Consider the following 72,089-nt stretch of genomic DNA (forward strand, 5'->3'; position numbering starts at 1 on the left):
TAAGGTGTTTTTGTGAGGAACAAAAATAACAGAATAAATAAATAATTTCTTACACGATTGTTAGTTTTGTCCGTCAATCACCAGAGATGGCTATTTGTGACTAAACGGGAAATAAAACCACAGATTTTAACACACGAAAAGTACAAACTTCTTCATCATTTTGAACCAAAGTTGCTTCTCCTGGTCCTCCCTTTCCATACGTTTCTGTCGATCTTCCCAATCCAATTTGAACCTTTCCTCTTCAAGCTTAAGTTGCTGCTTCTTCAATTTAAGCTCTTCTTACTTTAATTCATGCTCACGACTTGCTTTCTCTGCCATGAACTCGAGTACCTGGCCTGAGATGGTCTTCTGGCGTTTCGGCGCAGGTTTAGTTTCATCGTCGCCTCCATCTGCAAAAAAAAAGCTACGTTTATATTTCAATGAACCAGGTACAAAAATGTACATTGTAAAGGAGGAGAGATCACCACTTCCCAGATGCCAACACCTTCAGGTTTTTAAGAGGACGATAGGGTGCGCAAAAAACTGGCCATTTTTTCATTAGGACCTTTTGCACTTCCAAAAACATTCCAAAAAAATGTATCATTGAAAAATAATCACTAATTTTCTGTTACCTTTTCGTTCTGTAAGCGTCTCCAAAGCTTTTTTCCTGATTTCTTTTCCTCGGGTCTCATCGTCTGTTTTCTTCTTTGTCTGCTTTATATCTTCGTCCAACTTCATGTCCAAGATGTCGCTAAGTAACTGTTCGTTCTCGGTAAACTCGTGTTCTACGCCGGACCTGAAAACAAGTTATAAATGAAGCCACAGGCATGTGTATTCTGAGGGTCCTAAATAGTAAATACATAATGTATGTATATAAAACTGCAGTTTGGACACGCAGTCGAACGTGATTCATAGAATCATAAACTTTCATACTCACGCCTTCATGTCTTTTTTCATTCTCTTCAAATTTATCCAGCAGCAACCTGGTCCTCTCCCGCACGCGTCTTGAATCAACTTCCAACTTGAAAGAATCAGCCTTATTCAAAGCATCTGCGATCTGGGCCCAACTGTTTCCTTGTTTGTACGGATTTTGAGCATTTACTTCTCTAAGCAGGAGGGTATCGTCTTCATCTGAGAAGTTGACCCTTTTTTTTCTGGTGGCCTGTTGTGCTACCTGGTTTGTATTGTCCATGCTGAAAAATGAAGAAAAAAAAGTGAAATTTCACGTCATAGTCATAGACTCATTGCGGACAAATTTAATGGTCTGTCCAAGTGGTGGATTCAAGATCTTAAAAGATTGAGGGGGGGGCTTGCCCGCCTAGTGAATTCCTGGTAAAAAGCAAAGATCGCCCTCCCCCTTCAACCGGCCCATGTCCGAACCCGCAGCAATCCAAAGCCTCGAGACACGCAACACCGTCGATCACACACACTATGGTATAAGTCCTATGCATGCGCCTGGCCTTATAGCAAAAAGCTGAATTTTTAGTGTACACTGTGATTCTAACTCACTTTTCAACTAGAAATCGTGTTGTCGGTGGAAGGACAGAACCGTCAAGTAGTGTGATATAGATACCCTCACGATCTAGTAAAAATGTTTCAAAATCAGAGTGCATTAACTACAGAAAAATCAAGTTTTTGATAGCAGTAAAGCTCCACTTACCTTGAAATTCGGATGCGTTGTTTTCATATGTTCTCGCGTATGGAAAGATGATTACGTAATAGACTCGGCGCGGATCAATGACGATGGCCATGAACTACTATAAATAGGCTATGTCATTCGTTTTGTATTTAACTAGGGGCCACGTTTCTGAAGGCGACTTATAGAGCACAAAAGATGTCCAACAAAATAGGCTTTTAGATGCGTATAAATCGCTTTCTCATTTTTCTAATTCTATGTCAGATAATGATCCATCCTTATCACTTGCAGCTGGGTTGTCGGATTTGTTACATAATAGCCATATGAGCAACGGCAGGGCATTTTAATGGAGCGAAAATTCAACTTTCGTTAGAACGTATCAGAGGGGAAAACTCCTCCCATATTTGATGACGTATTTGGCAAAATATATAAGTATAAGTATCGGTTCTTGCTATAAGTAATGGATCTCAACCTCACTATTATGAAGTTGGATGGCTTAATTGATGGGCAGAGTGATTGAATGTATGTTGCCTTGTTGGTTTGTGACTGAGAAATCGATTGGTCTTGGTGATTGTGACTGTCTGTGCCACAAAATGCAAAATATTTTTCAAATCAGTATGTTCTGAATGGTTATAATGATCAAATAAATTAGTTCACCGCTGTTTAAATGCTAAATATTGCAAGAAATTTGAGAGAGAATGAAAATTGTGTCTTTGGACTTGGTTGTGACTGCCAAGTCAAGTGCCAGTGCCACAAAATGCCAAAAAAAAGTATTGTGAAAGGTCGTGTTATGAAAAAAAGTCTCTAATGCTGCGTTCACACTAGATGCGGATTTAAACCGTATTCCGTAGTCCGCACTTCGGAATGCGGATTAAGCCCTCATTCCGAACTAGCCGTGTTCAGACACGAATCTCACTAGTCCGTATTTACCACAGCGCCATCTACAAAAGACGAATCAAACTGCTCTTGTTAGCGGTCAAGGTCATTCATTCCAAGATGGCTGCGCCCATAAATGATAATCTGCTGAGACAAGACCACTAATGAATATTCATAGGTTGGAGGGTCCAGGCCTATCTATTAGACGAGTGCATGTTTTTTACTCTCAAGTACATATTTGGAGAGGTATTGAAAAAATATTTGTTGTGGCAAGTCTACAGATATAAAGAAATTATTTGATGAAAAAATTAATTTCGAATTTTGCTAATTTGGTAATAGGGGGCGTGTTTTGAGTTTTTTCTGCCAGTTGGCTGAAAAGAGTGGAAATATCAAAGTCTGTCTAATTTGTCGATTAAAAAAAAATTTCCGTGGTCAATCACCATTTTATTTTTCACCATTTACTTGCCCGACTGTCCGGAATAACATAATCTAAATTTCAGATTCACAACACCACGCGTTCTTTGATGCGTCGCGGTCAAACATTGACAATTTAACTGCTAAAAGGCTTAAAAAATCAATTGTGGTCTTGTCTCTATTTACACTACATTTTGGGTCAATATAGTGAAAAATTTGAATGTGCTCAAATCACTCTAATTCATTTAGAATATTGTATTGCTGATGATTTAAGGTCAAAACAAGCTAAAATAATGAGAAAAAAACTTAATTTGACCCAAATAAGAGTCAACCTAACCCCGGTCTAAGTTCGGTTTCATTTTTACAAGTCTTGTTGTGTTGCCATTCATTTTGTAATTTCTTTGAAACTACTTAGGCCTTGATTCTGAAAGTTGTTCCCTAAGCAGCAAAGATATTCCTAAATCACATCCTAAAGTTTCAGCTCCATAGCTTGCTTATTCTGGCCAGGGCAGGTCTTTGAATTTGGTGCTGTTGGGTGCAAAATCATGACTTTTTGTCGATTTTGTCCTCTTTCGTCGCTTTGGCACAGTTGTACCACTCTTTGAAATGTCTCTCATTTCTCCAAAAATGTCCAGATATGACTTTCCTTTGTTGGAGAGTTGTGGGATGTCATGTACATTAGTTTGAAAAAAATCGCAAAATGTTAACCCCTGAAATGTACCTTCATTGAGACAAGACCACTAATGAATATTCATAGGTTGGAGGGTCCAGGCCTATCTATTAGACGAGTGCATGTTTTTTACTCTCAAGTACATATTTGGAGAGGTATTGAAAAAATATTTGTTGTGGCAAGTCTACAGATATAAAGAAATTATTTGATGAAAAAATTAATTTCGAATTTTGCTAATTTGGTAATAGGGGGCGTGTTTTGAGTTTTTTCTGCCAGTTGGCTGAAAAGAGTGGAAATATCAAAGTCTGTCTAATTTGTCGATTAAAAAAAAATTTCCGTGGTCAATCACCATTTTATTTTTCACCATTTACTTGCCCGACTGTCCGGAATAACATAATCTAAATTTCAGATTCACAACACCACGCGTTCTTTGATGCGTCGCGGTCAAACATTGACAATTTAACTGCTAAAAGGCTTAAAAAATCAATTGTGGTCTTGTCTCTGCTGAATGAGGTAAACGCAAATAATCGTGAAAATGAAGGGTTCGCTATGGTTTTTGCGTCCATGATCACCTGTTATCACTCATCATGTAAATCGGGGCAGAAATTTTGGAATTGACTGATGAAACCTCGTGCTGATCTCCAGTGGAAAAAACGGAAGGAAGTGATCTAGTCAGCAATGCGCATGCCCGTACGCTGTACTACCCGGTAAATCACGTTAATGCGCACTACGGCGTTCATACCGCAAATGTTGATGCGGATTAAGTAAGTGCGAATTAATTAATACGCATTTAAAACCGTATTTGTTAATTCGCATATAATCCGCATTAAGGGGCCTCTAGTCTGAACGCTTAATCCGGATTAAGCAATAAATTCGGTTTAAATGCGAATTAAAACGCTAGTGTGAACGCGGCATACGTATGTTCTGAATGGTAATAATGTTCAATTGAATTGGTTTACTGCTGTTAAAATTACTAAATATTGCAAGAAATTTGGAAAATTTGAAAGGAAGAATCGAAATCGTGTCTTCATTCGTGTGCGGACGCCACTGAAGCAGACGGCCGAAAGTAGTTTGTTCTCTGTCCGCTAGGGTGCAGAATCTAGATGGTGTATATTTAGAGTTCGGCCAATTTGCCAACTGAGACTTGTTTCACGAATCTGCGCGAGTTTTGATTGAATTCCGCAAATAAACAGCACTTTTGTACAGGATTTAAGCTGTTAAGGCGGACATGCAAATGAAATTCTTTGATCTGCCCTGAAGTATGTGTCGGGGGGAGAAATCCCCCCGAACCCCCCTAAAATTTTTGGGATTATTAGGCCACGGCCGATGTGGAAATGATTCTGCAGTGGTGTATATATTGGCAAAAGAAAAAAAGTCAATGTCACGTGACCTCGGCAAAATTGAAACAAAACGTCGGCATTCTTGTGAGTAATGCGTGATTTAGGCTGCAGTTTTTCTAATTAGAATACAAATAAATGTTTCCTGATTTTTTTAGGCATGTGTCGGGGGGGAAAGGCCCCCGAACCCCCCTAAAATTGAAAATAATTCTTGAAAATCAGCCAATGGGGCGTGACTGGAGCGACGCACAGACACATGAAACTACCCCGCATATTTATCAGCGCCATTTTTGACCAAATATTTTTGTTTCAAGCTATACAGAGAATTTCTAATGGAAATGCACTAAATTCTTCACGCATGTATAGCTTACGCACCCCTACCTAAAGGGGGGGTGTATAAATCATTTGATAGGATTAACTTCTCCTTGGGTATCTTAGAATGCATTCTGATAACATCTGGATGGTGTACAGGGCGGTTTTTGACCTGATATTTTATATGAAACATCGAAGAAATTTCGGCCTTTTTTTCACTTCAATTCGAACTGGCACCTATGACAACCCTCCTTCCGGGCTTCGTAACTTCCTTTCTCGATAAAATTCCGCTATGAAACTCACATATTATACAGATTATTATATGCAGAATGTGATCCAAGCAATAAAAATAGTGATCTTCAGGGTTGCCAGTAAGGGTTTGAGTAGGTGGCCAGTTTTGAAAAGTAGGTGGCCATTGGCATGTTTGGGACTCGTGCTAGAGGAGGCGTAGCCCCCGAGGCACAACAACGGTGCGTGCCGATGGGGGAGGGTCCGAGGGCCCCCCAGAAAATTTGGAAATCTAGATACTCTGAGATGCAATTTCAGCACTGTTTGAAGCACTGAATATAATTTTCTCTAATTGAAAATATTATCCACTAGTAGCGTACTTACCTGTTAGAATTTCAAATTTTATAAGTGTGCGAAGCACACGAAATGAAATTATAATTTAATGAGTAAACCTGAATAGATGTAATAATCAGAATTCAGCTCCAGAATTCAAGAGTCAGCGGAAAAAACAATCGTTCCAAAAAACGATTCCACTTTTTCCCATGACCCATACGCCATCTAGAGTTCCGCTGTTTTCGACAAATTTCCCATCAACAACAGTCTGATACAACATACATTTATGTTTATCTGCTGTTGACCCGAGAAAAAACGATTTACTCACTAAACTTGTATGGCTCATCTATCCTCCCTTCATCCTCCCCTCAGACAAGCCATGATAATTATAACTAAACAGGGCCTATTCCTGATGAACTTCCTCAGTCATGGAATGAAACTCGGCCTTGCTCTACTCGAGCTGTCCTACTGAACTAAATGTACTGTTTCTTAAACAGACTGCTCTGCTTGAGCTGTCTTGAATACACAATTAACACATTGTAACATGAACCGTCCCGCGACTCACAGTGACCTGGTCCTTCAATGTCTTGAAACCAAACTAGGTGAAAGAAACTAAATATTGCTTGATCTGTCCGATCACAGTTACTTAAAAACTAGCAACGCTTAACACAATACTACAACTCGTAGTCCACATAACTATCCAGTTCAATCCTCTCAGGCAACTTCGTTCGTTTTCGAAACCTCCTTGTGACCTTCCTTTCCCGATAATGATACTAAATCCGGCTCTCGGCCTTATCCAAAAACAACTGAAACATGTTCTGGCTGCTGGCCTTGGTCACTTCGTTTATCGCTGCAGGTAGATGTTAAGAGAGGACGAAGTGAAGAGGCATGTAAGATATTTATGACGGTATGCATATACCATATTTAGGGCATAAATATTCCTAACTCATCATCTTTAGGGTTGGGTGGGCGGGATTATTACATCTATTTAGGTTTACTCATTAAATTATAATTTCATTTTGTGTGCTTCGCACACTTATAAAATTTGAAATTTAATTTCATAAACCGTAAATAGATGTAATAATCAGAATGTTTAAAGCCTATTAATGGCTCAGCACTTTATCTTGAAACTTTTTTCTTGTGTCAAGTCAATTTCCACCACCTCCTTATGGTAAAATTAAATGGTAAAAGTAGTGGCTCTGGCTCAGTCTGCCTTTTGCTTGATTTGCCCTACTGACATTCCTTGCTTATATGCTTTTGATGTTGATGCCGCCCTCGTTGAGTGCGCTTTGTATTTAGAAACATCAACCCCTGCCTTCTCCATTATTCCAGTCAACCATCTGGCAATGGTGCAAGGTGTCACTGGTGTGTGTGGTTTTATCAGTCCCAAGAAAAGGACATCTATTTGCTGTTGGCTTATCCGCCATGGTGTCGTCCGGCACTGGTATTCCTCCAGGCATTCTACGACGTAATGGGGATCTTGGCCATAAGGCCTCAACAACGCTTTGCCCGGCTTTGAAGTTTTTGTCACTTCATCTAGCTGAAACACCACATTGCCATGTTCCATGGTCTTGTTGGCAATCTTTAACTTGCTCAACTCAGACCCCCTACATGCACTGGTTAGAGCCATTAGCATTGCCAGCTTGCCTGCGACCATCTTAGTTTCCATGGTCTCATTTGGGCCCAATGCAACTATTGCTTCCAATACTTTGTCCACATCCCATGTATCTACATAACGTGGTACGGGTAGCCTCTTATTAAAAACACCTGTCATCAATCTGACAATGTCGGGGTGACTACTCACTGCCATTCCGTCAATTTTGGGGTGTCTACTCGAAATGGCTGACCTGTACCCATTGATGGTACTGTACGCTTTCCCTTCCTCAAACTCTGCTGATAGGAAGTTAGCTATGTGGCCCACAGAGGCCTGAAAAGGATCAATTTGCTGTTTTTGATACCAGCCAGACCACCTTTTCCAGCTTGAGTCGTAAGCGACCTCAGTCCCATTGTGCCAGCCCCCTTTGTGGAGCTTGGCAGCTGACTCAGAAAACCCATCTGGTCTCCTGGGTCCCCTGATACTTTCCATGCCACCAATTCGAGCGTTTCCTCCCCTATGAGGGGGTGAGTGTCCCCTCGGGGGTTGCTCAATAGATTCTTGTCTGGTGGTAGCAGGATCGGTTCCTCCACCAGAAGCTCTAGCAGTACTGGATACCACTGTTGGTTTGGCCAAACCGGTGCTACTAATGTCAGCCTGGCCTTGTCCTTCCTCACCTTGGCTAACAATCGCCCTACAAGATAGAAAGGTGGGAAAGCATACCCTTTGACCTTGTGCCAGTTCAGGGCAAATGCATCGAAGCTGATTGCTCCGGGGTCGCGCTTCCAACTGACATACTCTTCTTTCTGAGCGTTGTGTCGGCTGACAAACAGATCGACCTGTTGTTTCCCCAGGACCTGTTCCAACTGAGCAAACACTCGTTGGTTCAATTGCCAATCGCTGGCATCCTTGTACACCCTGGATGCTCTGTCTGCTGCTACGTTCAATATCCCTGGCAGGTGCTCTGCTGTCAAATGTTGCGCTGGATGCAGTATTCCCACACCTCCTTTGCAACCGTTAGTAGCTTTTGGGAGCTGGTCCCCCATTTTGTTTATTTGGGCCACTGCCGCCGTATTGTCTATATGGAAGTGAATGTGGCAGTGTTGTGCTTCCCGGAGCAGCGCTTTTAGGGCTAACCCCACTGTCTTTAGCTCCAGGGCATTTATGTGGGCTTGCGCTTCCTGCGCTGTACACAATCCTTGTGCCATCATGTCGGCCCCTTCTAGGACTGCCCCCCATCCTTTCATCGACGCATCTATTGTCACGGTCTTGCCCGCATTGGGGAATATGATTGCCTTGCCATTGCAATTCTGTAAGTTCTCGCACCACCAACTGATGTCTTCCCTGCACTCGGGTGTCAGTGTTACCAGCCCCCGTATGTCTGCCCTGACTCCCGCAAACCTGCCCTCTTTGCCATCTGCAGGCTGCGATAATGCAATGGTGCCGGTAACATGGCACTCACTGCTGCAGACAACTTGCCAATCAGCGATGCCAATTCCCTGACTGCCACATGCTGTTGCTTAAGCATATCTAGACACATCGACCTGATCTGGTGGAACTTGTCCTGCGGCATCCTGAACTGCATCTTTATGGTGTCTACAATGAACCCCAGATAGGAGTCCATGATTTGGCACGGCTCTAGCATTGACTTCACCCAATTTATTTTCCAACCCAATGCTTGGAGAAGCCACAGGGTGGACACTGTCTGACCTCTCAGAGTCTTGGGTACCTGGTGTAGCAGGATGAGGTCGTCCAGGAATATCATGAGTCTGTATCCCAAGCGCCTCAGAAGCCCGACTGGGACCCGCATTATTTTTGTAAACAACCTCGGTGCTGGGCCCAAACCGAAGGGAACCACCCGATACGCATAAGTCTTGGCCTTCCACTGGATGCACAGGAAACGCTGGGTTTCCGTTGCTACTGGGACACAGAAATACGCATCTTTTAGATCGATCTTGATCATCCAATCGTTTGGTTGTACCAAGTTCTTCAACATTTCCAATGGTTGTTTAACCCCTTCAGATTGAATACCGGCCTGAATGTGCCGTCCTTTTTCGGTCTTAGAAACAAGTGGCTGATGTATTTTACCTTTGCTGGGTCTGTGACCTCTGATAGCACCCTCTTTTCCAACATTTCGTTGATTTCGGCGTCTATTTGTTTGGTCTCCTGTTCTGAGAACCTTGGGCTAAAACACGTCAGTTTCTGGGGATGGTGTGTCTAACCAATCTATTTGATACCCTTGGACTGCCTCCAAGACCTGAGGGTCCCTTGTGACCTTTTCCAAATTCTTTATGCAACTTTTTATTCGTCCCCCACTGGCCCTTTATGCGGTGGAGGACTGAGCCCCAGACTTTTTGGCTCACCAAAGGGGAGTCTATACGATACCGCAGTGTCCGTCGTCCGTCGTCGTCGTCGTCGTCGTCGTCGTCGTCGTCGTCCGTCGTATCCTAGTTCAAAAACAGTGGCATCATATATCTTACGGGTTTTTAATTTGATCTACTTTTCAAGGTCGCAGAGGTCAAATGGCGTGAATTGGCCGTTTGAGTGTAACTATGGCACGTTTCTCAACCACCAAAGCTATGAGCTTGAAACTTGGTACATATAACCCCCTATATCAGATAACCTCTGGTGCTGAATTTCAGCCTGATCTGATTCTTGACTTTGCCACCAGGGGGCCAAAACAGAAAAAGTAAGAAGTGCAATAGCCTGCTTATTAGCAAATTGTTTTTGATGAAATTTTTATGGCAGGGACCCCTAGCAAGGTTACCTCAGATGTTGCACGATTTTTCGGATTTGACCTACTTTTTAAGGTCGCAGAGGTCAAATGGCGTAAATTTGACCTTTTAGTGTAACTATGGCACGTTTCTCAACCGCAACAGTTATGAACTTGAAACTTCGAACAAATGACCCCCTAGGTCAGTTGACCTTTTACACTGAATTTTGGTTCGGTCTGATTATTGACTTGGCCACCAGGGGGCCTAAACTCAAAACTCAAAAAGTGTGATTTCTCGCTTATTACTGATTTGTTTTTGATAAAAGTTTCATGGTAGGTACTCCCAGCAAGGATACATCACATATCTTACGGGTTTTTGATTTGACCCACCTTTCAAGTTCACAGAGGTCAAAGTTGAAAACTTTACCGTTCTTGGTACGTTTTGTCGTTGTTCAATGTAAAGAGTTTTAATTTTGTGTAATGATGCATCTAAGAAGCCACTATTTGTATGCCAAGTTTCAGCCAGATCGGAATTCAAATATGGCCGAAATTGCATGTTTTGTGGGTTTTTCCTCGTATTGTGGCAATTCAAAGGTCGTGAGTTCAAACCCCGGTCAAGGACAGCCAAAAATATTTTTATTTTTCATCTTTTCCTTTTTTCTTTTCTGAGTTCTATCTTACATTTTCTTCATTTTTTGATTTATTTGTTGCCATAGATTTAATTAGGCGGCCATCTTGGAAATCGTTTTTTGCCGATTGCTGTAGTGTAACGAGTGATGAAATTGTTATGGTAAGGTGGATGTGTCTACATCACATATCACCCTGGTTTGTTATTTGACCTACCTGTCAGGGTCACTGAGGTCAAAGTTAAAAATATATTCACCATTGTCATGGAGTGGCACAGTTTCCTCACTATCATTTTCACCTAGACTCTACAAGCTTGGAACCACAAGTCTCGGATTCACCACTTGGCCAGGGCCGGCTCTGAACTGGTCACAGATGCATGTATAAATTATGAGAGGCCTACATACTGTAGCACTTTCTGTAACTGTCTACTAAAAATACTTACGGTGAGCACAATGGCCCCTGGCCGTTTCATTAGCTCTAATGTTACCTGATCTAGTGGTAACCTCTCCAAAGGCCATTCGGGATTGGCTATCGCTGGGTTTGGTGACCGTTCCGGGTTTGCAATCGTTGTTGGCTCTGAAACAGAGTTTAACGTACCTTTTTTGTCGACCTCCTCTCGGGGTCCATTTCTTGCCTCCTCGACCTTGGGGGCCGCCTCTTGACGATGTCTTGTTGTTGTTGGCCGGCGTTTGCCGTTTATAGCCCCCGTCGTGTTGACCACGTGTCGGGGGCGCCCTGGTGAGCCCTTACCTTATTTCTCTTGCTTTCTTCGTGCCTTTAGCCTTTTTGTGAAGGGCCTTGTAAAACTTATGGCCGAACAACTCCTTCTTGTTCCTTGCCAGTATGGCACTGTTCTATTTAGAAATCTAGCCATGTAGTAAACCTAGGATAGGTCTAGCATAGGTTTGCCACACCCACACCTGACCTAGGGTCAGCACACACTTCTCAATGTTCTTAAGCAGTTCATTTACTTCAAGCTCACCTTTACCTTCAGCAGCTTCTTCGACGGCACGCCAGACTGCTGTTAAGGGCCCCGTCACCTGTGATAACCTGGTTTGAGACTTAGTCATAGCATCATCCTGCTTTTTGGCTCACCGTAGGGGAGTCTATACGATACCGCAGTGTCCGTCCTCCGTCGTCGTCGTCGTCGTCGTCGTCGTTGTCGTCCGTCGTATCCTAGTTCAAAAACAGTGGCACGTTTTTTAACCGCTAGGCCTATGAACTTAAAACTTTGTACACATGACCCCCTAGGTCAGATGACCCGTGACACTAAATTTCTGTCCGATCTAATTCTCTACTTGTCCACCAGGGGGCCAAATGTGGATATCTAAAAAGTGTGATATCTCGCTTATTAGTGACTTGTTTTCGATAAAACTTTTGTGGTAGGTACTTTTGTGGTAGGTAGCAAGGATACATCATATATCTTACGGGTTTTTAATTTGATCTACTTTTCAAGGTCGCAGAGGTCAAATGGCGTGAATTGGCCGTTTGAGTGTAACTATGGCACGTTTCTCAACTACCAAAGCTATGAGCTTGAAACTTGGTACATATAACCCCCTATATCAGATAACGTCTGGTGCTGAATTTCAGCCTGATCTGATTCTTGACTTTGCCACCAGGGGGCCAAAACAGAAAAAGTAAGAAGTGCAATAGCCTGCTTATTAGCAAATTGTTTTTGATGAAATTTTTATGGCAAGGACCCCTAGCAAGGTTACCTCAGATGTTGCACAATTTTTCGGATTTGACCTACTTTTTAAGGTCGCAGAGGTCAAATGGCGTAAATTTGCCGTTTGAGTGTAACTATGGCACGTTTCTCAACCGCAACAGTTATGAACTTGAAACTTTGAACAAATGACCCCCTAGGTCAGTTGACCTTTTACACTGAATTTTGGTTCGGCCTGATTATTGACTTGGCCACCAGGGGGCCCAAACTCAAAACTCAAAAAGTGTGATTTCTCGCTTATTACTGATTTGTTTTTGATAAAAGTTTCATGGTAGGTACTCCCAGCAAGGATACATCACATATCTTACGGGTTTTTGATTTGACCCACCTTTCAAGTTCACAGAGGTCAAAGTTGAAAACTTTACCGTTCTTGGTACGTTTTGTCGTTGTTCAATGTAAAGAGTTTTAATTTTTTGTAATGATGCATCTAAGAAGCCACTATTTGTATGCCAAGTTTCAGCCAGATCGGAATTCAAATATGGCCGAAATTGCATGTTTTGTGGGTTTTTCCTCGTATTGTGGCAATCCAAAGGTCGTGAGTTCAAACCCCGGTCAAGGACAGCCAAAAATATTTTTATTTTTCATCTTTTCCTTTTTTCTTTTCTGAGTTCTATCTTACATTTTCTTCATTTTTTGATTTATTTGGTGCCATAGATTTAATTAGGCGGCCATCTTGGAAATCGTTTTTTGCCGATTGCTGTAGTGTAACGAGTGATGAAATTGTTATGGTCAGGTGGATGTGTCTACATCACATATCACCCTGGTTTGTTATTTGACCTACCTGTCAGGGTCACTGAGGTCAAGGTTAAAAATATATTCACCATTGTCATGGAGTGGCACGTTTCTTCACTATTATTTTCACCTAGACTCTACAAGCTTGGAACCACAAGTCTCGGATTCACCACTTGGCCAGGGCCGGCTCTGAACTGGTCACAGATGCATGTATAAATTATGAAAGGCCTACATACTGTAGCACTTTCTGTAACTGTCTACTAAAAATACTTACGGTGAGCACAATGGCCCCTGGCCGTTTCATTAACCTGTTCTTTATCTTTGAACGGCAGCAGGTCCAGCATATCGCCCTCAAGTTTTGGTACATTAAAGATGCCATCCTTTGGGACAGGCGTCTCTTTCATCACCTTGAACCATGTCGTCCGACAAAAACTCCAGGAAATGCTTCTTGACATATGCCGCTTGGGCCGGCTTTCCGTCAAATGACGTGCACTAACACCCTCGTCACCGCAGGGGTCAAAGCGTTGACACTTGCATTTTGTGTCGTGACCACTAGTACTAGCACTAGCTGTCACCCTGTCCCTGGTATGATGACGACGTTTGCGCTTATTTTTACGACCACGCCGGTGTTCCTCCTCAGAGCTACTATCATCATCATCAAGCGACTCATAGTCACTGGCACTGCTCGTGTTTGAGTCATCCGACTTATAGCCCTGCCTCGATGAGGCCGAGGATTCCTCCCCATCATAGCTTAAACCATTAGAGAACTCGCCGGGACTGTCAAGTCCCACCACTTCTGGCGAGCCTGCCCTGGCCCTGTCAATGCATGTGCCATGCATTGCATGCACACCATGTGCATTAGGCCCAATAGCAGCCGACTCTTGTCTTGGCTTATGATGAATTTTGGGGATCTTAAACCCCTTCATCGCGCCCACACCTGAGCTAAATTTGCCCTGGGGCTTCTCTGTCGATGTTTCTACATCATTCTGGGGGGGGGGGTTATCGCACCTTCCCCTTCCATACTCACCGCGATTTTTAGAGATTTTAAATCGAGTGAAATGATATCCTTCTTGTCGAAAAGACAGCGGAAATCAAAGATGGCGTATGGGTCATGGGAAAAAGTGGAATTGTTTTTGGAACGTTTGTTTTTTCGGCTGACCCTTGAATTCTGGAGCTGAATTCTGATTATTACATCTATTTACGGTTTATGAAATTAAACTTGAAATAGAACAGAAGAAGCGACTTGATGTCACCAAAAATTTTATGAACACACCCTTAAAATGCATGTCACTTTAAACATACCATGCACAAAGCACTGAAAGACCAATTCCAAACATTCATAATACATGTAATCCCACACACTCAACACAAGTTTCATGTTTCTTCTCCTGTTGCCAATCAACAATGTAAACTTATTAGCACCAATCTTTACACACAACTACATGTAAGTTACCAACTCAAACCAAGCTAATTGTCACACCTTAAGACCATAATGGTTATTCAAGTGTTCACCAAGCGACAGTGACTTTGACCAAACTTAATGTACAGTGTAGAGACACTGCAACATTTTGAAACAATTGACTAGTGAAACAATGCATGCAAATTTACTAACAACACAACCAAAAGTTAAAAGCATTCATACATGGCATCAAACAAGACAGATTTACCAAAAATCAAAGTAAGAATCGGTATCAAAATAGGTATCACCCACAAGGGAAATTCAGTGATCAACAAATAATGTGGTTAACCATTTGTCTAAATTTTGGAATGTTACCAACTATACAACATGAACAATGTTTCTCTGTTTAACCCTTTCACTGCCGATGTCGCCGCTCGGCACAACGCTAATCCCTACTCGCTGTGCCGATGTCGCCGCTGTGCGACATTTTACCCTACCTCAGAAGATCGTCGATTATGAGCTTGCTGATCGAGTTTGTGCAAAATACAATAGATGGCGTGGTAGAGAAGTGAACACGCTTCAAAACGAAACTAACTTCCGTATTTCGAACAATGCAACTTTATTGAGTAAATTGAGGTTGAAATGGCGAAACATTTCCCGATGTGAAATATCCGCATTTTCGACTCACTTATATCAAGTAAATCACATATTTAAAAGAATATCAAGGCATGCAAAATGTTTGGATTGTGTTAGAAGATTGCAAGGGACTAGAATTGATGTAAAAAAGTTGTATTCTTGATTGTTACATAACAGTTTTATTCAATACAAGAGAATTTGACCAACATTTAGTTTTCCTCATTATATATTCAAGATGGCGTCATGCAAATTGGTCATGACCTACTTTTTCATATTTTTAAAATGAAGAGTAGGTCATACTGAACATTTTTTATATACATTATTTCACTCTGTCTCCAATGGATTTCTCATAAATTAGGTTCATAAGAACCATGGTCGAAATTTGGAAAATATGGAAAATTCAACCGGCACAGCCAGTTGCAGAACAAAAAAATAAATTGGCAGCGAAAGGGTTAAGAAGCAAGACTGAAATGAGACCAAAATTGTCCCATCTATCAAGATATCAACACAGCCTTAATTCTCTCTTACTCTGGTGACACAATGTCTACCTTGAACAGAGGCGCTCTCCCCCACACAATAAGCACCATCCATCAAAAGATTTACCAAATACACGATGTTTATCAAAATAATGCATTATCTGAATTGCCTATGTGTGAACAAATTATCAAAATAGAGATTCTGAGTAAAATTTTGCATCGCTGCTAAATCTCAAATGGCTAGTTCCCTGACTTAGTTAAATCATAACAAATGCAAACAAATATGCAAAATACTCCAACAGTTTCATATGTACATCAGATCATAAAATTCAAGGTTCAATTGTCCTACTTTCACTCGCTCCAATAAACTGTCAAACTTAATGTAGAAAACCTCATTTTAGTATGGCAGTTACAGGCCACAGCCTAAAGGCGACATTCCACGTGAGAGTTTTCTCTCAGAAGTTCACTCTCAGACACTCTCAGACACCAAGTCGCATGTGGACAAGATGCTGCGAGCAGCTGTCCGAGAGCGATCAATAAATGTCAGAAGTGTATAGCTGGGCGATCTTATGTCCTGTGGACGGACCAAAGGTAGGTCATTTCGGACACTTTTTGTTAAGTCAGATAGTGCTCTCAATGAATAGGACTGGTTCTTTTTTGCAATAAACTTCCAGCAAGTATTCAATGCATTGGTCATTTGGCGCATATGCATAGCTACCAGCAACATGGAAGCAAGCAAAGAGGAACGACTCCAACTGATAGCTGTGTATGAGGGCAACCCGTGCCTATGAGATGTGCAATCTAATCTCTACAGAGACAGGGGAAAGAAGGCGTTGGCGTGGAAAGAAATTGGGGCAGTTGTGGAGAGAGATGTTATAGAATACCAACGGATGATACACAACCTCCGAAATCAGTACTCAGCTGAGATAAAGAAGATGGGGAAAAAAAGTCAGGGCAAGGCACTGATGAAAACTACGTGTCAAAATGGCCGTTCTTTCAAGTGCTCGTGTTCATTAAGGGAGGAATGCCAGGAAGAAATTCAACAACTAATTTGCACTGGACGAAAAATTAAATTTCAGTCGGCTTAAAGATGCCTTAAACATGACTGAAACACATTCTTTCAGTTGCCTTTAAGCAAAAATTAAAGACACTGAATGGTGCTTAAAGTCAAAGCTGAAAGTGATTTAATGGCCGATCTATTTCAGTGTCTTTCAGTCATCTTTACCTTCCACTTAAAGGTAGCTGAAATGTCTATTAAAGCCGTGTAAAAGATCACTAAAGGTCCATCTTTCAGCCATCTTTAAGGTCACTTAAATGAGCATGTCGGATCACCTTTCAGCCATCTTTATGGTCACTTAAAGTAGAACCAAAGGACCATCTTTCAGCCATCTTTAAGGACACTTAAATCAGCACGAGGGATCATCTTTCAGCCATCTTAAAGGTCACTTAAATCAGCAAGAGGGATCATCTTTCAGCCATCTTCATGGTCACTTAAATCAGCACGAGGGATCATCTTTCAGCCATCTTTATGGTCACTTAAAGTAGAACAAAGGACCATCTTAAAGGTCACTTAAATCAGCACAAGGGACCATCTTTCAGCCATCTTTATGGTCACATGAAAGATAACAAATGACCATCTTTCAGCATTCACAGGAAAACCAATGATCTTTCAGCCATCTTTCAACTGAAAGCATTTTCCCGTTATCATGGTCATCTGTCATATGCAGTTATTCCATTATAAAACAGATGCAAGACACAATTCTATCAAAAAATCAACTTTATTGAAAAACGCAAGTATTTTAACTTCATAAAAATTAACAGTAGTAAACAGTAGTTTTTAACAGTAGTGAACAGTAGTAAAACAGATGCAAGACACAATTATTGAAAAACGCAAGTATTTTAACTTCATAAAAATTAACAGTAGTAAACAGTAGTTGTTAACAGTAGTGAACAGTAGTAAAACAGATGCAAGACACAATTATTGAAAAACGCAAGTATTTTAACTTCATAAAAATTAACAGTAGTAAACAGTAGTTTTTAACAGTAGTGAACAGTAGTAAAACAGATGCAAGACACAATTATTGAAAAACGCAAGTATTTTAACTTCATAAAAATTAACAGTAGTGAACAGTAGTTTTTAACAGTAGTGAACAGTAGTAAAACAGATGCAAGACACAATTATTGAAAAACGCAAGTATTTTAACTTCATAAAAATTAACAGTAGTGAACAAAGTAGTGCCTACATTTTGTACAATAATACCTGAGGACAAATTAACACAATTATTCATAAATCATGAGGTCATCTTCATGCTTTGATAGTCACATTATCACCATTAGTAAAACCAGCATCTTAAAGGGAATGGATCTCCGATTCAACCCAGAATTTGACCCCTTTCTAAGAGTTTGGAATTCTAAAAGCACCGAAATCAAAAAGTGATATTTTCAAGTGCCCATGATGTACTCAAAACTATAATCAATCGTTACTATTGATTGTTGGCTTTGTAAATGCATTCTAACCATCTGAAATTAGACTTGGTAAACATGTCTGCTTCAAGTCACTAAGTGACCATACCCTTTAAGAGTTCTTCCTAGTACTAGGACTTACAGGGATGGAACACATCGAGCCTCTAGATATGTCGGACTGCCCAGTCTGGGGCCTGCGCTGGTGCCGGACGTTTTGAAATGACATTTGGCACGTCCCGTCGCCTCTCCAGGGCCATTGCCTTCTGGAGGGGCGACAGGGAGAGCTCATTGATCCTCCTCAGTTTTTTCTTTATGTTCTTGACTTTCGTTCTCTCCCAAGGGAGACGCTTGACAACCAGGAATTTTCGTTCTTTGCCATCCTCTACTTCGACGTCGGATTCCTCCGAGCTTAGAAGTTCTGGGAGACTCAGTATGATTTTTGCCTCCTCAAGTTCCTCCGGTTCCCATGGTGGTGATTTAGCCTTTGAGAAGGCCATTGACATTTTGTTTAATTTCTGAAGGGGAAAAAACATGACTTAGGTTATATCACCCTCTTTTTTAACAGATATCACTATGCAACACCGACCATATTCGATATACAGTACTGTCGACAATATGGCTGTGATAGGGCCAACGGCGAAATCATCATTCTTTCCGAAACGGACCGTAGACTTTCAGAGGGGTTGTTCAAAAGAGTACTCTCTGTACGCTCATGAAAATGGTGGATGACCCCTTATTGAACCTCTTACTCCTGATCATACATGCATTACCTTCTGGCACAGTCAATGTCTGTTAAAGGGCCTGTAACCCGACTACAACCCCGAATTCAGCGCCCCTCGTGATTACTCATCCACTAGTACAATGCATATAGGATGGCTTATACACGGTAGCCTGCCAATGCATGGACTGCGACTATCATTACCAGAATAGGGGTGATTACTACTGATTAACATGTGTGCGACAGCTTAACGGGTGCATTCCCCTTTAACTTAGGATATAAATAACTCTGCAAAATTAAATTACCTCACGCATCCTCCCCTGGCGTCTGCATCTCCTTGCATGCTCTAATGACAGCCCTTTTTGCGTCCTATTATGGGAGTCCCTGTCACTTTTGAATTTACACCGGAGTGCAGCTGAAATACAAGGAAGAGTGGCTAATGAAAATTTCTTCCTAGCAAGAACATAAACATACATCCATAGTTGTCTCCTTCTCAAGGTTCACCACATTTTGGCCTTTTTTTGGGGGTTCCACTGATTTTAGGTCAGGTACATAGTGAGACTGGTCACTGTCTGACATGGTTCCTAGGTAGGTCCCATGGGAGTGACTTGCTCAGACTGTCTGCAATGAACAAGCCTCAAGCCTTGACTCCACTGATTGTATGAGCTCCCATCTGCTCTTTCATGGATGTTCATTTGAGTTGAAATATCCTGAGTTAGCAGCCTTTTCATAGGTGGGAGCTCTTATCATCAGTGGAGTTTCCTCCATTGGTTGTTATTTGGCTCATCTGTCCTGGACTCCTCAACAGGTCACAGACCACTAACTTGAGCAAACATTAACAATTAACTGGAAGCAGCAGGGAATGAATCAACTTCAACAGAGCAGTGCATATACTATTCTTTAGACAATCCACTCGGGTCCAGATGATTCCAATCCCATCAAATACCAACTCCAACTGGTACATGTCATGTGATAAGACGGACGCTTTTGTTAGTAGACTTAAAACATAGCATGGCATGCAGCAGAAGCAGTTCAAATGAACAATAAAGCATGCTCGGAAAAGCAATTGAAAATGGTGTGACACATGGCCAACTTTGCAACAGGCTAGAGGGGACAACCTTGGCTACAAAATATGTTGGTGGCTAAAGTTGGCTCTGTCTTCTGAATCGGGGGGGGGGGGGGGGACGGGGTGATACTAGGAAAGATTCCTAGACTCCCACCACACTATTCACTCAAGGAGGCCAGGAGACGCATAAGTAGGCCTACACACGTCTCGATCAAGCAGGAGGGTGTGTGGGTGCACCACACTGTGTCTCTCGTGGGGGGGGGGGGGGGGGGCAGGATAAAGAAGATGTCCCAAACCCCTATCTCATCTCTGCATCAGGGGTAGAATTGGCTCATCGGAAACAGGTCACCACTGCTCGATCTTATACATTGTCTTCAATCAGGGGGTGATGCTGGATAAAGTACAGGATATCTCAACTACTACTACGTGATTCTTAAGCGGGGTTCAGATATGCATAAAGTGGATGCTGGGAAACAATAACACACACAAAATTGTCTCTAAGCAGGGGGTGGGTGGAAGCTGGGACACAATATAAATGTACATGTATATATGTCTCACCAGGGGGATGTGTCCAGGAGGAAATAATGTTAATAGGGGAATATAATCTGGTAATGATGGTGTTAGGAAGACATCTTTTTGTCATGATCTTTATTGTCCGGCATCAATCATAGGTAATTAAAGGTAGCTTAAAGATAACTGAAAGGTTTATACATATTAGTTGTTTAACATGTTTAAAGGTAATATACTGAGTGACATTGAAAGCAACTTGAATGCATGGGCGATTAGTATAACCCCCCCCCACCACCACCAAAAAATGTCCTATGGGGGGGTTATACTAATCGCCCATGCATTCAAGTAGCTTTCCAGGGGGAGATGTCCAGGGGGAGATGCCCTAGTATCCTGGAAATGGTGTCAGGAAGACATCTTTATTGTCTTCCGTAAAAAAGTATCTCTTATTTTCAGAAAATGAATTTGATTACATGTATTTGGGGGGGGGGCGGATACAGGATGTCCTAACCCCCTCATCTCTGTGGGAGGTGACAAATGCTGATCATGCATGGGGCACAGGATTGGCTCTCAAGCACTGGGGGGGGGGGGGGGCGCTTATTTCCCCTTGAAAACGTCCTATGTGTCGCTAAGGGGGATAAGTAGGCCTAATGGGGGAGGGAGATGACCCCGAATCCTGGACAAATGGTGGGAACATGGTGTCCGGAAGATATCTTTTGTCTTCCTAAACCCGTATAGTCATAGCTGTGATCTACAGAATGGATACCGGGCAAAACAATGACCTTATAGCTAGCTATGTACTGATTTCGGGGGAAAAATGTTGGATTATTATGACATGTTTAATACTAGGTAAAATGTAAGACAACCTCCAAGTGTCTTTCGGTGCCAAGCAACCGATGTTTAGGCCTATATCTCATTCAGTTATCTTTAAAGTCCACAATTCAAGCAAAATATAAGTCGACCACTTCAATTATATGATCACATCAATGAGAAAAAAACACTAAATTCAAAAATATTGTGCTCGAACTTAGTTTAATCGAGTACTTTGTAGCACGATAATCCATCGGCCGCTAAAAATAAATGTCTTCGGGTATTTTCGGACATCTTCGGGTCGTGACGTATTACTAGGGAGACATGTTCGGGAATGCGGACATTGCTCATGTTGCTTCTAGATCCTCGTCGCGATCCCATCATCCTTAAGAAATGCCAAATTATTGTGTTGTCGGCAAATGCAAGAATCGGACCGACAGTAAACTCGGCATTTCAACGTTCCCTTTTCCAAAAGATAAGGCAGTTTGTAAAAAATGGGTCAAGTTTGTTCAACGTTCGAGGCTGAACTTCGTCGAGCCTGAGCCTGGCAATACGTCCACAGTTGTATGCAACCGGCACTTCACGGAAGATTGTTTTGTGGATATTCCTTCCTTGGAATGTGCCATTGAGGCGGACTACCATACAAAAAGGTTAGTTAACTCATCTTTCTTGTCTTCAAACAACTGAGGATTCGTAATTTCGAATGTAAACAGGTAAAGAAAGACGTTTTTGCCCACTTGTAAAGAAGTTTCAATATCCGGAAAGATCGCTTCGTACCTAATTTCGGACAGTTTAACAATAGCCTTTCCTGTAACTGGGTTCGGTTTCAAGGGACTGCATGGGTTGTTTGGACTTGTACTAGGCCGCCCGAGAAGCTAAGGTCCCACTATGCATTCCTTTTTGGTGGCTCTGGGACCTGGTTGGCGTCTGGTGCGTTGAGCATCTGATACATGTGATAGCATGACAGCTGACATTCCATCAACATCATAGCCTACATGTGTCATTCATGACATGCATTGCTGCATGGCCCAACTCATCAACTCATCATATAAATGCCTTGCCTAGCCATGCCTAGCACGCACAAGATTTGATTGGACATAGAAGCCATCAGACTATATGGCCCGTAAATATTTGGCTTTGTTTAATTTGGGATTGACAACCTACCAGTTGTGATTTTTGGTTTCCAGACCTCCTAGAAGAAAGCCTGATGCAGTACCAACAATCCTTTATCCTATTCCTGGCCTTGGCGCCCCTGACCCTGTCCCTGGCCCTGCCACTCCCAGAAGAAGTGAGCAGAATGTAGGTCGAGCAGCAGCATCGATAAGGGCACGCAAACGGGTATGTAAAACAGTACCTATAGTACTTGTTGACTGTCATCAGCATTAATGTACCGTTGTTATGATACATTTGTAGACCCAGTCAAGGAAGGTGTTTGACCGAGGTAGATTATTGGATTTATGCTGTTTACTAATAAGTACCATTTCCTTTCTTTTCAATGCAGACTGTTAATGAAGCCATTGCCAACTTAAACCAACTGCAACCTGAACAATCAATGACTAAGAGTGATGATGACTCCAAGTGCTATGATAGTGACCCTCAGATTGATTTCGAGGTGCCTGCCACGCCTGCCCCCGTAGCGCCCAGTCCCAAATTAACAAGCATTCGACTAACTAGGTCTGAAAGTGAGTTTTTTTTCCTTCAATATCCTAAACTGAGTTTTTCTTCAATATCCTAAACTGGGTGTACCCAAGTACTTCCTATGATGCTGTGATGTGCAATGCCACGTGACAAAAATGTTGACATTCATTTAAACCCATTTATCTATTGACCCACTCTTCTTGCAGTTTATGTTGTCAGCATTCCTCCAGCAGAAATGGTTTCGAGGGGACATCAAGTCCGGATGCCATATCGGTCAAAGGAAACGCAGACCACTAATTTTCAACCTGACCTCACCCACACTTCAGTGTCGATCATGGAGGTACCAAGTACGCCTGAAGCTGCATCTACCCCTCAGCCAAAATACAAGAGGAAGCGTTCTGATTCAAGTAACGATGAGGAGACTGAGCCCTTGGCAAAGCATTCTTTGTCATTTGTGGATGATGAAACCAAGGACCCCTCTTGGAATCCAAATATGTCTTTGGAAAGTGTTGCATCTGCTAGGTATGTTTCATAGCACGATGTGCAAGGTTTGCAGTAGGCCTGCATAAGTTGCATTAAACCTTTGTTATAGAGCAAGAGGAATGTAGTACCTTGTTGGAAAGGGTTTGAGTTTTCATACTAGTAAATGAAAATTATGTCAACAGATCTTTAGTATCTAAAGAGATACTTATTTTTCTTAAATCCATTTCAGTGATGCCAACAATAAGCGAGCATCCTCATCCCTGACCGAGGGTATGTGTGCAGTTTCAGTGTCCAAGCTTTTGGAGCTGTTCCAAATCTGCTACAACTGCGGCCATTTCGGAGCAGAAGGCCGGATTTCGGGGACAGACGGTTCAATGGTGACCATCACACAGTCATGCTTGTCATGTGATGGTATCTGGAAATGGCAGAGCAAGGAAATGATTGGAACAGTATATGCTGGTAACATCGGCCTATCGATGGCAATTCTTGCAGCGGGTGCTATTCCAAGCAAAGTAATAAGGGTCCTGCAATTCTGGGGCATTCGAAGCATTTCCTCCGGAACATATTTTCGACACCAGTCAAAGTACCTGAACCAGGCAGTACGTAATGTTTGGGAGGAGGAGACCATCCGGGCACTGGCAGCTGTAGAGGACGTGGCCAAACTCTCCGGTGATGGAAGGTGCGATTCGCCCGGCCATTGTGCGAAGTATGGTTCTTACAGTTTACATGACACAGAGAGAAACGCCATTGTCATGACACAACTTGTTCAGGTAAAAACTACAATTTGGCTCTCGTTGCTATTATGGCATATCTTTCCAGGAAGCCTGTTTCTGCCATCATTCACTGAGGCAGTATCCTGAAGTCATATTTGTATTACAACAACATTCATATCACTTCAGTTTTTCATGTGCCTCATTATTTTGCAGTCCACTGAGGTTAAGAACTCCTACCACATGGAGCTGGAGGGTCTGTCCCGATGTGTCGATGAAGTGAAAGCATACGCCCCACATGTTAAGATAGAATTAACAACTGATGGCCACAAATCAGTGGAGAAGTGGTTGAGAGAGGAACAATCGGACACCATAAGGCATTATTTTGATGTGTGGCATGTTGCTAAAGGTGAGTACCACTATCAGTGCTGTGATTTGCACACACTGCCTTTTTGTCTCAACAAATATAATCTTGTTTCTCATTTCCCAATTCCGTCGGTTCTCATGTTAACTCTTTTGGATGTGGCATTAAGAAATGATCAACAAGATTCCAGTCGTCAACCTTTACTTTTAGGTAACTTCGATTAACTTATGAATTTTATAGTATACAGTGCGTGCGGAAAAAAACTACCCACAGAAAAATGATGAACTGTTGGGTTTTTTTTCCCGGACGCACTATAGAAGTTATCTATCGCAAATTGTGTCTAGTTCATTTAGTTAAACCATACGACACTCCTGTCTGTCATCTAGGAAAGTTCACATTATACAATACTATACTTCCAGGACTGAGGAAAAGACTCAAGCCCATAACCATGAACAGGCGGTTTCAGCTGGTCAACAAATGGCTGAAAAGTATTATCAATCACTTGTACTGGTGTGCCATGACCAGCAATAACGACCAATCATTGATCTTGGCCAAGTGGAGATCAATAGTGAACCATATAGCCGGCGTCCACACGCACGAAGAAAACGAACTGTTCCCCAAGTGTATCCACAGTCGTATTCGAAGGCAGTGGTTTAAGAAAGGTGAGTATGTGCATGCCCTTACCCTTTACCCCAATAATGGTTGCTGTATTCATGGAATTAAGCTAGAAATTGTGTTTCCAAACTTATTTGTGTATGAAAACACTGTGTTTGAATTGTTAAATCAATCGGAAGTTACTTTGGTACTCCTCTACGGTTTTTGTCTTCTAGGAACAGAAGAATACGACAAGGTGTGTGCTCTGCTTCTCAACAAGAACCTTCTACATTCAATCTCAAAGCTCAGCTCGGATGGCCAGACATCTGGTTTGGAGGGATACCATAGCAGCCTTCTACACTTCGCCCCAAAGATGTACCATTTCGGATACAATGGGATGAAAAGCAGGTACGATGATAATTGTATCAACGCTGTTCATTACAGCATGACGACATAACACCAAAACATCACCATGCTGGTGAAGGAAGGCACATTTTAAAGGGAACCACCTTGAATGATCATGAGCTGTAGAATATCCATTTCCATAGAGTTAAATTAGTTTACTGTGTTTATTTCCAGGCTAGAGATTGCTGCATTGCATTTCAATGAGAATGCTGGGAGGAAGCAGCACCAGAATAAGGATGGCCAACTTCGGTTTTCTGTTCGTCATCCAAAGAACCGATATGGAAATCATATTGTGACGTCAAGATCAGGGGCACCGACATTTGGCAAGTAGTTTCAGTTCAGTCAATATACATGTATTTTGTTAAATGACAAGATAATTCATGGGTGCCACTGCGCCTGACTATGTCATGCGAACATAATATTGAAACATGCCCTTTACTGTGTAGTACATGATCTTCTTTTGCATGGTTAATGCATGGAGAAACAGAAGTGGTAAAAAAGGATTACCAGTATATCTATATTCATAATCGTCTTTTATTTCAGGTTATGTTGATAAGTTTGAGGAGGAAGTCAAGAGGCTGGTTTTGACTGGGCATGACTACACGATTGACAAGGGAGACACTCCTGCACCTCTTTGTTCACGGTTTGAAAGGCCACCCAAAGAAGAAGCCATCAAGATGCAGCAAAATGCCCATGCACAACGCTTCAAGAAAAATTAAACTGACATTAAACTGTTAAGGACATTAAACTGTTAATGTGGTCAGTCTTCCACCTATCATCCTGCGCATTGGATGTTGTTCGCTGCTCCATATTAATCAACATAAAGCGGCAGCCTCATAATTTTTGGAAATATTATCCAGCTACTTTTTCCGCTCCAACTGTGTAGAAGGGAGGGGTTGAGCTATGGACTTGTTGGACGAAGTCTTGTGTTTCTAATGTATCATAGCATCATTTTGGGGTGGGGTGGGTTGAGAGGGGAAGGGGGTGTAGTCAGATGAAACCATTTTTTATACCTGGATTCATTGTAAGTGAATAAATAAAGTGTTTCTAAGAAATGTTAGCATAATACTATGTATTCTTTCTTTTATATTAATTCTGCATGGTAATTCACAAATTTTACAATCCTGCCATTACTGTCCATCAACAAATCCCTGATAATAGGCATTTTCCTCCAGTCCAGGAGCAGGGAACACAGCACGAATGTTACAAACAACACAGGAAGGGATCACAACCCGAATGTCTTTCCCGAGGTAACCGTAGGTCCACCTGACAACTTGCCTGTAGGCAACATGTCGCAACTTTTTAAAGAGTGGCCCATCGTAGGCTTGCTTGCCATACTGCTGTCGATACTGCAACCAGGCAATTTCTAAAACTGTCCTATTCAGGCAGGCGTTGGCAAAGTCTTCATGGCGTGTGAAACACTCCAGCCCCTCCATCTTCTCTCCGAACTCTGCGACCTGCCGACAACAAACACACTCGCCCCTTGTAGGTAGAACTTGGCAGGAGCCACAGGTGCACCTGAAAAGAGAGTACTTCAGTGAAAATAACAGGGCCTGCTACATTCCAAGTAGGCCTATGGCATGCACATCGCGATGTACATGATGCAGGCCTACATACATGGGCATGGCCTACCGGCCTAGGCCAGTTTCGTCCCATCGAGTCAAAATTGTCTGTAGGCCTAAAGCAGAGCAGCCTATCGTGACTTCGTAAGGTAGGCTGGGCCATAGCCCTAAGGCATAGGCATAGGCATGATATCGACACATTGGATAGGGTTTCAAACTCACCAGTTTTCCACAACTGTGTGATCAACGAGAGCCGCTCCGGCTCCGTCATCACCAGCCATTTCTTCATCAGCAGCGTCGGAATGTTCCTCTTCCTCCTCCGCCTCTGGTTCGAACATGTATGGCTGAATTGCCCAATCGCCTTCCTCCACGTTCTCTTCTGTACCTTCGGCACCTTCTTCACACTCTGGCCAGACATCAAAGTCACTCAGATCCGAAGATATTGTGGAATCTGTGTCGCTCATTGTTCAACTTGACATGCATTGAACACGTTGAATAGACTGACCCAGTTCCTATATCCTCATTGTGTCCCTAGTAATACGTCACCTCCGGTCAGCTCAGGGCGAATTTGCATAATGACCTAGATAATTGTTTTCTTCGGAAACGGGCTCCGAGCGGCGATTAAAAGCTTGTTTTTGGGTGGATCGAGGTTACCTTTTGAAATGTTTGATGGATATTTCATTAATATGAGTATTTCATTATCATAATCTAACAAAAATAGGATGTTTGAGGTTAGCTTGAATTGTGGACTTTAAGCTACCTTTAATAAAACATTTAAGTGTCATTCAGTGTCTTTAAGCTACCTTTAAGAAAACATTTAAGTGGCATTTAGTGTCTTTAGGCAACTGGTTATTATACATGATTCAGTTATCTTTAAGCTACCTTTAAGAAAACTTTCAGTGTCATTCAGTACCTTTAAGCAACTGAAATGTATCTATCTTTCAGTTTTCTTTAAGTTGCCTTTAAGTCAACTTTCCGTTGACTGAAAGGCAGCAACGTTTTTCAGTTGATTTTAAGTAAAACTGAAAGACACTGAAATTTGATGTTTCGTCCAGTGTTGGTAAGCGCTGCATTTTTATTTCATATTTTTTCATACATTATGTTTGCTTTTGCTTATGAAACTGTCATCTTTTAGCATCATTACATCAATCCATACTGCCAAGGAACTTCTCCTTGTGGAGATGGGAAGTAATCCCGTAATTCATCTCTGATTGCTGTAGCAGTGAGCGCATGGTGATTTCCAGCTAATTGCTCAATGGGAAGCAGGTTATCTTTGGGCATACCCTCTTTTCGCCAAGAACCAGGTAGGCGACGCGGAGCATACCTATGACGGGAGGCTTTCTTTGATATCATGAAGTTGTGTAATGCGCACGACGCCAACACTATTGTTTCCGTTTTTTCCGGCCCTACTGGTATTGGCTTTCGAAAGACTCGAAAAACAGTGGACAGCAGTCCGAAAGCATTTTCGACAATTCGTCTTGCTCTTGACAACCTGTAGTTGAAAATAAGCATCGCTCCCGGGATATTACGTAACGGGTACGGTTTCATTATGTTCTCACGAAGTGGAAATGCATCATCGGCTACTATAACGTACGGTACCTTGCGGTTTCGTCCTGGGAGAACTTCCGGGGGCGGTAAATGAAGCGTTTTGTTCTCGAGACCCAAAGCCAATGAGCATTTCGCGAAAACTCCTCCGTCTGCAGCCCTGCCATTACATCCAACATCAATGAACGAAAATTCGGATCTTCAAGGAGTAATTCCTGCTGAAAAGCATGATAAGCCCCATAGGTTTCTCTTCTCATCAGTCACTTGTGAGCCCAGATCTTGTGCTTCCTCTTCGGTTTCCTCTTCTTTTGTAGAATAATGTACACCGCAGCCGCGGCTGCTCCCTCCGCTCTCTTCGAAGGCATCATACTAAATACCTTTCCCAATAGGCCTAACTCGCACGTGGAGGGATCAATGACCGTCCGATGGCTGTTTTCTGACAGTTTTACTCTCACGTGGAAGAAGCTACGGAAACATTCTCTCGAGAGAAACTCGCGATAGCTAGAAATCATCTCTCCGATAGTAACTGTCAATACGATTTTCTCGCACGTGGATGGATCAAATATATTTATGTCGACAGTCACTGAGAGAAAATGTCGACACTTTCTCTCACGTGGAATGTCACCTTAAGTTTGAAAACAGTCTTATAAAATACCACACAGCAGCCTTAGTTCAAAAGGACTGTTGCTAAAATGAGAGAATCGGTCTACAAAGATGAATTCTATTTTGTCAAACACATTGAGTTCAAGCTGAATTTGAAATTAGAGCACCATTACATCGGATTGCCATGCAAAATTTGACCAGTAACACTGCACATCCTATTAGTACCAAAGAATTTGAAGCACCATACACACATTTCACATTAAATCCATGAAGTCCAAGCTAGTTACACTCAATGTATCCGTATTGTCCTTATCAGTTTCGAAGCGGGAGAAGTGCGTGCTTGGCTCACTTGTTTCCTCCATTGGTGCAGCAGATTTGGTCGCACAGGTACACAGACAGTGACACTTCCTGCGGGAACGTTCTTGCAACACAGTGTTCTGTTTTTACCCCTCAGCCCAAATGGGCTAGAGGGGTATTGTCGTCACGTGCGCCGTCTGTCCATCCGGGCGGGCGGGCGTCTGCTACTTGGTTTCCGTCGATTTCAAGGAGAACAGCTGGGACAATCAATTCAATTTTTCGTATGTACATTAGGGGTGACTAGAGGAAGGTTCCTTTCGAAAACGGGCTTGTTCCGATTATCAATATGGCCACCAGGGCGGCGTGTTTGAAATTGGTTTCCACCAATTTCGAGGAGAACCGTTGGTCCGATCAAATTCATTTTTGGTATATACGTTGGGGGTGACTAGAGCAAGGTTCCTTTCAAACACGGGCTCGTTCCGATTATCGATATGGCCACTAGGGCGGCGTGCTTGAAATCGGTTTCTGTCAATTTCAAGGAGAACCGTTCGTCCGATCAAATTCATTTTTGGTATGTACGTTGGGGGTGACTAGAGGAAGGTTCCTTTCGAAAACCTGCTCGTTCTGATTCTCTGATTCTCAATATGGTCACCAGGGCAACGTGCTTGAAATCGGTTTCTGTCAATTTCGAGGAGAACGGCTTGGAGGATGGAATCAATTTTTAGTGAGTGTAGGCCTAATGCATTTTGTAAGGGGAAGGTTCCTTTCGAAATCAGCGCGATTCGAAATTCAATATGGCCGCCACGCTCACATCCTCAAAATAGGTTTCCACAATTTTAATTTCCATATGCAAACTAGCCACTCCACTAAGCCAACTTCACCATTATCTCACCTTCAACCTTAATAGGCTGAGGGGTTAGGCTCGTTTTGCGATGCTATTTTTCCAATTGTTCTTTGATGAACTGCCAGTTGGCGTCGGCACCAGCGTGATCACGTTTTTCAAGGGCGTCGTTGACCATATGGCACACGTCACTGCGGAACTCAGCCATGTCCCGGTAAATGGTTTCATTGAGCATCATGGACTCAGTGACTTTTGTGGCCAAAAGTTCAGAATCAGACACAGTGTCTGTGCGAGACTGAATCGAGGAGTCGTCATTGTTGAGAGTAACTTTTGGCTATATGGCCAAGGGATCACTGGACATAACAGGCATTTTCTGTGAAGGTGCACTTGTTGGCATACTGAGATTAATGGGCAGATCAGCATCAACCCCATGACCGAGGTCAGATGACAGGGCCTGAAGGCTTGCCTCACAGCGTTGTCTAACAGTTCTGGAAACAATGACCTCTCGGCGGTGGATGTTGTGTGCATCAGGCACAAGAACAGCGCTTCGGACAGCGTGTCGTTTGCTGGGCATCCTTTTCGATCCATGTGGCGAACTCAGCGCTTGACCAGTTTCGTTTCTGGCCGCCCACAGTCTTGTGGAATTGGTAGCCGTGGCCGACTTCCATCTGGTGATTGGTGAAGAAGTGGCGTGTTGCAATTGCACAGGTTCTTGACCTGGCTTGGCATAGTAAGCAATACCACGGTATCTGTGATGCAGACAGATGCTTCTTCAGCACATGACATACGGTGTAGTGGTAGTTAGGGCTTTGATAGGTGCACCCCCGGCAGTGGTACAAGTTGCGTGCCTGTTGCATCTTACTGAAATGGGAAAGAGGAGAGGTAAGATATTGATGTCCTCTATAATAAATAAATGTCAAATTACAAGTCCCTGATTTAGGAATACACTCTTGTAAGATTTTAAACTTACAAATATGTTGCCATGACAACAAAGATAAAATGAAGACAGCGCTTCTGAATTTCACAAGTGAAAATTAAGTTTGACATGGGCATTTCTAGCGACCTTCCGGTCTGTTTAGCCACAATGGTCAGAATAATTCTAATAGTGAGTAGGTCTCTTTGTTTTTCTCAGTGCATCTTTGGCCCAGGGCAAGAACTGAGTCCCAGCATATGGTTTGAGCCTGTTGTGGTGCACTCTTTTGTGTTTGCCTCGTGCATCTAACTGAACTCTATAGTCCAAATCATTTATTTTGTAAAGGACCAGGTATGGGCCTTCATAAGAACGTCATAATTTTGGCGTGATGTTGAGTTGTGTGATATCGGACAAAATTCACACCAGACTACCTCGGCGGTACTTGGTTAGACAGGTTTTGGCGTCATAATAACCTGTGCGTCTTTGCGCATACTTTTTCAGATGTTTCCTTGCTACATCATGTGCTACCAGAAAGCGATCTCTAAGTTCAGAGACATATTGGCCATATGAAGTAACATTCTCATCAGGGTGAGATTTACCAGTACCAAACATAACTTCTGATGGAAGTCTGACTTCTCTGTCCAGCATGAGCATGTAAGGGGACAGTCCTGTACTTTCATGAGGGGTGACCCTATATGCAGCAGCCATACAACCAAAATTCTCATCCCATTTAGTCTGTTGTCCTTTCATGTATGCTTTGATCATGCGGACTAGAGTTTTTTTGAAACGTTCAACTTGGCCATTGCAGGCAGCATGCCCACTTGCAGTGCGTGTCTTTCTTATTTCAAGTAATTTACAAACTTCTGCAAAGAGGTTGCTTTCATAGTTTCTGCCTTGGTCACTATGGAGGTCTAATGGACAGCCAAATCTAGCAATCACCTCATTCACAATTTTGTTGGCACATGTAACTGCAGTTTGATCAGGGACAGCAAATAACTCCACCCATTTGGTGTTATAATCACAAACAGACAAGACATAGTGATTTCCACTATCAGAGAGTGGAAATGGTCCCAGTATATCAGTTGACAGTCTGTCAAGGACTCCTCCAACAGGCATGGAGCCTAATGGTGCACGTGGTGGCTTTAGTGGAGGCTTGATGGAAGCACATTCGTCGCACCTTGCAATGCAAATTGTCACATCTTCACGCACTCCAAACCAATAAAAGTTTCTGAGTAACTTTTCTACAGTCTTTTTCTTGCCAAGATGGCCGCCACTCAATAGTGCTGCATGATTCATCCTTAATATCTCAGTTCTCATTGATCTTGGAACAAGGAGTTGTAAATAAGTGTCAGTACCATCCCTTTTCGCAAATTTTTTAAAGAGGACACAATTTCTCATGCACAAGTTGTGCCAATAGTTCCAATAATGACGTGTTGTCTGACTAGACTCAAAGACATCATCACCATTTGGGCGGCTGCCACCCTCCTGCCATTTGATAAGAGGTGCCAGATCTGGGTCGGCAAGTTGTTTGACTCTTAGGTCTGCTAAGCTATTACCAAGAGGGGTGGACACCAATTGAGGTGGTTGTTCAGACCTTAGAGTCACACGCTTGACTTCAGTGTGCTCATACCAGGTACTGAGCATGTCTATGGCTCTCTTCTGACACTTTTTGCACGGCCCACAGGGCATGACTTTGCTGTCATCACATGACAATCACGTGGGTTTGGACATCTTGACAACCCATCGGCATTTTGATGGATTTTACCAGGCCGATATTCAAGTTCAAAGAAGTATTGAGAGAGAGTCTCAATCCATCTCACTATTCTGTCTTTTGCTTCTTTGAGAGAGTACAACCAGACAATTGCCTGATGATCAGTTCTGACTTTAAAGAGTGGTTGACCAAGCAAGTAGAATTTGTAATATTTTATGAGGAACTTAACAGCTAACAGCTCACGGTCCGTGACACAGTAATTTCTTTCTGTTTTGTGTAGGGTTCTTGACCCATAGGCGATTACTCTTTCTTCACCATCTTGAACTTGTGAAAGGACTCCTCCAATGGTTTCACCACTGGCATCACAGTCAAGTATATCAGGACAATTTGGCTTTGGGTAGGCCATTACTGGTGGACTGGTGAGAATCTGTTTGATGTTCTCAAACGCTTCCTGGCATTTAGCCGTTGACTCAAATTTGTGATCTTTCTTTGTCAACCCAGTCAGTGGTCTCACTATCTCAGAAAATAATTTGATATGCCGACGGTAATAGGAGGCAAGCCCCAACAAACCTCGGACCTCAGTTTGGTTCTTGGGAGTTGGCCAATTGACCAACTTCATGACATTGTCGGGACCCTTCTGCTTTATCTATGGTTACTTTTCTCACTTCATCATGCCCAGTTTCAGGGTCACTACCAACATTGGCAATATCGAATATGAGTTCTGGTGACTCAGCTTTCATGTGGCGCACGCACACAAACTCATCCCTTTCTTGGGGATCTTCTTCTGCACAAATGACTTCAAATGGCTGGCTCACATCATTAGCCATACCCATTGTCATGTCCTGCTTGAGCGACTTCGGTTCTCTATCTAGATTCAGTACTCTTACTTTTACAGCAGCATTATCTAATGCATTCACAAGACATGGTGCTACAATTACACCCAGTGTCTCGGTCACAGTTTCCACATTCTCTACTAATAAACAACGGTCACACTTCTCTGAACCAGCCTCCCGGGGCTCAATAAAACAATCTATGTTACATTCACTGAATGCAGGCACCAATGTATGGTCTGCAGCATAAACTCGTCTAGCTTTAGTTTGCACTCCCACAAGCTTCAGGGGAACTTCAACCCCATTTATAATCATCAACTTTTCTCGCAACAACAAGTTAGCTGGCCCTTCAGGCTCTTTCAATAATATGTCTGCCCCTAGCAGTACATCATCTTCTATCTCTGCCACAATAATTTCTCTTGTTATAGTAAGTGGGCCAAGTTTAAGCTCAAATTTGGCTTTACCAAGTCGCGATATAGGTTTCCCATCAGCACCAGTCATAACTTCTGATTTCATTTCTAACTCTAGTTTGGGTCTCTGCCCAGTCTTAATTTGTTCATATATTTTCTTAGACATAAATGTCCTACTTGCTCCTGAATCTACTGTTATTAAAACTTGTTTCTTTTGGACTGCGCCAATAACATAAATACCACAAGGTAAAGACTTTTGTTGTCTTATTGTTTCATTTTCTTCAACTTTATCTCCAGCAACCTTTTCGTCACTAATTTTACCATTTTTTTCACCAATATCGCTACAAGTTGTCAGCGCAACAGAACTTTCATCGACCGTTTCGTTGCCCTCAGGAACGGCTGGAACTAGTTTTTCTGGGGTCGGGATTGATTTTTTACACGTGGTCCATGTGCCACTTCGCTATTATTGGTCCTATTTCTGGGACCAGTTCGGCCTGATGTTGCCTATTGGTATCAGTGTTCTGCCTATTTGAGAACTGTCGAGGAGGCCCTCGTTGCCTGTACTCATCTTGCATACCATGTTCGCGCAGCATTTCGCCACATTCGTATTGTCTATGGCCATATCGTCCACAGTGCCAACAGTTATCGTCCTGTTGCCGGGGTCTATAACCCCCACGATTGGACTGTCCTTGTCCATTTCAATCATTTTCTCTCTGTGGAGATTGTTCAAAATTGTTACATGCTGGGATGGTATTAGAAGATATAACTTTCTGTATACCAGCTATTATATCCTCGGTCATGTTTTTATAATTATCACTACCTGCAGTGGGCAGCTCACCGTGTTTATTCACCCCTGCTAAGGTACCTGTCTCAATGCCTGTTGTTTGGTCTGTTTTTGAATTCTTGGAAGTGTCAACTGAGACTTTTTTTATGCCAACATTGGCTCGTCTAGCATTTGACTGAGGCTGTTCTTCATCTGACTCACTGTCACTGTCAGAAACTATGACTGCACCATCTACAGTTCTAGAATGCCGTCCTTTTACACGGCCATTTCTTTTGGCACGTGTCTCCCTTAAAGCTTTGGATTCTCTTTATTTGACAACATGTGTCACAGCCTCGTCTAGAGTGGTTGGGCATTTGAGATATTCAACCTGGTGTTGACATTTCTCGTCCCACAACCCAACAATAAATCTGCGGAGTTTATCCGATTCACGGACACTGTTGTCCCGCCCAGGATAGGCCTTATCATAATACTTCTTCAACTCTGCACAATAGTTTTCAGCAGATTCATCTGATTTTTGCATTCTATTGGTAAATTTCTTACCATAATGGTACTTAGTTCGATCTTTTTGAAACGACTACTTACTTCTTTGATCAACTTGTCATAGTCTTGGCGAGTGTCCTCAGACAATTGGCCAAAAACAAACTCCCCTGCTGAACCTTCCAATCTGGGTATCAGCACATCTAGTTTAGCTTCATTAGACCACTTTCCTTGTTTGGCTACATCAGAAAAGCGATTGAACCAGATTTCCCAGGTTTCTGACCCCTTCCCAGTGAATGGTGATAGTCTTGGGTGTTTGTTCACCTTTGTCTTCACAGCTGCTTCTATGGCAGTAGTTTGAGGACTCAACAGCGGAGTCGATATCATGGGTTGTGATATATTGTTGTGGCCACTTATGCCCCTGTCACTAAGACCTAATTGTTTCTTCACTATTTCAACATTTGCCAACTGTGTGGAGGGTACATTTGGGAATTTATCCATGCATTGTAATTTTTCAAGTTCCGAACCGATCATTTCTGTTACCAGAGCACATTCAGTGGTAATCTTTTCTTTAACCTCATCGGTTGATTGTTGAAGGTTACTAGTTGTAACATCGGCCTGAGCATCTGATTTTTGACCAGAACTACTAGCTTTTATTTCTGGCACAGTGGCCAACTTTGCCTGTTTTGCTCTCGTGATAGCAGAGGTACATTGCTCATCAATCCTGACTGTCTGACTCATATCAGTAGGTTTGCTCTTGTCATTTTTATAACCAGGGCCTAAAAATGCTATTTCTAGGTCACTTAACACATCGTGAAATAAGGGCCTTGTTGGCCTCTCTTCATCGGATATAATCTCTATCTCACGTGCCTCATTTACCAACTCGGTGGTGTGGCGATTTTGAGTTAGATTGATTTACAGTATTGAACTTATAGACTGTTGGCGTAAAGGGCGTTGCCACAAGTGTGGGTTCGAGTCACAAAAATAACGAAGTCAGATATCAATAACAGTAACTTTGTTTAGAATTATAACAATGTAAACAACTTATATACATATAGGTATAAAGCATATATTGGTAGGTGTTTCCAAGAGATGGAAGATATTTCACTTATGAATTCAATACAATAAGGTACATTTCATAAGAACTAAATCTCTGGTCACACAATATTAGGCATCCTTTGCATAGAAGAAACTCAATCACTGCTTCACTAAATGTTAACAAAACACAGCTGATCTACGGTTGCTATGACGACGCATGTCACAGTGACATTGACCAGGGCCACGGGGGACGTAGTTATTTATTGATGTCCACCTTAATTTTACGTCATTACTTGACGCCTTTTATACCAAAACGCGACATCGCGTCGTGCTCTCTAAACCAATGACACAATTCGTAACAAAATGTAACGCCACAGAGCTTGCCGCTGATTGGCGCGTCAAGATGGCGATCAACACTTCGGTAAATTTACAACATGTTCTCCTAACTTTGGATTACAAACTCATCGGAAATATACAAGCTTTCGTAAAACCATGAATACAGTTTCTTTATAATATAAGGTAATCAGGCATCATTATTCAAACTTTCAGTTGATTTCATAAACATTGAGTAGGCGCGCGGCCCGAAGTTTCAGAAAATTCCCCTTCGCCACGTGTTCTCAAGAATCTCACAGCTGATTCAGCGTTACGAAAGTTCGGACAAAACTCATTTTGGAGGTAGATAGATGACTCAAAGGTAAATATATACATTATATTTGATTAGATACATTTGGGAAAATACCTTGATTCTCATACATATTAATTTTGAATAGTTTGGTTCATATATCTTTTCAATACGAGACGTTGATGCACCAGAGCAAACACGATATCACAACAAATTCCCGATCATTAATGCGATGACGTCATCACGAAACGGGCAGTGTCGTGTCAAACTCTTTTCAAAAGCATCTTATGGAACTGACAAAGCACCTGTATGTGGATAACGGATTTATATGAAAGATTGACCCAATGCCGAAAACCGCATTTAATTCGCATGCGTATTTTGTAAGATGGAAATCAACGACAGCCTGCTCGATCACAAGGCCGTTGACCTCACACAAAAATGTACGTGAAGCGCGCCACAGTATTACGGGCATAGCACAGTGTAAAATGTACAGGTAAACAACTTTGTACAGGACCATAGCCCATGTATTTGTACAGAAATGTACAGTGTACATTCCAACGGCAAAACCGGCTGAGATCAAAGGATTTTGAGCAAACTTGTTGTGATCATTTAAGCTGACCCTAGATCGTTTTCTGAGATAACTTGTTTTGAAACAAGTTCTTGAACATACTTCTTTTTACCTAACTCACTTTTTGAACTATATAAATCCTCAATTCTTTGCTAAATTGTCAAAATAACTATCTTCTTAACGATCCCACGACGATACAGAGTATTGAAGAGGTGATGGAAAGACCAGGTTTCAAATTTTGAAGATGATGATAGGTTGTCACCGAAAAATATAACTCAAACAATTTTGATCATAAAAACTCTAGGCAAAATCTCCACAAAGCCCCCAACCAAAATTCAAACCAGCTTGAATTTGAAACACGAGATTTTGATAGAAGTTAAATTTTACAACAAGATTCTCCCATCTACGACGCCAAAGGTATCATACCAATGAGCAAACTTACTCTTTTCCAATCCCTTTTAAATTTGGAAACCTTTTTACAAATACATGTACATCAAACATGAAACACCAATATAAATTTTCTTTAATATATAACAGTTCAAGAGTTCTGTTCATCTGTACTTTCAAAATCTTCTCCAGGATTAACCATCTACAGTTCTTACATTCCATCTAACGGGAGACTTGGCTTTATCCATAATATTCTAGTTCATATCATATCTCACATAATGCTAGATGTCACAGAATGATCACGTTAATATTCGAAACCGATCCCGTATGAGTAGCGAGCGCCGTAAATTTTGTTTAGATATCGTAACTGCCAAATTTTTTAAACACATAGGGCCAAATTCATAAAGGGCGTTTAGCTTAAAACAGCGTTTAACTACTGAATAGACAGATTCAGGTCCTTCATGTAAATCTTCACCGAATATGAATAGGCCCTGAAACTGATCAGGGAGTAGTTACACACGTCTAACCCTTAAACGCCCTTTATGAATTTGGCCCATAGTATTCTGATACGTATACAGTAACAACGTTACTACGTCACTCGACTATAGATTTTAGATATCGTAACTGTCGTTCATTTTATATAAAACACATAGTATCCCGATATGTACACAGTAACAATGTCACGACGTCACGAGGTCGTAGCATGGGCGATACACATTCTGATTTTATATAATTCGTAATTTCCAGGCATTTTACAACATGGAGTAATCCGATGATTAACAACGTCACGACGTGATTCGAGGTCGTAGCATGGGCGATATACATTCTGATTTTATTATTTTACGTAACGGCCGGGCCTTTCACAAACACAGAGTCATCCGATTTCACTCTTCGTTACTTGGTTTTCCGTACCTCCATTTTCTGATTTCCGTTATCATAGTACCGTCCGGCTTTGTTGTGACTGTAACTTTCTTAAACTCCCAGGGTATGAAATTGTCTAGTGAGGCCAGGTGGTTCTGTGTTGTAATTTTCTTCGAGTTCGATCCGGTATGTCTGGGGTCCTTTGGCTCCTCTCCAGGTACGGGTTCAAGAGGTATCATTTTCGGTGGCGATGTTGTTGCTGCCTTAATTGGCGTCGGCGTGTACGAAACTGGCGTAACATTGTAAGATACAATCGGCGCGGGAACATATTCTTCATCTAGAACAGCGGTTTTACTTGGAAGATATTCTTCGCTCGCAGGTACTGAGAGTGCATTCACCGCTTGTACACATTCCTCTTCTGCGGGTTCATAAGTACCTAGGCCGGGATTAGAGTTCACAGTCATATTAGCTATCATTTGGGCCGACTCATATCCATTTGACATTTCAGTGTTCTCATCATCAGAGATAGGTGACAGTTCCAAATTTGCAATGTATGATGAGCGCGGTTCGTCTTGTACGGGTGTCGAGTTAGTTGTATCCATCGACTCGTGCGGGTTCGTTTCAGTCATAAAGTCTATGTCAAAAATATGATCGCCGAATACATTAGCAAGTAATTGCTGATGTCTCTTGCTGTATGCTTGAAATCGTAAAGGGGACTCCTTGAAGCTGTCCTCGCCTGATTCGATCATTGTGACGACGGGTGACTGGGACATTTTCTCTCTTTTAGCTGCCAGTGGCTTATCTGTTATATTCGTCTTTGTTAAACAACTCAATGCGTGTTTTTCCGCTTTCTTATTGGTCGTAAAAACTTTCCCGCAGCGGTATATACAGAATGCTGTTTGATCAAACCTCGTGATTTGTTTACACTTCGATAGATGTTTCCTTAGGGATTCTTTATTAGTAAACTGTCGATGGCATCTCTCACATACACTAAACTTCTTCCGAGCAAATGGCATCTCTGTAAATGTAAAGAAGATAATATGAGTTAACATATAACGCAATCATTTTTTTTTTATAGAGGCGTAGAGCGGATCTAACAACTTTCGATCAGTCGTTTCGGTTTTCGTGGTTGTCTCTTTTCCATTTCGGTTACAGCATCCCAATTGTGGTCAACGTTGGTCTTCTCATCTGGATCGTGGCTTTCGTCACCGTTCGTGACATTTAACGTTTCGAATTCGATTAGAGTCCCAACTCCTTGATCATTTTCGCTTTCGCATTAAGATTCGGATTCCGAGGCGACTATTTCGGTTTGATACTCTTCGATTGTCCATGGTTTTGCGTTCACGCCATTATATTTCTTCAAGCGGTCATAGTGAGCAACTTTCGGTTGTGCGGCGCGGTTCTTCTGAATTCTGTATACTGTATCGTATAGGCGTTTTGTGATCATGAATGGTCCTAGCCAGTTACAACATAATTTCGTCGTAATTCCCTTCTTTCGCTTTGGTTGATATAACCATACGAACTCGCCGACTTGATACGGTCCTCCATGAGCTCGTTGATCGTATAAACGTTTCTGTCGAAGATGTTGCTGGCCGATGTAATTTCGTGTGTTTTTTCGTACGCTTCTTCCAAATCTCGTCTTAAATTCGTAGTAAATTCTGACGTTTCGACTTGTTCATCGTTCGGCGATCCGTACATAATGTCGATAGGCAGGTTCACTTCACGGCCAAAACACATGTGATAGGGCGAAAAGTTTGTGGTTGCATGCATCGCGGTACGATATGCAAACATGGCAAAAGGCAACTGTAAGTCCCAGTCTTTCTGGTTTTTCCTAATCATAACTGCTAACATGCTATTTAAACACCTGTTCATTCTTTCGATTTGACCGTCTGATTGAGGATGATACGCCGTCGTGGACGTTTTTTGAATCCCCAAGATCTCACAAACTTCTTTCATTACGTTTGACTCGAAATTGGTTCCTTTGTCTGTATGAAACTGTCGGAATGCGCCATAACGACAAACAAACTCTGATACGATCTTTCTTGAGTCCGTTTCAGCTTCTTGATTTGGCAAAGGGTATGCTTCCATCCATTTCGTAAAATGGCAACCGATAACGAGTACGAATCTGTTTTGGGGAGCGGTAATTGGCAATGGCCCAAGTATGTCAGCCGAAACTCTTTCCAAGGGTGCGCCAACTAAATATGTTTGTAAAGAGCTGTGTGATCTGTGAGGTGGAAATTTTCTCGACGCACGCTTGTCATTTTTCGCACAAAGCATAAATGACCCGTTTGATATTTTTGAAATAGAACCTTTTCTTTGCCTTCTCGTGCGTTTTCAATGATCGTAAATGCGCCGCGGTTCTCACTGAATGAAGTTGAGCAAAAATTTCCTCATGATATTCTTTTGGCAAGATCGTTTTATATTTTACAGTACGGCCGTCGCCTGACTCACATTTCTGACACAATACATTATTTCTGAATTCAAGTTGGTCCCACAATGACGAATAATGCCTATCGGATTCATTTTGTAAAGCAACTGACTCCCATGACGGACGTACATGGTTCTCCTCCTTTAATTTAACGATCCATTTCAATTGTGCGTCTTGACGTTGTGAATGTGCGATGCTATCTTCACTCCATCTTGGGTCCGTGCCAATTGTGATGACATTTACACATTGATTAACTGCATCGCAATTCCGTCGCATTTTTCTAACGGGCTTTTTGGCCTGATGATACCAATTCTTTGGTATCCACTTAATTTTTGCCGGCGCAGCATTTTCTAGGGGACCTGAGTAATCAGTTTGCACACCTATTTCATGTTGTTCAGACTCGCGGACTTCCATTTTCTCGTTTATATCCTTATTGCTATTAACGTGTACACTTGGAATTGACTACGTTTCTGCAATGGGCTTCTCGTAACTCATAACGATCACAGAATTTACAAGGTTTCCTCGAAAGAGCATCAGCTGCTCCATGGTCTTTGCCCGGTCTATGTAATATCTCAAAATCAAACGTGCCCAGATACTCGATCCATCTCGCTAACTGACCTTCGGGCTCTTTGAAATTTACCAACCATACTAGGCTACTGTGATCTACTCTTATCATAAATCTTTTCGCGTATAGAAAATGACGAAACTTTTTTACAAACGTGACTACAGCAAGCAGCCCACGACAGGTCACACAATAATTTTTCTCTGATTTATTCAACGTTTTACTGCCACACGCAATCACTCGTTTCTGTCCGTTCTGAATCTGGGAAATGATGCCACCCATACCAAAACCCGAGCAATCCGTATCAAGAATGAAACACCCACTTACCATGGGGTAAGCCAATATTGGGGCTGCTACAAGACATCGTTTTAACTTGATAAAGCTTTTCAAGGCTTCTTCAGACCACTCAAAGATTTGGTCTTTTCTTGTTAAGTCATGTAAGGGCTTGGCCTTATCACCAAAAATGGGGATGAAATTTTTATAGTACGTAACCAGACCAAGAAATGATCTAACGTCCGATAAGCTAGAGGGGCGTGCCGATGACGTCACCACCGCAATTTCCAGCCATGATGTGCTGCATAAATCAAATCGAATGACTCAACGTTCATATCGTCCCAGTTCGCAGTATCATCGTTGCCCTTTGATACCCCCTTGTTTTTAAGGGCGCTGATCAACTCCTTCAGGACACGATTTTCTTTCATTAGCATATCGACACATTCCTGAATACTTTTCGTTTTCTTCTCCACATCAACCATGCGATAGACGATCGTCATATAACTGATATCCTCCGGGTGAATCTTTGGCAGGGCACCCAGCTGCATTGTTGAAACCACTATATTCGGCATGGCACCAGCGGCATCGAGCTTTCCCATCGCCCCCATGATATCACCGATATGGGCCTCCTCTGCAGTTCTAGTAGCAGATGACTGGCGACTCTTTTTGATACCGATTATATCCTTGCCAGCTGCTTCCCACAAGAGGTCCTTCGCTTTCGTAACATCATCTCCCGTAAAGTTCTGGATGGCCACCTTTTTGGCTCACCGTTCGGGGAGTCTATACGTTAGCCCTGTGTCCGTCGTCGTCGTCGTCGTCCGTCGTCGTCCGTATCCTGTGTGGCACGTTTCTTAACCGCTTGTGCTATGAACTTGAAACTTTGTACACATGACTCCCTAGGTCAGAGGTACTCTGACACTGAATTGCGGTCCGGTCTGGTTCATGACTTGGCCACCAGGGGGCTAAAACTTAAAACATAAAAAGTGTGATATGTCTCTTATTAATGATCCGTTTTAAAAAAATTTTTATGGTAGGTACTCCTGGCAAGGATACATCACATATCGTACGGGTTTTTGATTTGACCTACCTTTTAAGGTCACAGAGGTCAAATGGTGTAAATTGGCCGTTAGGATGTAACGATGGCACGTTTCTAAACTGCAATGACTATTAATCCCAAATTTGGTACACATTTACCCCTTAGTCAGGTGATCTCAGGGACCGAAGTTTGGTCCAATATGATTCACCACTTGACCACCAGGGGGCAAAATCCAAAAACCTTAAAATGTGATTATTCCTTAACTTCTTGCCCGATTGCCACCAATTTGATATCATGGGTACATCTAACCACCATACAGTATATGTCACACAGGTTTTTAATTTGACCTTCTTGTCAAGGTCACAGAGGTCAAATGGCGTAAATTGGCCGTCAGGCCGTAACTATGGCACGTTTCTTAACTGCAATGACTATTGATCACAAATTAAGTACACATGTACCCCTTGGTCAGGTGATCTCAGGTACCGAAGTTTGGTGCGATCTGATTTGCCGTTTGGCCTCCAGGGAGGGGGCCAAATCCTAAATTCTTCAAAATGCCATTATTCCTAGTAATTACTTGCCCGATTGGCACCAATTTTATATCATAGGTACATCTTATTTTAACAACCATTCAATGTGTCACCCGGGTCTTCTTTGATTTGACCTACTTTTCAAGGTCACAGAGGTCGAATGTACTGTAAATTGGCCAATTTGGGGAAATTGTAATTGCTTGGACCTACGTCAAACTTAACACTACATGACACAATACCATGCTCTTTATCCATCTTCCCTCCACATGAGGTGAGCACAATGGCCCTGGCCATTTCATTGATATTGCTCCGCGAGGCTGATTGCATCGTGTATGCAAGATATGCTAGTAGGGCACTGTCTACTACATGTACTCTACCCTTCTGGGGTGCGGTATTTTCAGGAATATCTGCAATCGTCTCAGCATCGGAAATTTCAGCCTCACCATCGGCATCGACAAGGTCTCTTCCGGTTGTTTTTAAATCTGGACTTCCTAAGCCCTCCTGTGGCGAACGTTGATCGCATTTACACTTTTCCCCAGCTAGTCTGGGCGTTCCAGAGAAATGTTCAGCAATGGTCTTTGAGGCCAGTGAAGCGTGACGAAAGTTCGGCTATGCTCGTTGCCCACTGCTAATGAACATACATATGTACACGTACATGTATGTTCACACTTAGGACAGTCTTTCAGCAACAAACCACAACGGTTTTTGCAAGAAGTAGGAATAAAACCTCTTTCGCCCAACAATCACTGGATACTCTCTCCTCAGCTCTATCTTACTAATGTCTTTTCATCGTCGAACGATAGTTATTAACTATGAAAAAAACGTGATTTTTTATCGGAGCAGAAAAATTAGATTCCCTGCACACTCGTGACTCAATGTTTTGAAAAGAGTTTGTTGTCAATTGAAGGTTTGATAGGATCATGTGGGTCCTTGGCTCTTGGTTCAGAAGATTTCCTTGTAGACAATGTTCAGAATGTGGGATTGAGCTTGAAGACTTGATGGATTGACATATATAACAGTAAAAAAGTCTCTTTATTTTCAAACACATCTCGACGATGAAGCTTCAACGAACGACGAAGACATATGATGATGATGTAGACAGGGGATGATGATGATGTAGACAGCGGATGATGATGATGTAGACAGCGGATGATGATGGTTCAACTGGAACGATAGAAAGAACTCCTGAGCATCTAATATGAACAATAATAGAACATCTAAATCAATATACCAATATACCAATATACCAATATACCAATAGTTAGTCTTGTCACAATCTAGGACAATGTCACATCCAGAGACAAGTCCTTCACAATCACAACTTAAGATTCATTACGGACGGTGGCGCCGCCAAGTGAGAAGACAGCGGAACTAACCGACACACGAGGGACAGATAACAAAGTGTCCAAAAACAACCGGAATGTACTAAAGTGTAGCAAAAACATCTCCGATGAAGAGATTAACATCAATAGTTTGCTCTGAATAACAGTTGGGAACCTTACATAAGGGTTTTAGAGTCAAAATGTTGCATTAGGTGGGCTGGCGGGGAAAACCAGGCCGGCATCCTGGACAACACGGCATTGCCGACTTTACAATAAGTTTACAGCCAATCTATGGCTCTTTGACACTCTTTCTATACATCTATAGAATGCTTACATTACGCTATCCTTTTCCACACATGCTTCTCAGCAAATTTACCTCAGAAAACATTCATGATTCATAAGCATAGGGAGGCCGCGTACAAATGTACACTGTACATAGCAATAGCATTAAAGGGAGAGCGGCAAAACGTCCAAACAAATATGGAGGCAGATCTGTGATAGAATAAGAGTCCACAGCACATTCTGACAGAGGGAGATGCTTGACACAATCTTAAACCTGTTAATACTCAAGTGGGCAGAATTCTGATGGGGTAAATATGGTATTTGGAGTAAAAATAGTGGTGAAGCCTACCTTTATGATGACAGTTGAAAAAGGGATAATCCAAGATGGAAGGGAAGACCCGTAAAGGTTACGTGGACAAGGTTAAAGGAAAGGCAAAAAAAAACACATAATTTTAAAACCCGACATTTGACGAAAATGTTACACAACCCCCAACCAAAATTCGAACCTAGTCGAATTTAACAAGTGAAAAATTATGTCAAGCTCTCAATAAAAACGCGTCTACATGGGAAACTCCCAACACTCCTCCGTCGTCTTCTGAGTGCCGTCAGGCAGAATCTCCGTAATCTTCCTCGTGTACCTTCTAGGGACGACTCCGTCAAACACGTTCTTTGGTAGATAGTTGGGTGCTGGCTTCACCTTCGGTACCCGTGGTTTCAGAAAAGGCGGACAGGGGGGCCTAAACGCGGCCATGTCCTGTGGCATGAACAGGTCTGTTCCGAGGTTCCCTTGGTCCATCCGCTTGGTCGGGGAGACCACCACAACCGTCTCAAGGTGAGTTACATCTTGCTGCTGGTTTCCGGATGTGGCGGAGGCCTCCATCGGTACTTCAGTCCTTGGCGGTGTAGTAGTCGGACCATCCTTGGCCGGGCATGGTGGAACATCATCGGTCTGCTGGCACGGTGGAACCTGGTCTGGCGTGTCCAGGTTCGGACCGGACAGGCGGCAGGGGCTACTATTGGTATTAGTCAGCTGATTCATGGTTAGACCAACTGGACTGCTGGGGCTCTCCACGACCGGTTGGTCCACAGTCACGGTGGGACTTGAATTGCAGGTTTTATCTCCTGTCGACTGGTCTACAGTCACGGTGGGGCTTGGACTGCCTGTTTTATCTTCTGTTGACTGGTCTACAGTCACGGTGGGGCTTGCTGACCAGCTGGGGCTTGCTGCCAGGCTGCCAGTAGAGCTGGCGGCAGGACTATACCTTCCTAAGTCCGGGTCCGCCATGGCCGCACGGGATGGGTCTTGCGTCGGCGTGTCAAACGCACTTATAATCATTACATCAGAGTCGGAGCAGTCCTCAAACGGGTAATCTGGCTCGTGATCTGTCTCTTTGGCAAGGGGTTCAACGCGTGACGCCTCAGCCCTGCTAGTTTGTTTCTTCTGAGCAGTAGCCTCATGGATTCTGGCCTCCACTGCCGCTCTGCGTGCTGCCTTCGTGGAGCTGGGCTTGAACTTTCTGACTTGGGCGTCAGGCTCACCTTCCGAGGATGGCTTGGTTTTCATTGTGTTGGCGGGCCCATGGCGCTTGGTGGCCGACGACACTTGCTTTCCTGAGGGTGTTGGGGTCGGGGACTCATCCCCAAAGCATTCTCTCATGAGGCGGGCTTCTAATTCACATGGTGGCGATGATGGAGCCGTGACGGACACCTCGTCTGCCTCGGAGCACACAGACTCCCAATCGTCACTTGAGTCGTCACTTGATTCTTCTTCATTGTCGTTCTTTCGGCGGCGGTGGTGGTGGTGGTGCTTTGCGGCAGCCGACTCTGTGGCCCAGAAACTTTAGTCGGTTAGTGAAAACAGCGTTGCAGAAACGACACTCGAACAGATCGGCAGGTTTACCTCTTGTCGTTGGTTTGACTATCTTTGACCTCAGGGTAGGGACCGTCGGGTTAGAAGAGGGTTTGTTGATTGTTTTCATTTTGGGGAGTGAAGGTGTTGATGGTTGGTTCTGAAACGATGCATCCGAGTGATTAACATTAACCGCCAACCTTGCTAAATCATCGAGATACAGAAGTAACAGTGAATCATTTGGATCTTGTTGAGTCGCCAAACTCCTCACCTTGTCTTTCATATCTTTTACCAATACATCCTTCTCCTTACCATCCAGGCGCTGTCTTTTTGGTGGAAGAGGTGTCGGAGGAGACACAGATCGTCGCGCAGGTTGAGTCAGCTGTTGGGGTGTAGCCATAGATGCCCCCGACAATTCCTGAAAAAAAGAGAATTAAATTAGCCACTCTGCGTATATATGAAAATAGTTAGTCAAAAACCACCTTGCTGCTTACCAATGCCCGCAAATTTATTTTTTTTTCCCCTCTTAACTTTAAAACTGTGGGGAACACTGAACAACATACCGGTATGTGCACATTGAGCCAAAATAGTTTACAGAAGTCGCGCAAGACCTCAATGTGTTACTGCTAAGCCAATTCAGTTCATTGACAGCCATTCACTTCCACCGAACATCAACTCTACCAAAATAACCTGTCAGTGAAACATTATAACAATAACAGACACTCTCACCACCCTCTACCACACAGACCATTGAAAATATCACCACATACCTGCAACTCTTGGCCTCTTGGATGTCCAACCTCGTTAGCATATATAATCGGCCGATGCAACAACAGCCTACTGTTGTCAAGATTACTTTCCCGATCAGCCAGATCCATAATACCGTCTGGTGAGGTCCCCGTCAAATCAGTAAAATGGCGCTTCACATCCGCTATTGGCAACATGGAAATGTCCTGATCAACCACCATTCTCACAAATTCCTTGGGAGCGGCATCTGCTGCCTTGAAGTTTGCCAACAAGGGAAGTAAATCCCTTCCACGAAGGGTATGTTGCCTCTTAATCACCGTTGGCACAACCATTGTAAAGCTGAAAGAAACCAACATTAAAGATAATACCGTAACGATAATAACACAGCCCAGGCCCCAGGAAAACAGGCGAGCACTACACAGATAATAAATCCAATGCATTCTACGTGAAAACACCAGCAGATGGTATGGACTGCCAACTCGAATGGATAACCACTGAACCAGTAACTGCCACTGGTACTAGGCCTATATGTAGCAAGACCGGCTAATCATGTAAACATGCTTGTAGGCCCGGAAAAGAACGAAGACATTACACCGGAGGCAAAAATCCACTGTTCCCTGGCATCTAGGCCAGCAGGGCCTATCCAAAAGCAACACGTAATCGGGCCAAACAACTTGCTAAAGGGTGCTGTCACCGAGCATAGACATAAAATGACCAATCGAAATACACTAGGCCCTATACAGACCAAAACGAAAAATCCTGATTGGTGTAATACTTCCTCGGATACACGCATACTAGGTCTACATAGAAACCCTACATGTACACTCCAACATGCGGGGCATAGATACCATACACACAGCATACACATCAACATACACAATGCATTGTGGCCACCGCCATGTTACGAATTCCGCCCTTGCTCGGCGGAATTTTGTATTTTAAAGCCCTTGCTCGACTCGCCCTTGCTCGGCGTATTGGCCCTTGCTCGGCCGTTACCTAGCCCTTGCTCGGCATGACAACCCGGGAAATAGCAAATATTTACCAAAATCGGGAGCTCCGAAGTATCGCCGTTCCAGTGAGAGCGCCTCACACATGAAAAAGGAATAGAATCATCGTTCGCCGCATAGTGTCGCTAGTGATGGGGGAAAACCGGTGGCTAGTTGAGCCAGCATCTCTGGGGCTGTCCTAGAAGACCCATTTGACCTGAAATTTGGTGCTGTTGGCAATGCTGCTGATGTTGATGGCACTGCAGATTCCACACCACCAGAGATTCCAGCTCAGCTTGGGCTGTCACCAAAAAGGCTCACTATCTTCTGTGACACGGGGTCTAACGGTCGTGGGCCTGGTCCACCTCCGGTCTTCCTCTTCTCTCTCTTTTCCTTGGCTATCTTATTCTTGGCTCCACTTGTCAGCCCTTGCCATTTGCACTTAATTTCCCTCCAGGTTCTCTGTTCCACCCCCTGGGCATTAATTTTTCTTGAAATATCATACCAAACACTCTTCTTTAGTTTGTTGGTGACAGTGTTTGTCAACTTTGATGTTAAAAGCTTGATGTGTGGCTCTGCTAGGTCGAGCAGCAGAGCCACCCCTTTATCCGTAAAGTTCTTCTTTCTAACAATTTTACCATTCTCTTCTGCAGCAGACAGCTCTTGGTCAGACATTTTTTTTGATACAGGAAGTGAGATGACAAGGTGCATTGTGGGATAATCCACTGACAAATCCACTGACAACTAAAAGGGTCTAAAAATTGGCTTTGAGCAACTCATACTTGTCGGTGGATTACCTATCGGCCGACAACTGATTTTTATCCACCGACAACACTTATCGACTGATAACCTTATCGGTGCTCTAAACAACCGGGCCCAGATTACGAAGTATAATATCACAAATGCGAAGCATAGGGTGTAATTCATCAACAACAATATTTCGTGAGTCTATAATGAAAATAGGCAAACCTTTCGAGACCCAATTCCTGGCTTGAATGGCATCTTCACATGTATTTTCATATGTGCGGATCATAGAATCAGCAAGGTAGAAATCCCATGGCCTTGATGTGACAGCCATTTCATCCTTATTGATTCTACTCCACACACAACACTGGTTGGCAGTGGATCCATTCAAGCCAAATGCAAGCTGAAGATATTTCATATCTGAGCCAAAGAGAACTTCTACAGGATAAACCTGTCCATCAAATTCAACATTCCCTTTATGAATAGCAGAATTGATTTGTTTTACTAAGGGAGCCAATGCCTTCTCTAGTGTTTCATAGGTTTCCGGGGCATTTACAATAGCCAGTGCACATGGTGGACTTCTTGGGGTTCCTTCCCCCATTACCCGACAGACAGACATAGTCAAGAAACTTGCTGACCTGGTAATCTTCGCGCCATCACCACAAATTTTGATTTTGTACTTTGCACTAGACCCCTGCTCTGTTTCAGAAATTTTGATTAGGTTTGAAACCTGCTCATTGAAGTCAACGTATGCGCCCGGTACTCCACCTTCACACCGATGTATAGTAAACAATGTGTTCAGACTACTTCTGCATTGTACAATGAGGTGTTTTGAAGGCAGCCCAGATTGACCAGTCATAACTAGTTGATAATACCCAGCATCACTCACAAAGAAGGAGTCAAGAATGTAGACAAGTTTCTCTATCTTCTTCTTGTCATCTGCAGGTAAACTGTCAAATGACCCTTTTGTGGTGTCTTCAAAGTCAATGTTATGCAGCTGACCAGAAAATGTTGATTTCACACTTTGTTCTGCTGTGCCAACTCACAATTGACTTGTTTGACCCGATCTAGTTCACCATGCAATGTGGTGACATCAACTAATTCACTTCTGTAGAGTGCCAGTGTTTTACACTTAGTATTCAGCTTTTGTTTTTTTGTGCTCCCTTTCACCGCCCGATATTCGGTAGCAACCCGTGAGGAAATGGTAGCCAAACACTTGTCAACTCGGACGCTATCATTTCTGATTTTGTAGTGAGACAGCCCTTGGTTCAATAGAGAAACATTGGATGAGGAAGGAGATTTTTTTGAAAGACGAAAGCTGACGGACGAATTGGTGTGGCAATGAAATTGAAAAAGCAAGTGGCTCAGGAGACCTTGTCTTAACTCTTTCAGTGCCCAGGATTTGGGCATTTTTGGGCATTGTCACTACCCAAAATCTCACAAAAATAATTGAGATACACTCATCAAAATTCTTCAAAACCTTTGTCTTTACCTCCTGTTTCAATAAAACAGCAGTAATAAGTAGGGGCATACTAGGATTATGTTCTAAATTTTTTTGAGGGAGTGGTATTTTTGGCCGATTTTCACCATTTTTCACCTAAAATGAGGGGTGGCAAACCCCACCCCACCCTCTCAGTCGAAAAAATTATTCAATTTGGACGCCCCAGGCCAGAGAAACCATATGAACCACATTTGAGTAGCTGGGGACATCTGGTGTCGTCTGGAGGAACTAAAATACCTTAATATTTTAGGACGTACATGTACGTCCTTGGCACTGAAAGAGTTAAGATACTCGAAGAATGCATTTTTAGTAACAGGGTATCTAAAAAGCCTATGGCCGGCAAATGCAGGAACCTGGCCTGCCTAGGTAGGGTATCCTAGGTAGGCCTAGGCGGTGTAGGGCCGGGGCCTCTCAAGTCTAGGTCAAATAAATGGGCCTAGCCCTAGGCTACTCCACGGCACAGGTCTGCTGATTAGCTAGCTACAGAACCAGGCCAACACTGTACATTCTGAGTGAGCTAAGTGAGCTTTAGCCTGTATGCCTCTATACAATTCATCTAACTTAGCCTCGGAGACACACTAGCGACAGTTGACAGTGCTGCGTACATTATACATATGCACCATGTACATGATGTACAGAGCGGCAGTGCATTTCTACAGAGAATTCCCGACCTTTTTTTTACTAACTTCGTTACCATCTTTTCGCCACGTAATTATCCTTTGAGTGAAGTAATCGTTGTCTAAAGCTAATACAGTTTCTTTCTTATTCTCTTTTGGTAACGGAAATTCGAGAAGTTTGCGGTTATCCACTGTTTTATAGCGTAAGTTGTATTGCCTTGCCGCATCGCGGCTTTCGTCTATGGCCGCGGCCATTTTGAACACAGCGCCACCGCCGGTGGAGCGGGGGAACTAAACTGACGCGGAAAGTTCGTAATGGATAAAAGAATCGGCATCTAAGCTGTTAGTGGTGTCAAGGTTGATGGCCCTAGAGGACAAGCATGTGAACAGAACACCCCATCTTTTGAGCTCTTTGCCACCCTCTCTGACCAGATAAGGACCAAAAAGATCAACCCCTGTGTATGTGAATGGCGCTGCTGGTTCCAAGCGATCCTCATGCAAATCTGACATTTTTTGATGACAGAATGTGCCCCTCAACTTGCGACAGGTAATGCAATTCATTATGTGTGAACTGACAGCTTGGCGACCCCCCCCCCCCCAGTACCCAATAACCAGCTTGTCTGGTGCTGTTCAGGGTTATACCAAGGCCAGCGTTGCCTTCTTGCCTGTGATGACTATCAATCAACAGCGCAGTCACATGACTAGCTCACGGGAGAACAACCAGGTGTTTTTCAGAGTCGGGCAGTTTACTTCGGGGAATTCTACCCCCAACACGCAGAAGTCCATCTTCATCCAAGAAGGGGTCCAGGCCATACAGCGGGCTGCTCTTGCTCATGGTCCTGACACCATCATCGAGCTTCTGATGGAATGCCAGGATCTCAGCTGGAAATGCCTTCTCCTGGGTGACTCTGACAATCAACTGTTCGGCCTTCTTCATTTTGTCAACGGTAACCTGTTGGCTTCTCTGAACTTCAGGATTTGCAGGTTTGTCACGCATGTGACTTCTACATAGCCGTATGTGTGGCTGACACAGGGCGACAGCCCTCCTGAGCTGAAACCAACTGGAAAATCTCTGGAAGTGTTCTGACATGTTCACAGGTGTCACTTTGACGGCTCTTGTGTGTAACACTACATGGGACCGCTTATCCTCAGGGTTATCATCCTTCACTTTCATCTCATCCTTTGATGGGGGAGGGAGACCGGTGTTAGTTCGCATGAACTCCGTGTCGTGTCAGGATGAGTCAGAAGTAATTGGAGTTAAGACGATCTTTATGAACAAATATATCATTGATTCTCAAGAGCTTGAAGGTAACAAAGAGAGAGAGACCAATTCCGGAAGGGCCGTGGCGGGCCTTGAAGACACTAACAAGTACATCTCCCTTTCTTTGAGAAAAAACTAACTTTTTCCAAGTTATAACTACATGTACTGTAGTGTTGTCTTTTACTAGACTTTAGCTCATCACCTTAGTCCAAGAGTTCGGATTGTCTTGTAAACAGTTCGAAAAACTACTCTAAGCTTTAAAGATAGCCATAATGATTTTGACTTGAGCACAAATTGTAAAAACAGCCTGAATGAACAATACAAAGTTCAACGTAAACACCCTATAGTCAGATAAGACCAAAACACTGGTAGAATGTCTATTTACACAAAAGCCCACAAGTAGAACGGACAGCGATCTGCCTGCATCTATTATACTTGGGTACAACTAACCACTGGAATACCTTGGGTTAGGTTTCACAACCCTACCAGAATGAGTAGCGTATGGCTGCTGAGTAGCAACTACAGAGTTAGGCTTTTCAATTGACGCGTTCGTACTAGTACCGTTTGCACTAGAACTCGGAGTAATCGGGTCACTAGAGGTTTCAGATTCCACGTTGTCAGGCAGCTTATTTAGCTGTACTCGGTTTCTCCTGAATTTGCCAGTTGGAGTCTTCACAACATACGACCGTTCATGGACCTGATGTTCCACAACTCCAGTCTCCTTTCGAGCTGGTATGTAAACCTCGTTTCCTGGGGGCAGCACCGGCAACTCCCTTGCACGGTGTCGATCATCGAAGTTACGACTATAACGACTACGTAGGTGCTCCTCCTTAACGTGCAGCGTTGTGCGATCCGGTATGATTGGCTCCAGACTTTAAGGCACGACAGGCAGCTTGGGACGGAGCCTGCGATTCATTAACAGCTCAGTAGGGCTAAACCCAAAAGCGAGAGGAGTGCTACGATAACACAAGAGCGCGGCATAAGGATCTTTTGCTGGTTTCAAAATGTCCTTAAGAGTTTGAACAGCCAATTACTTCACCATTTCCTGATTAATGTCCTGGACTCGCGGTTAAATGCGAGAAACCATAGTCCTGCGCAAAGTTACTGAATTCATTTGCGATATACTGCCCGCCATTATCACTCATGATGGTCTCCGGTACGCCATGCCTCGCAAACATTGACTTCAGATGCATAATTGTCATTGCGCTTGTCATGTCCGCGAGTTTTGCCATCTCTATATATCAAGAGAAGTGGTTTACAATGAGTAAATACCAACTCCTCCGGTATTCATACAAGTCCGTTGAAACTTTCTGCCAAGGGCGAATAGGCATTTCCGATGGTTTTAGTGGCTCCATAGGATTTCTCGAAAGTTTCGCACAGATCCGACATCCCTTTACCAGATCCTCTATCTGGCGAGAAATGCCGGGCCACCAGATTGATTGCAGCACACGTTGTCTACATTTAACATTGCCCTGGTGCCCTTCATGGACACGGTCTAACATTTCCAGCCGGAGTGAGGATGGTATAAAGAGTCTTTGGCGATAGAGCAGGAGTCCATGTAGAAGAGTGAGCTCGCCACGATGTTGCCAATATTGTTGAAGTGCGCTTTTCAACTGAGTTTTATCTGGCCAACCGTCCTGTACATAACGGCATAACTGTAGTGAGAGTTCATCTTCTTGCTGATGGTCATATATCTGCTTGAGCCTCACATCTGTGGCAGGAAGTCCGTCAAATATGAGATTGACATGTGCCTCAGTCTCCCCCCATTTGATAATCATCGATGACAGAGGACGGGACAGAGGTCGGAACACGTGACAATGTGTCCGCGATATAGAGTTCTTTGCCAGGAACATATTCTATATTGTAACTAAATCTCATGAGACGCATACGCATTCTTTGAATATGCGGTGGTAACTCCTCAAGAGATTTTGATCCAAGCAAAGCGATCAGCGGCTTATGATCTGTTTCGAGTGTAAATGTCAGTCCTGATAGAAAATGATCAAAGCGGCTACACGCCCAAGTAGATGCAAGAGCTTCTTTTTCTATCTGTGCGTATCTGGTTTCTGCAGGTGTTAGTGACCTTGAGGCGAAAGCTACAGGTTTCCAAACATCATCAGTGTCTAGTTGCCTCAAAACAGCCCCAAGTCCATATGACGAACTGCTCTGGTCCTGAATTGATACCAAAGAATATCGCCCAAATGGGTAGATGAAGCAAGTTGCGAGTTGAGATGCTTCATCTGCTAGTTTGATGTGATGAAATCCTTGGTTTGCGTCCAGTTTTGAGTTGAATCTGATAAGGGTACGGCATTTCCCCTAAACCTTCAAACAGTTGTGGGTAGTCACTGAAAGAACCTATGTTCAGTGATACAATGTCGAGATCACAACTAGTTTCACGACTCAAGAGCGCTGCTGATCCACTCTCAATGACGTAAATTTCAGTCAGAGCCTGTCGATTTCTTCTGCGCATACTTGTACGAAAACAACCCAGCACCGGCGATGGAAAAAAGAGTTTATACTTAAAGTGCTTTTCATAGACAGCCCAGGAAATAACGTTGCCATCGGCTCCGGTGTCGACACGAAATTTGAGCTTGGCGCCATCTACATCGATATTCAGATTCCATTGATCCGCATTATACGATTGCTTATCTTGATCGACTGCACTGAGAAATGCATCACGATATTCGTCATCTCGAATGACTTTGTGTACGCCTTTGGTAGGTTTTGGTTTATTACTCATTGTCGATTGGCACACCGATCCAAAATGACCGCGAACTCCGCACTTATGACAGTCGGCACTGCGAGCTAGACACTGCTTACGATCATGAGGCCCCTTACCACAAAAATAACAAGAGGTATTTTGCTAGTGGAGCCATGAGCATGAGACTTGGAATCATATCGTTTGCTAGGCTTTTTTCTAGGTTTTCCCTTGACTGCAGCTACCTCTGCAGGCTTGTCAGCATTTTTGTCCATCGACTGCAACCTGGATGTAGTTGCTTCAAATGCCCTACAAATTTCAAGAGTTTTTTTCAGAGTCAGTTTGTTTTCATAGAGAAGTTTCTTTTGAATGACTTGATCTTTCACACCAACGACCAAACGGTCACGAACCTCGAATCGTGTAACTCAGCAAAATTGCAATTTGCCGCTATTTTCAGCACTGTTGCATAAAAATTGTCGAAGTTTTCATTTGGTTTCTGTACACGCATGTTGAACATGTAGCGCTCATACGTTTCATTCGCCTGTCCTATGCACAGTGTACGCATTTTCTGAAGAACGATATCAATATCAGTCTTTTGCTCAGCATTTTCGAAACTGTGCGAGTTAAATACTAGCAACACCAATTTTGTGAAGCATGTGAGCAGTGTGACTGTATGTATCTTCTTGTCCTTGTCGACAAGACCTGCTGAGAGTTCATAGTTGGCCCACACCTGCTCAAACAGCTCCCAATCAGCTGCTCTGTTACTGTAGCTATGTGGCAAAAAAGTTAAAAAGTTAATGGATTTTAATGTATCATTAGAAAGGTCTCCCTAAGACCTTTCCAATGACACCAAGATCACCTTTCTGTGACAAATATTAAGTAAGTTACACCACTTTTTGTGTCACTAATTATCGCTAATTGGCGGCTTTGTCTTTACTAGGAAAAGAGTAAGATTAACAACTTGGTTCCGTGACCGAAAAGTGGCGTTCAGAAGAATGCACTTAGGTTTCTTATTTTTAGCTCATATTGCAATGGAAAGCGGGTTATTCAAAGACAGAGAAGCCTGTAATACTTTAAAATGAGAATAGTAATGTGTTCATGTTAAATTATTATCAAAATGACAAGTCAAAAATCATACAATAAGCAGTAAGAGGCAGAGGCGTCGCCCAACTTTTCCTGGTTCAATGCTCTACTAGGATCTCTGAAAACAAGTGTTTTATCATATTTTTCAAGTTCTGGAGGCATCCCATGCATCAATAACAACAAATAACTCACCAATTAGCCATAAAGCAGCACTCAAAGTCAGTGTCTATGTCACAGCAGTCTTGTTAAAAGAAAATTAAGTCCTCACAAATTAGATCGGCCGCTAGTTCAAACTTGGGGATTTCAAAGTCCTCTGCGTCATCATAACTATCTTCCTCAAACCAATATGCTATCTTGTAGCAATGAATGTTCTCTTTATTCCCATCTTTCTTCTTCTTTTTCAGTTTTTTAGCTCAGCTGACAAGCTGAGCTATTCATATGAGTAAATGGTAGAATGAATGTCCGTCTGTCTGTCTGTCTGTCCGTTAAAGAGGCACGTTTCAAAACTATGGCGGATAGGCGATAGATTTTCCCTATAAGCCATTTAGACTCTTCAGGACTCCTGAATAGACCAAGTGTGGGTCCGGCAGGATTAACAGTTTGGCCACCAGGGGGCAAAAAGCCTAAATCACAAAACAATTTTTTTACGCTTTATTCAAGCAGATAGAAGCTTGAAATAAAGTTGAAAAGGACCGCATGCATGTAGGTCTTGAAACTACTAAGAGTAGTTTTGATTGATACTACCAGTTGGCGTTACTGAGTCAAAATCTGTGTTGACCTAGTTTAAGCTTGATTTGAATTTCCCGCTCTTGTATGACTCTGAAGGTTGTGGGTTCCAATCCCACTTCGGGTCAATTTTTTTTTTTTAATTTTTACTTTTTTCACTTGTAAATACATTTTCTTTACTTTTTTGAATAATTTGGTGGGCGGCCATCTTGGTTTTTTTTTCTATTTTAAAGCCTTTGCTGTATCCAGAGTGACATGAATTTTATGGTTGGTGTACAATAAGTCTCCTTTACATGATATCACATGGGCTTTCTATTTGACCTACTTTTCAAGGTCAGCCTGGCTCAGGTACTTAGATTTGACTAATAAGTGGCATATTTGTCACCATTTAAAAGTCTTTTTACTTTGGTATGTTTGCCTGATATATTGACAAAACTGAGGTTGAAAGAGATCTATCGGGTACTTTCCATGTTCATATATTTCAGCTGAGCGCCAGGCCCTTGGGCCTCTTGTCCACTTTACCATACCAATCAGTCTTTTCACTAGTGTCTTCATCATACCACGTGTGGCAGATTCTGCAACCAACTACAGTTGCTTGGAAAAGGCCAACTAAACCAACATGAATCTCATCTGACACTTCAGGGAATGCAGTTTTCAAGCCACTAACGTCAAGATTTTTCAGTGTCTTTTCAATTTCTTTCCTCTCCTTCACATTCTTTTTCTGCCTTTTGTTTGCAGCTCTCCTCGACAATTCCTTCTGAATATCGCTCTGTCTTTTTTCTGTTCATTGCCCTTTTCTTCCGTGCCTTCCCAATTGCCCATGTCACAATCCGCTCTCTCTTATCTTCATACAAACTGTCTAACCACCCGACAACATTGTTTTTCTTTGAGTGCATCCTTGCCACCAAAAAGTCTAAATTTGCATTTTTGGCCCTTTCTTTCCCCGCACTAAACATTCCCATGATTTCTTCTGAGTCATTGTTATGTAACCGTGCCGACTCCATTTCTCTTCGCAGCTGCTCTGTCAGATCCATCCCGAAGTAACGCTTGTATTGGCGTTCCAATACTTCGATGATGGCTTTCAAGCAGGCCGTTGCCATGGTTTTGAACATGTCCTTGTTTCTTGGTTCCTTCAATAACATTTCGAGCGTTTTGTCGTCTGGTTTGAAGGCACCACCAAAGAAATCCGAATTCCTTGTGAGGATGCTAAGGGGGTCCTCCAGTGTTTGGCGAAGAGTACAGAGCACATCTTTCACAATTTTTATACCATCAACATGTGAAATTTCTGACTGGGCAGAAGCATTGAACTTGGTCATCCAAGGCCCAGTCAGAAGCTTTCCAAGAACACCAACCACCTGCATTTCTGTGATGGCAGTTTCCAACGCAAAATCCTTTCTTATACTGGGAACTAACCCACCACAAGAAAGCGAACCACTTCCTAAAGGTGGATTCATACTCCGACGAACGACCATCGCCGACGTCGAACGCAGCGTCCTGTGTCGGTCGCCTATGCCATCACACGATTTTGTAGGCGTCGTATCGCGTGACTATGAATGCTCACGCGATTATACCATTCTGCCACGTCAAAATGGAGGAGGAGGACGCACTGCTTATTTTAAATGTCCAGGCAATGGCTGTCCTCTACAGGATGCGAAGGAAACGCCACCGACGAGATATGTATGTGAGGGAGATATTCACTGTCTTTGCCAAGAGCTGCTCCAATTGCCCGCCATGCATTTTCTTTCTTCAGGCTGTCCTTGTTGTCGGATCTGGAAATGTCATAAAGACATTTGTAACGTTTTACTTCACATATTAGTAGCTCTTCTGCGTCCGACATTTTAACTTCGTTATGTGAGGAAGCTCAAGCGTAAAATGACGTAATCAATTCCCATTCCCCGTCTTTCCAGTTTGAACTAGGCGCCTTTGAAAATATGCATAAACATGAGTCCTTGGTCCCATGACCAGAAAAGTGATCATTCATTGGTACGACGCCGCGATCGGACACAGAGAGTTCAAATTTGTTGAACTCTTTAATATCGCACGCCGACCGAACGCGCGTCTGGACGCCGATGGCTATCGCCGTCGCACGCGAAATATGAATCAACACCACGACGTTGGCGTCGAGAATTTGATCGTGCGTCGGTCGCCGGCGGTCGTGCGTCGGAGTATGAACTAGGCTTAAGAAGTCGAGGAGAAGATCGTAATGTTCAAAGAATTTCCCAGAGATGTGGAAGAGAATATGCAGCCTGTTCCCCCGGTACCTAGGCAGAAGACCCCTTGGTAACTTGTTGTCATCTAAGAATGTCTTGAATCCCTTAGGATCCCCTTTTGAATCTTTATACCGAATTTTGTTTATCTGAACAACCAAATTTCCAATGACAGAGTCTTTCCCAAATAATTCTCCTTTTTCAGTCTCAACTGACTTCATGGCGGACCTACATTTACTTGCAATGGTGTCTAGGGGGTGTAAATGGCAATTGAGTTCATTAAGAGTTTTTCCCCACGATGCATTGACCTGTCGGATAGTGGCCTGATTGACAGCGGCCCTATCATTCATGGTATTGGCTATGTTTCCAATCATGGTTTCCCAATCACAGTTTGCTCAAAATCCTTTGATCTCAGCCGGTTTCGCCGTTGGAATGTACGCCGTTCATTTCTGTACAAATACATGGGCTATGGTCCTGTACAAAGTTGTTTACTTGTACATTTTACACTGCGCTATGCCCGTAATACTGTGGCGCGCTTCACGTACATTTTTGTGTGAGGTCAACGACCTTGCGATCGAGCGGGCCGTCGTTGATTTCGATCTTACAAAATACGCATGCAAATTAAATGCGGTTTTCGGCATTGGGTGAATCTTTCATATAAATCTGTTATCCACATACAGGTGCTTTGTCATTTCCATAAGATGCTTTTGAAAAGAGTTTGACACGACACTGCCCGTTTCGTGATGACGTCATCGCATTCGTGATCGGGAATTTGCTGTGACTAGCATATACCAGTGGCGCCGGCTGTTCGAGGTATAAAAATCGGATTGTGTGGGTGCTGGTATGTTGTGGGTTTGGTGTAAATGGGGTGCTGGTTTGTGAGTAAAATCTCCAGGCGTTATCTATATTTACGTCAATGACGACAGTGATATATTGATATTGATAGATGATATGTTACTCAGAGTCCAAGGAGGATACCGCGGTGACGTCACATCACGTGATCCCGACCCATATTAGTGATCGCTATGGCCAATCAGATTCAGTCTACTGACAGCACCAGCACTGAACACATCTCCACGTCTCACTGTCTGGTGCGCTCCTGTACACAAAAACACCAATAGACATGAAATATTGCAATACCTAGTATGGATTCTTCCTGTGTAAAATAAAATTTACAGAGCAGATTAACTTCCACGAATAAAAAAGACGTTTTGGCGTAGCCAAAGTGCGGAAATAATGTCTCCGCTAAAATACACTACGAAATACACTAGACAATGCACTACGCAATATACAGTAGAGATGCAGTTGAGTTTGTTATTGTTTTGACTTAGAAGCCCGCCCATATCATAATATATTCATGTATTCATCAAGTATGAACTCATTTCTGTCCCATGCAACTCTAAGAACAGTCAATTTCTCCTTAAATCATCACCGAAACCGCGATATCCGCAGGAAGATTTCGTTCTAGTGTCCGAAAATGCATGATCTTACAGGGGCGCTAACTCGACAAATAGAGGGGATCTATGGGGATCTATGCGAGTTTTAGGTATTACAGGTCTCGAACTTGTAAAATCTGTAAACATGCCTCCAAATCCCATTATGATAATGAAGAGATTGCCCCATGTCTGGGAGACTGTTTTGAAACCATCGCTAATTTTGGAAGATCGGTGCCCGGCTATTTGGTTTAAAAAACCCTATTTTTTCCCATCAAAACAGCACTTTCCATTATTCAAATGATAGCTTATTGTCTGAAGGCTTATTTCATAGCAGAAAAGTACTAATAACTCTGATTTGATGCGAAAAATCTAACTTTTTTGATGACTTGATTTTCCTTTGGCCGTGGATCGAGTTTGTTTACAATATGCAGCGCCATCTTGGAAAAGCCGTGACGTCACCGCGGTATCCTCCTTGCTCAGAGTCATAAAATTTCCACTGTTTTTCTGTGTAAAATGTCTCCAGTGTTGTTGTTGTTGCTAACAGTAAACTATGATGCGGCCTTACTGGAATCCCCTACTTACTTATACTTCTAACAACAACAACAAACAAGAGGCCCAAGGGCCTGGCGCTCAGCTGAAATGGATAGGTGAAGGCAAGGGTGTGTCGGTACCGTTATTATGAGGCAACGAAGAAGATAAAGAGTTGGTTAACAAAATGAACTTTATATGGTGCGGCAGATATTTGATGCCTTTCGGCAGATATTTGAAGCGCCTTGCGGCAGATATTTGTTGCCTTGCGGCAGATATTTGATAACGCTCTCCAGGAATGGAAAGCAGTAAAACGAGTAAGCACACCTTACTCTGAATGTGGGAACAGCAAGTGCTTTCCTGGACTTGAAATGTGCCAACGACTCCTCTTGCAATAACCAACAACAGTTAATCTGTAAATGAAATGGCCAGGGCCATTGTGCTCACCTCTTGTGAAGGGAAGATGGATGAAGCATTAGCATGGTTTTAAATGTAAGAAAGAAATGAAGTAATGTTTTACAATGAAATTACATGAGAGATAAAATAATGCGTAAGTTGAATTTAATTGAGGTGACTACAGGTATGACAAAGCAGAGTAGACAATTTTTGATCTGACCAGTAATTGTCTATTATATCGACCAAGTCAATAGTGGCAGATGGAGTAGGATTGGTGAATACAAGGTCCAATTTGGACTGATAGCTGGTGGTGTTTTTGGACACGTTTTGTCTGAAGTTATATGCTTGAAACATAAAGGTTTCTAACTTTGCATTATAGTTTTCACCTTCACCTATTGATTTCATGTTAAAATCACCCATAACAATGTATTGTTCCTTCGGTTCATAAGATGAGTACTGTGTTTATTTTTCAAGATGGCTGCCTGGCGGCCCCCGGGTGGCCAAACTAAGAATTTTTCAAGATGCCCGCCTTGCACCCATATTGGCTATCACATTTGATAAAAAATCAAGGATTTAGTAGAGAGTACATAGATATACATCCAGATCAAATTTGGTTGCAATGCGATCATTAGTTTCGGAGTAATAGTACTGTGTTTATTTATCAAGATGGCTGCCTGGCGGCCATATTTGATGTCCGAACGGCCGAAATTTTAGGGGTGGAATAGACAATCCCCAGATACATGTCCACACTGGTTTAAAACCTTCTAGCTAAAATAGATAGGAAACATGCTACTGTTCAGTGAATCAGCAAACTTTGACCTCTGTGACCTTGAAAAGGAGGTCAAATCAAAAACCCGGAGGATATATGATGCACCTTTGCTAGAAGTATGGTGCTGCTCCCCAATTTCGAGTCATCCCCAATTTCACGAAAACCCGTTTTTTCCCGTTTTCTCGCGCGTCACTTCGTTTCCAGAGAAGAAATTTTCTGATTTTTGATTTTCATTTCGTTCCGCAAAGAAAGCGCCCAAAATGCGTCCTAAACAGGCAAGCAATTCTCTAATTACGTTCAAAACACTGGGTCAATACCTAGGATCATGCACTACACAGAAACACAACAATCAGTCGCGCATGCGCAATACCCGCGAAAATGGGGGAGCCGCTTCGGATTTGTTTTGGTCTGCATCGATCTTTCAGTGAGCGATTTCAAGATTAATTCACGCTTAAAACATTCACGCAGCACCCCAGATATTTCGTTATTGATCTCAAATTTCGTAATAAATAAGCTTTTGCGTGTATGGAATCGCTGGAAGCTAGTAAATCTGCACTTAGTGATAAGACCCGCGAAAACTGGCTCCTACATGATACCTACCATATTTTTTTCAAAATTTCCCGACTACTATTAAGGGAGATATTGCATATTTTCACTTTTAACGTTTGGCCCCCTGGTGGCCAAACCATGAAACGAATCAGACCGAAACTTGGTCTCCAAGGTGTCATTACATAAGGGTACATGTGTACCAAGTTTCAACTCAATAGCTCTAACAGTTACGAAACGTGCCCTGCTAACGGACGACGGACGACGACGACGGACGCCACGGTATGGGATAAGCTCACCTCTGCTAAGAGGTGAGCTAAAAAAGAGAAGAGAAATTAACACTGACTGAATAAAAAAGGGTGACATAGACGGGGAAATGTACACCACCGGATACAGTCTGTGCTTGATCAGGCATTGGTCAGATGATATCCTGAACAAGGCATCTATGGAAGCAAATCCAGAAAGAGAATTAACCTTCGAAGGGCACACTTAGTGACTTATCACTCAGTGAAAAGTCAGTCCTGGGGGTTGTTTTCCAATTCAAAATAAAAGTTGTAACCTCTTTAAATTAGTCTCACAGACTGAACCATAACACTCAACAGCCAACCGTGCCCACATGATGTGAGCCGTGAGCGAGTGGTGTACTACATTTTGAAAATTGTCTATCGTCTACAACATGTGACAGAACAGGATCTAGTGGACTTAATGATGAGGTACTATCAAATAAGGTGTCCATCAAATGAATCATGAGGGCCTGTTGAGTTATACTCTAAGCCTGCACAGCGCAGTGTACAGACAGTACAGGATTGCCAACCAAAAACATGAGCATTGCTGCGTAAGGAAACTGCAGTGGAATTCATACTACGATGTCATAATGTGACTTTCAAAATAATTGTAAACAAACGTAAATGGTGAGATTTGTTGCAAAATTGCCAACCACAACAACTCAGGGACCGTCCCAAAATGGCCGACGGTGAATTCTCCGGTCGCTAGCGCAGTCCATAAACAAGCATCAATTTTACCAACTTTGGGTGCAAGCTTGGTCATAAAAGTTACAGAACTGTTAGAAATACATCTAAACAACATATATATACAGTTAAAAGTGCATAAAAATCCCGTTTCAACCTCCGGGCGCTACCTTTTTTTCTCCGCCACACGCCGGGCCCTACCGGTCATTATTTAGTGCGACCGCCACCAGAGTGTTTATCACAATCTTTCACCGTTTTAATTGCGCGTTTTAGGTAGATCAATCAATTATTATATGTATGCATTATATATCACCGAAATGATAATTGCGTAGGCTATTTGAAACTAAGTTCAGATATCATTTTCGATCTTTGAATTGAATTTAGGCGAGTGATTTTTGACACCCGGTCGACATATCAGGACTTGCAAAATTCATGCGAGATCGCTTGCATCATCGGCACGTTTGAAAACCGAATTTCACAAATTCCACAAATATTTATCACATACCATATGTATCACCACAAAGGTAACTCTCTAGACTATTTGAAACCAAGTTCAGATACTTATTTTCACAAAAATTCGAAGCTATGCAAGCGATTTTTCAGTGGTAGAGATCGACGGAAACAAATTTCTCGCTCTAAAATGACATGAGACGAGCACCAACTTCCGCTAATTTGTGCACAAAATTTCCGGAATATTATAAAAAACTATTGATAAATCTGAATTATATAGACTCTTTTCAGTACCTAAACAAATTTCAGGTACATGGTCATGTTGATTAAAAGAGTATCAACCGATTGAACATGAGAAAGTTCACTCACCTTCATTGAAGCAGCGACTACCGCCATTTTTAGCTCACCTCTTAGCAGAGGTGAGCTTATCCCATACCGTGGCGTCCGTCGTCCGTCGTCGTCGTCGTCGTCGTCGTCGTCGTCCGTCGTCCGTTAGCAGGGCACGTTTCCTAACTGTTAGAGCTATTGAGTTGAAACTTGGTACACATGTACCCTTATGTAATGACACCTTGGAGACCAAGTTTCGGTCCGATTCGTTTCATGGTTTGGCCACCAGGGGGCCAAACGTTAAAAGTGAAAATGTGCAATATCTCCCTTAATAGTAGTCGGGAAATTTTGAAAAAAATATGGTAGGTACTTCTAGCAAAGGTGCATCATATATCCTCCGGGTTTTTGATTTGACCTCCTTTTCAAGGTCACAGAGGTCAAATGGTGTAAATTGGCCGTTAGGATGTAACGATGGCACGTTTCTAAACTGCAATGACTATTGATACCAAATTTGGTACACATTTACCCCTTAGTCAGGTGATCTCAGGGACCAAAGTTTGGTCCAATATGATTCACCACTTGACCACCAGGGGGCAAAATCCAAAAACCTTAAAAATGTGATTATTCCTTAACTTCTTGCCCGATTGCCACCAATTTGATATCATGGGTACATCTAACCACCATACAGTATATGTCACACAGGTTTTCAATTTGACCTTCTTGTCAAGGTCACAGAGGTCAAATGACGTAAATTCGCCGTCAGGCCGTAACTATGGCACGTTTCTTAACTGCAATGACTATTGATCACAAATTAAGTACACATGTACTCCTTGGTCAGGTGATCTCAGGTACCGAAGTTTGGTGCCATCTGATTTGCCGTTTGGCCTCAAGGGAGGGGGCCAAATCCTAAATTCATCAAAATGCCATTATTCCTAGTAATGACTTGCCCGATTGGCACCAATTTTATATCATAGGTACATCTAATTCTAACAACCATTCAATGTGTCACCCGGGTCTTCTTTGATTTGACCTACTTTTCAAGGTCACAGAGGTCGAATGTACTGTAAATTGGCCATTTTGGGGAAATTGTAATTGCTTGGACCTACATCAAACCTAACACTACATGACACAATACCATGCTCTTTATCCATCTTTCCTCCACATGAGGTGAGCACAATGGCCCTGGCCATTTCATTAAATGGTGGCATCTCTTCTATCGATCGGCCAATCAGCGGCACTGCTTGCAAAAAAGTTAAGCCACCGCCAAATTTGAAATCGCCAAAATTCAGGCAATGTGCCTGCAGCGCCAACTGGCGGTGAAAACTATATTAATTCCATTAAAAGTAAAAAATTAAAAAATTTTTAAAAATATTCAGCCACATTTGAAAACAATATTTGCTCTGTGGACCGAGGTAAAAAGGGAAAGAAATCTAAACGCGAAATGACCTCATTCTCTCAATACAGGTCGGATCGCGCCGATTTTTCATTTTTTGAGTTCACCTTGGGCAACTCCTAATTTAGCACCGTCAACGAAGTGGCTAGGCCTTCCCGGTCAGAAATGTCCAATTTTGTCCACAGATGGGTCCCTAGATGGATGGATTGCAGGACGGACACCATTTGAACAGCTATACTACTAGCTCCGCTGACTTTGTCAGCTGAGCTAACAACTACTGCAACTACCAGGCCAGAGTCCTCTATTAAAACATGTGTACATTACGTGTACATTGTTGTGCATAGGTTTTGGTAAAAAAAATACTCATTGGACCAATCAATCTGCACAAAATTTTATATGTGTCAAGAAGAACCCTTTGCCAATAGCATAATAAAGTTTTTAAAAATTCCAATACCGATTGCCTGAGAAAAAAAGGTTTCCGTACACCATATCCATCAAAACGTCACTGGCGCATTGATATGGCCCTGTCAAAGTACAAGTTCTAAACTGACCAGTGAGACCACATTTTCTTAAATATATTATCAAAAAGCATATTTCTGTGATGGCCTGTGAGGACTCTGGCCACCAACTGGAAGACATTTTTTCCTGCACCTTAGAGGCATAGTCGATTAATATTCATACTAATTTATATTCATGACGTCATTCTCAATTGGTTTTTCCAAATAAGGCTCGACAAATGAGCATCGATGATAAGTCTTCCGGCAACAAAAACACGTGCTTAGCGCAATGACAGTTCAGAAACATTTAGTACAGGGTAAACCATAATGAATGTAACAAAATGAATGTTTTGGATTGTATATTATGGTCCGTATATCATGGTCCATTGGTCCAGGGCCATGATGAGGGGGGGGGGCACACCCCTCTTTTCCCAAATCTGCATGGAAAACATGAGGTCTCAGGGAGGAGGGGGGGGGGCAGTTCTCAGCCCACACTATTTTTACAGGGCTTTGTACAGCCCTTCGAGTATAATAGGCGGGGGGGGGGGGGCTGGTGATGCGAGTGGCGATGTGATGATCAATTCTGTTCTGGATGGACAAATAATTGCAAAACTTGCCCTTTCAATTAGTTGAACAGGACGTCATCATAGCTAGGCTACATGTTGCCAGTAGGCATAATGTGGAAGAGAAGTGATATAAAAAAAGTATGTAGCCTAGGCCTGCCCTAGGCCTAGCCTAGCTATATAGCCTAAACATGAGATTTTCTCCGCTAGGCCTACATGTAGCCTACCTTTCTGGCTGTAACATGCACATCATCATGACAATTGTCATAGCCAGCCTCCCTACACTGCAGTAAGTAGTCATCATACATACAGATGTCACACAGAACCACAGGCATGTACATCATGTACACGGTCTATACTACATACCTTTCTGACTTGTATGTTGGCCGAAATGATGGTCTAGTGCTTCGTGCCACACACTGAACTTGCATGCATTGGCAATTTCATACGACCGTATGACCTCCTTCATTCGATCTTTATCTTTAGAATACTCATGAACTTGAATAAGACCATGATATAAAGAAATATCGTGATCCCAATAGGCCTGCCACTGAGGCTGAATGACAGGCTCTTCCGCCATTTTGAACTCCCGCGAAAAATGTGACAGATAAACAGTGCCACGTGTGTATCTATTTTTATAACTATGTCACGTGACTATGCCTCTAAGTTGCAGGAAAAAATGCCTACCCTACCAACTACTGTACATGATGTGATCATGAAAACTGGACTACAAAATGTATGATATTGTCGCAATGACTTTATTCAAAGTACTCAAACATACCTATTAACCTCCCTTGTGTAAAACTACATCATGTCAGTTGAAAATGGATGACAGTAGAGGTAAAACCAGGCTTATTAAGGTGTTCAACGCTAAGTGCAACTCGTCAATTATAATATTGATATCGTGTTTGCTCTGGTGCATCAACGTCTCGTATTGAAAAGATATACGAACCAAACTATTCAAAATTAATGTGTATGAGAGTCAAGGTATTTTCCCAAATGTATCTAATCAAATATAGTGTATATATGGACCTTTGAGCCATCTATCTACCTCCAAAATGAGTTTGGTCCGAACTTTCGTAACACTGAATCAGCTGTGAGATTCTTGAGAACACGTGGCAAAGGGGTATTTTTTTAAACTTCGGGCCGCGCACCTACTAAATGTTTATGAAATCAACTGAAAGTTTGAATAATGATGCCTGATTACCTTATAAAGAAACTGTATTCATGGTTTTACGAAAGCTTGTATATTTCCGATGAGTTTGTAATCCAAAGTTAGGAGAACGTGTTGTAAATTTACCGAAGTGTTGATCGCCGTCTTGACGCGCCAATCAGCAGCACGCTCTGTGGCGTTACATTTTGTTACGAAATGTGTCATTGGTTTAGAGAGCACGTCGCGATGTCGCGTTTCGGTATATTCGATTCTGAATCATCAACAGATGAACATCAATCAATAGCTACGTCCCGTGGCCCCGGTCAATGTCACTGTGACATGCGTCGTCATAGCAACCGTAGATTTTGTTTACATTTAGTGAAGCAGTGATTGAGTTTCTTCTATGCAAAGAATACCTATTAAATATTGTGTGACCAGAGATTTAGTTCTCATGAAATGTACCTTATTGTATTGAATTCATAAGTGAAATATCTTCCATCTCTTGGAAACACCTACCAATATATGCTTTATACCTATATGTATATAGGTTGTTTACATTGTTATAATTCTAAACAAAGTTACTGTTATTGATATCTGACTTCGTTATTTTTGTGACTCGAACCCACACTTGTGGCAATGCCCTTTACGCCAACAGTCTATACAGTTCGATACTGTAAATCAATCTAACTGTAAAATCGCCACAACATCCACGTGTCATCATCGGTCTGCGCCGTATGTGCACCAAGCTCACCCACGAAGAGGTCTTCGAATTCCTCAGACGGCGGAACTGCAACTGCGGCCACCTGTGCCACCGGTTTTGGATTGGGGCAACATTTCCCAAAGCGATTAAATGAGTGGCATCGGTAGCACTCCTTACCATATGCTGGGCACGACCTTGGAGCATGGTTTCTGCCACATTGGTACAATCAAATTTACGAGGGGCCCTATTACTGCTAGCTTCTTTTGGTTTCGATTGAAGTGCATGTACAGACTCGTGCTCAGAAGCTGATTTACCAGCAATTGTCTTCACTTGTTTCTGGCTGGCTTCGGCAGCCCTGCATGTATCTGATGCCAACTGCAAGGTTAAAACTGGGCTGGACTGGCGCAGCATACGCTCTCTTATACGGTTGTCCAGTATGCCAAAAACCAGTCTGTCCCTTATCATGCTCTCATTTTGATCACCAAACTCACAACTTCTAGCAGGTGTCCTTAACTCCGTCACAAACTTATCGATGGTGGCGCCATCTGTCTGAACACAGTTCAAAAACTTATACCGTTCAAAAATCGTATTTTTCCTTGGGTTACAGTGTTCGCCAAACTTTTTAACTATTACCTCATATTCCGTCTTATCTTCGTCCGTTCCGTAGACGAAAATATGGTATATTTCAAAGGGTTCTTCACCGAGACAGTGCAGCAGCGTAGCTATTTTGATCGGGTCCCCTTTTGCATTGATGCCGGTCGCCACCAAATACATCTCAAACCTTTGTTTCCACCGGCTCCAGTTCTCGCCGAGGTTTCCCTCTAGTTGCAGGGGTTCAGGAGCTTTTAGTTGCTCCATTCTGACACCATGTCAAGCTCTGGACTGACTGTGGTCGACTCGACTTCACACGAACAAAGACGGAGGCAAGCTGACCTTTCAGGTGCCATTCAATATGCAACAAAAGAATAACGGTAAGGTATAGAATTAGGAATTACAACCATGACAGTAATATATATTTCTTGAAGAAGGATCAATGAAGCTGTTGTGCACATTATTGAAAACAGTTTTGAAAATTACAGAAGGGAATAATTGAATTCACCTTTGTTCAGCTGTTTTAGGCTGCAAGAGAATGGAATAGATCGATTTGACAGTAGCCCCTTCCTGTTTGAAATCGGGTTTTAATTCGTTCACTTTTAAAATAGCGTGCAAAACCTGTCTATAAAAGGACAAAGAGAAGTGGTGAAATTGCGCAGCCTTGGCGTACGCCTCTGGACAGGGCAAAAGGTGCCGAAATGTGATTATTAACTATAACTGAAGACATTGCTTGATTGTATCGGATTTTTATCCAAGCAATGAAGGACGGTTTAAACCCGAAGCAGCTTAAAGTGTTGAACATATACTCGTATGAGATACGGTCGAATGCTTTAAAAAAATCGAGATTGATCCATGAACATTGGATTTGTTTTTTGGTTACATAGTCATAAATATTCGATAAGAGATGACAGTTGTCCAGGATGGACCGCGACTGGACCCCAGCGATTGGTCAATATGGACTAGAATATCCATAACCCGACCAAGTCTAGCGGTCATAATTTTGGAAAGTATTTTATAATCATAATTTAGTAAGGAAATAGGTCGCCAATTTTTCATCTCTTCGGAATGATCAGGGTTTTTACAGATGAGAGATGTATAAGACAACCGTTGAGATGGGGGTAAAATATCCTCTCGATAAATGAGATCATATAATTTTACAAGTTTGGGTGCGATTAGGTCATAAAATACAAGATAAAATTCTTTGGTCAAACCATCGGACCCAGGAGACTTATTATTTTGCATACTTTTTAGAGATACTAGAATTTCTTCAGCCGTAGCCGGACCTTCACAAAAATGGCCTGCTTCGTTGGTGTTTTCGGTCTTCCATGACTTCCATGCTTGTCTGGCGTGACATTTGAAGGATCTCATGACAGCCACATCCAGGGGTTGTGCCAAAGATGTGCATTCGGCCGGTACAAAGTTGAGTCTGCCCCCTTCTGCAGTGAGACGATTCCTGAAGTTCTCCGTTCGATGTACTCTGAACTGATCCACCAAAAGTATGAACTGTTCAGCATGGGCCTCATGGACGGGGGTGAAGAAGCCAATGTTGACTCGTCTCCTGTCTGACCCATCCCGTGGCGGACGATGTGACCACAACGTTTTCGGGCAACTCTGCCTCTTCCAGAGCTCGAAGCGCGCGAACAAATCCTCTTCTCGGAAAGGTGATGTGGGCTCGCATCTTATCGCCATTCGCCGCCACGCAAAGTGTAACAGAACATCCCAGCTTTGCATTCTTCCTGGAGGTTCGTACATCAACAGCCTTGGCGCCTTTCTCATTTGAGGGTGTACATTAGGCGGAGGTCAAAAAGGAGGAAAGTCTGGTCCATGTTGAAAAACAGGCACATTGGTATACCAAAATTTTCGATGGTGTTGGTTATTTCATCGCGAAAGTTTCGAACCAGGACAACGGCGTTTTCTGGAATGGTGGTAGTGTTCTTCGTGACTTTTCGCAGGCTGATGTCCTTCCTCTTCATAAAAAGTTCCACCCAGCCGTTGGATGCATGGAAATCATGCATTAGTGGTTTTGCCTCT

The 72,089-nt window shown here is 42.7% G+C and overlaps 4 protein-coding genes across 4 annotated transcripts; 1 reads left to right on the forward strand and 3 right to left on the reverse strand.

Moving 5' to 3' along the window:
* Positions 1-7,693: 7,693 nt before the first annotated feature.
* On the reverse strand, positions 7,694-8,587 carry LOC135495267 (uncharacterized). The gene has a single exon (XM_064783731.1). The coding sequence runs from the start codon at positions 8,585-8,587 to the stop codon at positions 7,694-7,696; it is 894 nt and encodes a 297-aa protein (XP_064639801.1).
* A 13,055-nt stretch (positions 8,588-21,642) lies between these two features.
* LOC135495269 (uncharacterized) lies at positions 21,643-26,162 on the forward strand. Its single transcript, XM_064783732.1, has 10 exons — positions 21,643-21,899; positions 22,437-22,587; positions 22,751-22,931; positions 23,094-23,409; positions 23,600-24,140; positions 24,297-24,489; positions 24,864-25,106; positions 25,275-25,446; positions 25,618-25,766; positions 25,987-26,162. The coding sequence occupies exons 1-10, from the start codon at positions 21,643-21,645 to the stop codon at positions 26,160-26,162; spliced, it is 2,379 nt and encodes a 792-aa protein (XP_064639802.1).
* Positions 26,163-26,573: 411 nt separating this feature from the next.
* On the reverse strand, positions 26,574-27,734 carry LOC135495270 (uncharacterized). Its single transcript, XM_064783733.1, has 2 exons — positions 27,228-27,734; positions 26,574-26,961 (listed from the first exon to the last, which is right to left on the reverse strand). The coding sequence occupies exons 1-2, from the start codon at positions 27,467-27,469 to the stop codon at positions 26,574-26,576; spliced, it is 630 nt and encodes a 209-aa protein (XP_064639803.1). The 5' UTR covers positions 27,470-27,734.
* Positions 27,735-49,195: 21,461 nt separating this feature from the next.
* LOC135495271 (nuclear apoptosis-inducing factor 1-like) lies at positions 49,196-49,579 on the reverse strand. Its single transcript, XM_064783735.1, has one exon. It carries the CDS (start codon positions 49,577-49,579, stop codon positions 49,196-49,198), a length of 384 nt encoding a protein of 127 aa, XP_064639805.1.
* Positions 49,580-72,089: the final 22,510 nt, after the last annotated feature.

This window comes from Lineus longissimus, chromosome 11, assembly GCF_910592395.1.
Source record: "Lineus longissimus chromosome 11, tnLinLong1.2, whole genome shotgun sequence".
Taxonomy (NCBI): Eukaryota; Metazoa; Nemertea; class Pilidiophora; order Heteronemertea; family Lineidae; genus Lineus; species Lineus longissimus.

Coding starts and splice junctions, on each gene's coding strand:
- LOC135495271 (XM_064783735.1), bottom strand. CDS start 49,579: ATGTCTGACCAAGAGCTGTCTGCTGCAGAAGAGAATGGTAAAATTGTT.
- LOC135495269 (XM_064783732.1), top strand. CDS start 21,643: ATGCCAAATTATTGTGTTGTCGGCAAATGCAAGAATCGGACCGACAGT. Junction 21,900..22,436: donor GCGGACTACCATACAAAAAG/GTTAGTTAACTC, acceptor TTTGGTTTCCAG/ACCTCCTAGAAGAAAGCCTG. Junction 25,107..25,274: donor AAGGCAGTGGTTTAAGAAAG/GTGAGTATGTGC, acceptor TTTGTCTTCTAG/GAACAGAAGAATACGACAAG.
- LOC135495270 (XM_064783733.1), bottom strand. CDS start 27,469: ATGAGCGACACAGATTCCACAATATCTTCGGATCTGAGTGACTTTGAT. Junction 26,962..27,227: donor CACACAGTTGTGGAAAACTG/GTGAGTTTGAAA, acceptor CTCTCTTTTCAG/GTGCACCTGTGGCTCCTGCC.
- LOC135495267 (XM_064783731.1), bottom strand. CDS start 8,587: ATGGCACAAGGATTGTGTACAGCGCAGGAAGCGCAAGCCCACATAAAT.